A 72,089-nucleotide genomic window follows, 5' to 3' on the forward strand; every position below is an offset into this window, starting at 1 on the left:
CCTAGTTCACCCATAAAGCTCACCCCTTGGGAGGACACATGCGTAAGCATGATTGGGACGGAATCCATCGAAGGCGTAGGCGCCACTACATCTGGCGATGGAGGTGAGTGTCCAAAGTAAACACTGCCATGCCAAATCTGATGAAAGTCAACGCCACTGTCAGTACAAAGAGTCACGCCATGGTTGGCCACATACACACACTCCCTGTAAAGTAGGCCGAAGCATCAGAGACACATGCTGATGCCTGCTGCAAGGCAATATCGTACATGACACATACCACACAAAGTAGGAAATTCCACTAGGCACACAGCGTGCATGACCAAAATAGTATGCATGTCAGCACTGTTCCTGGCCAACATGAGTGACGCCGACATATGCCTGCATTAACCACCCATGTATGGAATGACATGTCCTTCCCAACACAAATGCCTATTACCCACAATTGTTTAGATGAACAATTGTCCCAATGTATGTATGATGCCTATCAAAACATCACTCATGCTGTCCCTCTCTTCCACCCCCACAGGCAGTGACCATGACAGCGATGAGAAGGACGCCACCGCTGCACAGTCGCAGATGCCTTGGAGGCCAGTCATCCTGCCCCACAACCTCAGCAGGAGGCCACACCGTTGTCCTGCAGTTCCACCCAAACGAGCCCACTCTGCAGGTCGGTCCATGCACAGTACTGATGCGACATGCCACTCCCTGGCTCAGGGAGTGCCGAGGGAATGTTATGGCAGCCTCATGTAGGTTTCGGGGACTCAATGGGACTTGTGTGGGGGAGTTGTGGGGGAAGCGGGAGGGGGTGAGGGCGGTGGAGGGTTTTGTCACTTATGTTTATATTGTTACATTCAATACACTGGTTGTTTGAAAAAGAAGACCTGAGTGGACATTCATCAATGCGCATGTGTCATTTAATCATTTAGAGTGCATAGTTTACATGTACCCACACACCCAGTGCCCTCTGTCCAACCATCATGTCACCCTCTGCTGACATGTGTGTCAGAAATATTGTGAAATCACTGACTGGCGCACATCACGTCCCTCCTGTGCATCGGCACTGTGATGATGTCCTGCCCCATCTTCATTTTCCCCTTCATCTTCATCAGGTGGTAGCAGTTCAATGTAGGGGGCAGGAGCACGTTCCGGCGGATGCACATATTGTGCAGCATTACACATGCCATGATGATCTTGGCCACCTTCGCATGCCTGTAGAGAAGTGCCCCTACAGACCGGCTGAGGCAGTGAAATCGTGCCTTCAACAGGCCAAAGGTCTTCTCGATGACCACACGGGTACGGGTATGGGAACGATTGTAGTCCTCCTGGTGCCTCTACTGTGGGTTTCGGATAGGGGTGAGGAGCCACGGCTTCAAGGGATAGCCACTATTACCTGTATGAGAGGAAAATGAAGGTATATATCAGGGGAATCATGAGGGACAGCTGTACTAGTCACACATGCCAGTAGGTTATTGTTGCCCACATGCACATGTCCCTGGATGCATTGACGCCATTTTCTGTCCCTCCATGTGCCCTGTACCATGGTCTAATGGTGTGGGTTGCATCTTCTAGATGATACATGGTGTGCACTGCCATCTTGTTGCACATTCATCGTGTATGCATACAGCTGTGTTAGTGTCAAATTAGTGAGGTGTTGTGTCCTGTGAGATTTACTTAGGGGGAGTGTTGGCAGTAGTCTGTGAAATATTGGGCAATCAGCATTGATAATTCCCAGGGTGACATGCAGCACTCCTGTGAGTGTGCCGGCCCTGTGCCGGACAGTGGATTCCCTATTAGGTTCAGTTTGATGCACTCCCAGGGATGCTTGTCCTGTGTGGTGATATGCTGGAGACCGCAATATGGTGCATATGCACTGCATGGTGCTGGATGGCGTTACAGAGGGTGAGGGTCGCTGATGGGTGGTGCACATGTTGTGGGATGTGGGGTGGTTTCCTGTTAGTCATGTCATGATAGGTGTCGACCTTACTTAATTCATATGGGATTTGTGTGTCTTGTACTGTTTGTGATGGTTTCGGGCACAATGTTTGGTGATGTGCACATCATGCAGTCACATCAACATTGGAAGCATGGTGGTGTGTGCATCTCTCCCCCCTTTTCAATGCCATGTGCCAGTCCTGCTACTTACCAAGCATCCAGGCGCGTCGTCCAGCATGTCGCTCCATGAAGCGTGGTAGCGTGGAGTTCCACAGGACCAAAGAGTCATGACTCAATCCTGGATATCGGGCACAGCAATGTGTGATGATCTTGCTGGTGTCGCATACTATCTGCACATTGATGGAGTGGTATTGCTTGCAGTTGTGGTCCACCACCTCCATAGCATACAGGACCACCAACTCCACGTGGATGCAGTCGAGGGCACCTACACAATTGGCATGCCTGCCAGTGCATGGAAGGCAACTTCTGTATCAAATATCTCCTGGGGAGTCCGTGGTAGGGATATGTAGTCCTGTGTTTGCTTGAGGAGGGCATCTAGCACTTGGTTCAGTACCTGGGTAAAAATGGATTGAGATATGCCATGCATGTTCCCCACTGTGTGCTGGTAGGTGCCTCTTGCAAGGAAGTGGAGCACAGACACTACCTTCAGTAGAGGGGGGATGGCGGTGCGTATTTCAATGAGGCTCACTATGTCGTCGTGTATCAGGTCCACTATGGTGGTGATGGTGTCCCAGTCCAGACGGTACAGGGTGTGGATCTGCTCTGGGGTTAGGTTGAAATGACTGGCACTGATGCGAGGGATTGGGGGCTGCCGGCATGGTACTGGTGGCTGCACTGGTGGGGCATGCTGGGTCTGCCTCACCGTCCTTCTCCTCCTGCGTCTCCTCTGTGGTGGCGGCTGTTGTTGTTGTTGTTGATGTTGTGGCAATACAAGCAAGTCCTCCAGCTCCAGTAATGCTACTGCTATTGGAATCATCTTGGTGTGGGAGGGGATGTGGTGTGTGGGTGTGCTCCTTTTGGACTGGGCCAGACTCCATTGCCTCCACCTGTGCTGATTGTGTGCATCTGTGGCAGTTGGGAACACTGCTCAGGGCATTTAACGGTAGGTCGGGGATGCCGGTATTTACGGAATGTCACTAAACATTTTTCCGACTTCATGAGTCCATTATTTGCATCTCCACCTCACTTGGGATCTACTCCAGTTTATGGCATGCCGCTAATGCCGGATGGTGGGTCGTGTGAGTGCGCCCAGACCGTTATTAATGGCTCTGTACTTTACGATGCTGTTAAAAGCGGTTTGGTAGGTCAGAATATCCCGTAGCGGTAATCGATGCCGGTATTCCTTTACCGGCATCATTTTTCCCTTAGCACCAACCTCGGAAAGACCCCCAATGTGTCTATACCACATAGCCCAAACCTTCACATACAAAAATAATATAAAACCTGATGAAAAAAAAGGTAGATATAAAGTGACAAATTGTGAAGGCAGCTTAGTGAAACTTACCAAATGAAGCTTAATTAATCATATCAAATTTTCATTAAAAACTACTCAACATAAAGAACTATATTACATGTCCTTGCTACAACTTTTTAAACCATGGAGAAAAGAAGAAGAGATACTAGAAAACTATGACTCCTGTGAAGACGCGTTCAAAGCAAATGAAAGCACTATCACCGATGTAAACTTTACACAGTACAAAACAATGTTGCACAATGAACAGCAACACGAAGAAGAACTCCAGGCCCAACTAGATAAGGACACTCCCAACAGTAGTAAACCTTCTGTAACAGGAAGACAAGAACCACTAGAACAGCCACTAATAGCAAATGAGGCAGAATTAGCTATGACAGAAGTAGAGAACACCATGTGCCACTATGAAGAAGATACAGAAGACGTAACTGTAATACAATCCAAATTGAACAACGAGCAGCGTACCATTTTTCAAGAAGTAACAAAACAAATTGCACATGGTGTACAACATGAAAATAAAGAATGTACCTGCCAAAATTACAAACCTATACTACTATACGTCAGTGATGAAGCTGGCTCAGGCAAAACACCTTAATCAAAATCATCAGCAAGTTCTTTCAACAATTGACAAATAACAAACTGTCAGATGTTGCAACTTCCCCCACAGGTTAAGCTGCATACAACATAGGCGGTGTCACTTTACACCGATTACTACTCCTTCCAGTAGAACACCAAAACAAATTAGAATATTCCGAACTTTCTACAGAAGCTGCAATGGAACTACGCAGAGTGTTAAAACAAATGAAAATGTTACTGATAGATGAAGTGAGCATGGTCTGTAACCTAATGTTGGCATTAATTCACCTCAGATTGCAATAAGTACTTAAAACAAACTACGAAAAGCTCTTTGGAGTTAAACACATCATTGTTTTCGGAGATCCTCTTCAATTGACACCAGTGAAAGGTGAACCTATTTTTAAAACCTTAGAACACAAACTTTGCCATAAAACTGTTGGCAGCATAGGAAATGTCAACTATACAAAGCTACCAAATTGTACAGAACAACGCGGTAAGAATTGTCAAGCTCAAAACTAAAACAGAACATATCAGCAACTCCAGAAGAGAGCTTCATTGGCTGAAAATCGAAGATAGGGTGCATTTCAAAACCTTAACCATCGTTCACAGATGCATCTACGGAAAGGCACCAATCTACTTAAAAACTAAGATCAAACCATACGTTCCTAATAGAACACTGAGATCATTCCAACTTGTTAAAATTGCTACGTCACCTCACAAACTCAAAAGTGGCTTAGGTAGAGCCTTTCCAACCCTTGCAGCCAACCTTTGGAACAACCTACCAGACCACCTTAGACTGGAAACCAACTACTCGCGTTTTCGCAAACAGGTAAAAACCCATATCTTCAAATAAACGGCCATCACGGCATATGCCTCAGTTAGCTTAATTCTATGTGACTGTCCCGTCTGCTCTGGCTAATCACTATCTGTTCCGTCCGTTCTCGTGTCCTTGTTTCTGCGCCCCGAGGCTCGCGAGCTACCGGCGCAATATAAATATTAAATAAATAAAAATAAAAAAACCTTTGGCAACATTTCCAATACAGAGAATTAACAGAAAACATGCGCCAATCTGGAGACCTCCCTTACGCCAACATTTTAAAAAGTATTGGAGTTGGTGTACTATCTCAAGAAGCACAAGCAATATTAAAAACCCAGCACATCATTGCATTTTATGGCCATAACTCATGTGCTACTGATGTCATGGAACAATTAGCACACACAAATGTCAATTGTATGTCCTTAATGGCAACTCTTGCAAGCTGTTCCAAATTCAATGAAACAATGTTGAAAAAAGAAATAATTGAAATTTGCTCCCCAGACAAACTAGACATCCATGGTATGACACTACCCATGTGTCAACAAGCACAACAAGTCTAAATACCTTAGAAAATTCTATCTCCAACAGAGCTGGTTTGGAGAAAATATTAAAATTATTCTTAAACTGTAGAGTAATGCTTAAACGTAACCTTGACGTGGAGCAAGGACTAGTTAATGGAGCATTGGGTAAAGTTGTTGGCTTTCAAACATAGCCATGTGACAACAATATTCAGTTTATCAACATTCTCTTTGACAAACTTTCAGAAGTAAAAAGGATAGAGTGCTCAACAGCTCGAGTCCTTCTTTTCAAAGACATGTATGTACGCAGAGAACAATTTTCTATAACTCTAGCATACGCAGTCATCATTCACAAATCACAAGGTCTCACCCTAGATAAAGCATTGATAGATATTGGGAACACAGTCTTTAAAGAAGGCATGAGCTACGTTGCACTATCACGCTTACGTACACTTGACAGTCTATTTCTAATCAACTTTGATGCAATTAAAGTAAATGCTGATATTCTTTGCATTTTAGAATACAATAGACTACGTTCACTATACACACCCCATCTAAAAACATGTCCTGTTCCACAAAAAGGAAAACGTTGTAAAAGAAAACAAATTCAAACAGAAATGCAACAGAATCTCACTGCAAAACCTCCAAAGAGAGTAAAAGAAGCTAATACCTCATCAATTACCACAAACAAACAAGAATCTATTACTCAAAGTAACTCAGGTACTTCTTCAAAGAAGCAACACACACTCTGAAAAAATGACTTGGACACAGAACTATCAGGTCCATTCAAATTTTCAAATATAACTGGTGTAAGTTGCTACGCAAATGTAGCAATCAATGTTCTATTTCAATTGCCACCAATTGTTGACAACATTTACTTACACAGTACTGACCAATTGTGTTTGCAAATGTTAGTCCTTCATAGAAACACAACAACAAATCCTAACAACACATATGGTGTTCATGGAAAAAGACATGAATTGGACTACTGTGCTGGAATGGTGAAATTCACTATAAACTCACAAGAAGATCCACAAGAATTTCTCATGTACTTACTACAAGTACTGGTAAACAAAAACATACCTATAAATGAAATCTGCCAGATTTCATACATATGGAAACATACATGCACTCTCTGCAACAATGGGGCACAGGAACAAATCCCCAATGAGTGCTTTGTGTATATATCCATTCCTAATTGTGAATCCGTTCCATTTCAGCAACTGGTACAAAATGCAAACCATGGCAGATTGTGTGCTACCTGCAATTCAGATAGTCGCTCCACCTTACTAATACAAACACATAGTAAATATGTAATACTAATGCTTCTATGTTACAATGCAGATGGTACCAAAAACAACTGCAGGCTGACTGGATACACACATGGTCAAGTATCACTTGGTAAGAAAACCTTCACAACAATAGGTATAATCTACCACGCAGGAGCCACAACCAATGCAGGTCACTACACTGCATATATAAAAAGGAAATGTGGATGGTTCAAATGTAATGATAGTACCATTACTCTAAAGGAGAGATTACCAGCAAATCTTACAAACGCTTTTTTGTACCAAAATGTAATAACTAATCTGTACTTAAACATTAACACAACTTCAATTAGAAAACTATACACAGTTAGAATACGCCAACAGGTATCTAACAGCCCCAAGATTTTACAACAACCAACAGATAAATCAATACCACTGAAAAATAACAAGAAATAAACAGTTAGAATACGCCAACAGGTATCTAACTGCCCCAAGATTCTGCAACAACCGAACAGATAAATCAATACCACTAAATTATAAGAAGAAATAAACAGTTAAAATACGCCAACATGTATCTAACTGCTCCAAAAATCTACAACAACCCAACAGATAGATCAGAAACTTGAGAATATAAATAAAAAACTATAACCCGTTAAAATTCAACAACAGGTATGTAACAATCTGCAACAAGCCAACAGATACAACATTAGCCAGAAACAACAAGTGAACACTGAAAACAAACAAACAAATAGACTGTAGCATAACAAAGCAAGGTTTTCTTTTTTAATCCAACATGGATTTTTTTCCCACAGACCCAATGATTTAAAAAACAAACACAGAAACTGAGCAAATTGCACAGTACACTGTTTTGTAAACTACTAAATAGGAGGGTCGAAAAAAAAAGCTTAAATGTCTTTTTTGCAATGTAACAAGTCTTTATAAAAGACTTACACTAACAATATCTGCTCCAGTTACCCAACTCATGAAAACAAATATATCCAATCACAAAAAATCAAACAGTAAGTATATTCTAATAAAACACATACATGCTGCTGCATAACAGAACCATTGAAGCAAACATCTAACCATACACCACAATACAAAATGTTTACTTCCAGGGATATGTTATACTGCAGTGCTTGTTACCAAACTCTACAATCTTAATGACATGATGTAGCCAAAACTTCACATACAAACTATACAAATCAAACAGTACACAAACTGTAGATTTGCAAATATTTTATAGATATTCAATTCTATGGGTGTGATCTATGGGTCTGGCCAAAACAACCACAGCATATCACACCCATAGATCACACCCATAGAATCGAACATTTTAACTGTGTCATATGGGCATTTTTTATGTCTGCGGACACCGCGCGTGTCCTTAGAACAGTTTCAACTTGCCTGCAGACAGCACGGACGGGAATAGCGTCCACAGGACACCCCTCATTTTGACTAATTACGAACATCCTGGACAGCGTGGGCATGGCGAATACACCAGGGGCACCTGCCACCTAAACAAATACAGTATTTGACCCATCTCTTACTCCCCAAACCTCCCAAGCACTCTTGCACACCAAAACACTCCCAAAAACTGCATTTTGCCTCTGTTTGCCGCCGCGCTGTCGGCGGATCTAATATGCCGGGCGCATCGGAACAATCTGACGCATTTCACTCTCTTCACCATCAAATCAGCGAACATGTCACATGTCCGCGGACATGACACAAGCCGATCAGTCAATCGGTTTCCTAAGCACATAAAATAGATCTGTAGACTATTTTTAAGTGGCTCTTAGTGTCAGCCAAGTTGATATGTTGGCAGCACAAGCATACATCCCAACATCACCCATTCCAATCTGTAGATGCTCGTTGTCTTTATTTTTTCCTTTGTATTCTGTCACTTCCAATTCCACTTCACCCATTATAAAACTAAAACTACAAGTCCCAGAAGCAAAGATAAAAACACAACTGAACTTCAAGATTCAAATAAACATATAAAATGCTCTGCTTTTTAAAATATTTTTTTGGAAGCAGTTTGAAGAAAGTTAAAAATGCATATCTGCATTTATAGCGGCACCGGGTCAATTATGCATAGAAGATAGTAAAAGCAGATAGAATAGATCTGTACACTATTTTTAATTGGCACTCAGTGAGTGCTAGTTTAATATATTGACAGAACATGTATACTTCTGTTGGGAAGGAGATGATCCAATCCCACCCCCCTGCCCCCTGCTGCAGTAAATAGATGACGTGTAAGCCAAGGGGGGAGACATCCCCACCACCATGGTGCATCGCCTCATGATGCACCATAGAGAGTTATATAAATAATGCCGTTCATAGGCCGGAAGATAGACACCATTTTGCATTGACACAGACGCCATCTTTTTGCCTGGACCAAAAATCATCTCTCTGCAAACGCAGCTCTCCCATCCCCAGCGCCTCCCACAGAGAGCCCAAGACACCGCCATCCCCCTCTTTGCCAGCTCTGCGCAGCCTTGTTCTCATGGAAGTCCAATTAGTTATTGTTGGAATTGCTTAGCATCACTTCCCCAGAATGTGTTCTATGCAGAGCATGAGATCGAAGCAAGTCCCAGCACAAGTGCCCATCCATCTCCACAAAACTGCCCATGCCCTCTCAACCCCCATCCCCCAGGCCACAGCCCACCAGTCCCCGACCCTCCACTCTCTTTCATGTTGATACACATCTGACCCCCTCGTACAGTCAATTCCAGAACACACACCATAGACTTAATCCTGTGTGGCAATATATTCTATTCAAATCAAAACATGTCTGTCAGTGTCATGAGGCATCAGGGAACATAAATAGTAGATCAAACCCCCAGGCAGAGACACCTGGGAGCAGGACCCCAGTATCAATGAACTCCTTGATGTATAGGTCAGAATGCCAAAATATTAACCCATTGCCTCTAAGTACCCCATTCATGCAAATATGTTATGTTTGCCATTATTTTCTCATTATCCGTTCCAGTTGTTTAGCTTAGATAGTTAGGGATGAGTCATCTTTGTCCTGACCTTTAATGCGAAGATGAGCCCAGCTGACCCATGTGCCACCAGATCAACTGGAAAGCAGTGGTCAATTCCAGCCTGACATCCTCTATAGAGCAGGCTGTGCCATATGGCCCCTCCAATCCGCACCCTGATTTTTTTATTGTATGTGATGACATAATTGCTGACGATTTTACCGCTTATAATGTGCTGCCCATGTATTTTTTGGCAGAGCGTTCTCAGGCAGCATAGTTCTTTGCTTGCATACTTTATTTTATATAAAGTATGTTATGCTTGCAACTTATTTCCTAGTCTCATTCCCTGACGGGGTGTGTTATCCTTATTTTTGCTTAATGTGAGGAAGCGTGTTGGGTGCCCACCTCACTTACTAACAAAACCCATCGTAATCTTCAGCTGCTAATGCAGTCCTAATTTATTCTCTACAATCTGGGACTTGTACTCCAATTTGTGCAATGGGAACAGTGGATCTACAAGTCACAGAACGCAAACAACAAATCTAGGACAATATAAGCACCTACAGATTAGAATACATCATTTTGGCAAGTATGCATCTAATCAGAACATATTAAACTTCCACACATCAACTGCCATATAAAATGTACACTACAAATCTTTTTAAGTAACTTTTCTTCTATTTTACATAACCTTACATATCTATAAATGCACATTATTTAACTTTCATGAACATGCCCCTAAAAGCAAACATTTTTAACCATCCACCAATTGTATTAACTGTTTTTCCCCACCACTCCTTCCTCCTTCCGTCATAAATAACAACATTGCTTAATAAATGTTTTTCACCATAACCACATATCCCAAATATCTTTTTCAATTACAGGAAAGAAGCACATTACCGAAAACAAGAACTGAACAAAGAATACCCTTCACCTCCAACAAAGTAAGTACATTAATGTACCATGTATGTGTATGTAATTACAGCAGCACAGTTCCACTATATACTACCCCAGACTACTCTTTTCAAACCAACATTTCCTTGACTCTAAGCCATTCTATTCCACCATTCACACTCTATTCTAAACATCACCATTGGCACAATGTCCCCACAGTTTCCATCACACCACCACTCCCTTACTCACTACCCCAATACCATCACACCTCTTCAGACTCTTACTCTCACAAACTTCCCAACCACACCTAATATACCACCTCAAAATCAAACCACACTCTATTCATCTCTGCAATCACACCTGCAAACCCATGCATCATACATGCATATAAATTGCACAACTTTCCAACCCAAAGTTTCTCTTTTCACAACAGAAACAACAAAACGCCTACTAAAAATAAACTCCATAGAAAATAAAGAAAGAATATAGCAGAAAGGAATACAACTTCACCATATAGTCATCCACCTCTAAAAAAATGTATAAAACACATTAAAACAAAAGAGCGTGTAACCTCCCTAAACAAAACTAAATCAACCACAACTAAAAAAAGGAAGGCCCCTCTTGCAAAATCTAAAAGTAAAAAAATATGTACAAAGAAAAGCAGACCTACTAACAAACCTAACACTGTATCTACCAATGTTAACATAGTCACGGTAAAGCAATCCAAACAATTTATGTTACAGAAAATGTTCCACTATAGAGTTCTTCACAATCTTATAAAAATAGCTGAAAAGTCATGATCTACCTTTGAAAACGACCACAGGAGACTAATCTTGCAAGCTCTAATTGACAATGCTTTTCTACGAAAAAGAACATTGTTTATATTGATTTTAAACAGAATGAAACCACAAACTAAATTAATCAATACATTACAAAAAGTACATCTAAACTTGCGCAGTGTAAATATACAGACCTTTTCAAATTTCTGTGATAGTGAATGGATTCACACAAGCAGCGCAGAACCATATTTCAATGAAGAAGCTTAGAAACAAGAACAACACAAAATAATTGCCATAGACAATAATGGTCGAGGGCATGAAATGGTGGAACACACCATTAAGGTAAAATAAACGCTAATAGAAAAAATAATCCCCAACAAACTTTGAATCAAATACTCCTTTCACCCAAACAAACCATCCAGTGTACACATGGAAATGCAGCTCAATGTGTAATGTATGCCAACAATCCTTTAAATCTAAACGACAATTCCTCAATCACTATATGTAACTAAAAGACAAAAGTAGAAGGAAACCTTTACAAACCATGGACTCCTTTCCAGTGCACAGTCACACTGATCTTCAAGGACATTCATTAGCCTGAATTGTATTAACTGCTTGCAAAAGCACTTTCCACCACATCAACATATGCGCAACACACCATTCTATTATACAGAATCTTGTGCATCGACTATACTATGAAAAAGTCCAGGTCTGGAACTGCAACATTTAAATAACATTCTCCTACATGTAACAGGCAAAGAACTGCTTAAAGAAATAGAGCACATCCAACGTAAATACTTTGGAACCGAAATTGACTTAGACATTTCTGTACCTTCATAAAAAAATGCAGAAAACTTCTTAAACACTAATAAAGTCCTAATAAAGACATACAAAAAAGAAATAGGTTAAGTTTCAAAACACATCTGCTAAAATACCAGAACAAATATGTGTCTGTCTTTGCAGAACATTTTATAAAAAGAGCACAAAGATAGTACATGTAGCCTACAAAATAAAAGACAATGAAAAATCCCAATGGTTCCAATTAGCTGTATATCTAACAGAAGAAACTAATTACAAAATAACTGACCCCTCAACAGTTTGCACTTACTGCACCTCAAAGCTTGACAATAACCAAATGCCATCACATGCTATAACTTTATTCCCACTTCCGAAAGCTCCCCATCAACTTAATATTAATGAGAGCATTATAATTCAAACAGTGCACCAATTTCAAGCTATAATACACCTTCAACTGAAATCAACCAAATGATCTCCATCTGGGTTATTAAGCGGCATCTGTGGCAAAGTATTATATTTGCTACTAGATATAAAAGAAAATGTACCAACGCTAGGAGTACAATGACCAATAGATCAATCTTTGATTGTACCAGTTAATGGTGTGCCAACAAAAGGCAGAAAATAATTGGCAACAAATAGTCGACTTAAACAAAATTAGACAAGCCCTACAACATCTAAAAGAAAACAATGAATATTACAAAGATATAAACATAAACATAGAGGAAAACATAAGAGAAACCGCCCAAATAATTCAAGACTCACCAGCAACTGGCCAATTTGAATGGGTATACCCAGTCATTTTTCATTATGCAGTTGAAAGTCTTTTTGATCATTCCCAGCCTAGGTTGTGTGTGTTTTCATTTTTCTCACATCTTGTGCATTATTTGTTGGCTCATTGGATTAATTTGTATTATCGGGTGGGGACTTGCCTTACAGTATCAACATGTTTTGGTTCTGCTGTTAACTGTTAAACTTGTCCATGCCTTCCTGTTTCCCTCACATCAAGTAGTTGTGTACGTAAACGACTGCTCTCAACCAAGTTGTGTATGGGCACACATTCAATCAACCATTGCTCCCCAAAGATGGCTGTCCTTCTCTCAAATGTTGCTAATCAATTCGACACAAAATACAAGTGTTTGTTTCAGCTACTTACCTGGGATGCACATTCGACTCAGTCTACCATTATCTCTCCTACCCTCACAGAGCCGCAACAATCATGGCTATCTTCCTCTATTGCTTAGACTACACCACTTCCCTCTATCTGGGCGCTCCCATCTATCAGCTAATAAAGACTCCAGCAGATCCACAACTTTGTAGCCAAACTCCTCCTTGTCCTCTCACACAGATACCACACCACTCCTGCCATTAGAGTGGTGCACTGGCTTACTATCAGTTGTCGGTAGACAATCAATGCCATGTGCAGTACACGCTGCCCATTCCACAAAGCAGGCCCTGAATTCCTCCAACACAAGCTTGGTACAGGAGTTAGGGAGCTCTTTGTTGGATTTGAGCATCCGTTTTATGGTTCATAGTGGTTAGGGAATGGTATTACCACTGTGTTTAATTAGTTCAATACCTGTATGTTTGGATGACTGGTGTTGTTAACTGTGCGTTGAGTGCAATTTGCCAAGATTAGGTGAGCTTGAGATGTGAAGTTGTTACCACTTGTTAGTGGTCCAGGCTAAGGTGGAGATAGGATGCAGTGTGTTTTCATTCCATTGATTCAAGGGCTTCTCGGCAGGTGTTTGGCATTTGTTGTTGCTCTTGGTAGAGCAGGGTAGTGCTCAGCGCTGGCAGTGCTGAGGTTCTGGGGGGCAGCCCAGAGCATAAAGAGTTAGTGCAATGTTGGTCAGGGGTGTTAGTGATTATGTTTTGTCTCCGGACATTTGGTAGTTATAGGCGTGGCAGGCTTATGTTCTGAGGGGCAGCTCAGAACTGGTGGAAGTGCTGTTTGTTATTTTTAGTCCTCGCAGGTACTGCCGAGATGGTTTTAGGCCATGGTTGTTCAAGTTAGAGTGTTTTGTTTTTGGTTGACCTGGTTTGGCAATTTGTACAGGTCCGATTGGCCTGCAAGGGTACCTTATGTATCTTGGTGCAGAGCTTCTGATCATGGATGGCCCCTGTGTATTAGAAGTTAGGTGCTTGTAGTATTTCGTCCTTAGGGAAGTGTGGGTTAATGCTGGTCAGCTATCCATTTACTTTCACTGTGTAGTGACTTCCTTTAAATCCCTCTACTTCTTGTGGTTTCTCCAGGGAGGGAGAAGTGTTGCAATGTAGCTGGTAGGCTGTGATGTAACTAGTGCTGTGATGGTAGCCTATGTGGAATGTGGGCGCTCTGAGTGTGCTTAGAGTGACGGTTGGGAGACCAGAGTGAGAGTGGCTGTTTGGGTGTGGGGCAATCCCGGTGTTCCTCCCATGTATCCTGTCTTGTGGACCCTACCATCCATGTGTTTGTACTGCGGAAGATAACGCTGGCTTGGACAATAAACCTTGTTGAACTTACCTGCTTCCCTCGACATCACCTTATTACACACTCCTCCTTGTGTTTCCCCCTCCAATTCCACCAGAGTTGGAGGATACTCCTTCTCCATCCAAGCTTCCACCCTGGGGGACTTCGTTCCACTCTGCATCTGCCACGATGAGTACTACCTCTCCTTCAGGAAGGCCCTCAAAACCTGGTTATTCTCTGCAGCAACCGGACAATCTTTCCCCATTTCATGCTTACCTCATGACACCTACGTCTCAACAATGTCATTGCCTCCCCAATATATTCTCCAGAGCAAGGTAAAGCATAATGTTGGAGCATACCAGACAATCTGTACACATCTACATCAAAAGCAAAGCACTAACTGAGGCTCAAGGTACGTATTTACACACCACTTTTGTTGATACCAGCCTCAGGCACGGCCGCCCACCAGCACACATTCACCTCCACACACCAGACTAAAATCTGAAGCACAACATCTCTGCCATTGGGTTGCAACTAAATCCTACAACAAAGGGTTTGGTCTAGCTGGACACACAGCACATCTCTCATACTCGCACCGTATGCTGACCACCTCTCATCAGCCACCCACATGCCTGACCATCCGGGGTGGCTTACTGGGGCTCAGCCACCCCACCCACATCCCTATTTTGACTAAATACAAACACGCTTTCTAGTCTTTTCTGACAATTTCCCCATGCATTGGACTTTGGCCCCCCGAGGGCTCTTCCACCACATGTGTGTTGAAGCCATAGAAATTGGGATGATGGCACTAGATAAATGACAAATTACTACTAGTACTATTACTGCACATGTTTTGACTCTGGCTGCTTTTTAGGCACAGCACATGTTTTGAATCTGGCTGCATTTTAGGTACTACAATTATTTTTAATATGGGTGTGTTTTAGGTACTGCACATCCTGCAGCTGCTTCTCTCGTGCCCCCTCTTCAGGCCTAAGTAGATATACAGAACGCCTTTTTTTAGGTCTTCAGGCAGCATCTTTACACCATGCCAAGCAGCTCCCAGATCAGAGGGGCACACTGGCCTTTCCAGAAAGAAGAACCCTGCCCCTCTCCGCCCCTCCATCGCACACCCTTGTCTCTCCTCCCAAACCCCTGGCTCCCCCAACATATGCACCAGTCACCCCCATCACCCCACCCTACCCAGCACTCACTCTCTCTCCCTCCTCCCCTCCACCCCCACTGACATTTCCCATCCCTAAGCAGAGCTTGGGCCACCTTGGCAATCACACCTCCTTTGGCACCCCCATCTACACACCCCATTCATGCCCACCTTCATGACACCCATGCCTTGACATATTCAACGCCTCCCCAGTATATTCTCCAGAGTGGAGTAAAATATAATTTTAGAGCAGACGAGACAAACTGATTCCATAGTCACATCAAAAGCAAAGCACCAACTGAGGCTCAATGTATGTACTTAAGCACCACTTTGGTGGACTCCAGCTGCAGGCAAAGCCACTCACCCACAGGCATCCGCCTCCATACACCAGACTAAAACACAAAACACATTTCTGCCACCAGATCACAGCGAAGTCCTATGACAAAAAATGTGATATAGCTGTAAATATAAATGAGTCTCTTGCACTTGCACACTCTCCCGACCACCTCATAGCATCCATTCACACTCCTGACCATCATGGATAGCTTACTGGGGCTTGGCCATCCCACACACTCGTTATGTGGCCAAAGGCAAACACACATTCTGAACCTTTCTGACAACTTTCCCACACCTTGGACTTCAGTCCCTCGAAGGCATTCCCCCCACAAGCGCGTTGAGATCATACTAATGGGGTAAAGGAGCTATATAAATGACAACTAGTACTACTACTTCTACTACTGCTTTTAATCAAGTAGTGCATATGCATGCATTAAATCAACCTGCACTCCCCAAAGGGATTTGCCCTTCCCTCACTCAAACTGTCTTGACATGCTTTTTTAAAAATCAAGTGCTTATGGCTGTCACCTATTGCACTCAGTAAAGTAGGGTTTGAGAACATGTTCAATCAAACAGCACTTCCAAAAGATGTTTGCCCATTCCTCAAAGTGTGATTATTCATTTGACAAGAAATTCAAGTGCTTGTGTCGGTCAGTCTCTGTGCTCCACCAAATCATGCATCAGTATGCATTCAATCAACCAGCATTCCCCAAAGAGAAATGGCCTTCCTCAATGCGTGCTAATGCATTTGAGAAGACATTCAAATGTTTGTGTTAGCTACTGCCCACAACCAAGCTGTCTATGAGCACACTTTCAATCAACAAGCACTTCCAATAGATGCTTACTCTCTCTCAGAATAGGCTAATAAATTTGACAAGAAATTCAAATTAATGTGTCAGCTACTATGTTTAACCATATAGACATTGCATCCTTCCTTGTAAGTGTGTCTTTTTTTAAAGTTATCCTTTTCCAAATGATGGGGGGTCCTCTCCCTTGTCAAACACGTGGGCTACACTGTGCCTCAAATCAGGCGTTCTGCTATCACTCAAGGTTGCCTCTTGGCTACCTAGAAAACCATTCAACTCACACCACTTTGATACACGTATACAGGTTCTGTTAATGTGTTATTGAAAGTCATTTCTGATCCAAATTGTCATCTCTGTTCTTCAAATAAATACATTTTTTTGTATTTGGTTTATTGGAAACCTTTACAAAATACACAAGTAAAAAGAAACATGTAAAACACAAGAAAATAAAACCTCTACCAACTTCACTACTTAGAATGACATAAAACATTTAAAACATTGACAACTATTTCTTTTAGTATTCCCTTTATTCTTTACTCTATGCAGTACCGGGTTTATTTCACTTACATCCTCTAAGTCAAACAAGTTCCATGATTTTATGAATGCTGCAATAGCCCCTGCATCTGAGGGTCTCACTGTATTGAGCCGTCTTTTCCACAGCTCTTTCACGTCATACACATCACTCAAATCCATTTCATTCCTAAAGTATATATTTCTCTCTCGGTGTAAGGCCTCACATTCTATAAACAAATGCTCACTTGTTTCTATTGAGCCATTCCCTTTGCAGATTCTACAGCATGTTTCAGTTGCAACTATTATTCCACGCCTTATAAAAATCTCCCTGTTGGGAATACATTCCAGGAAAGTCTCATAATAAGTCTTCGATATTGCCGATTTGGGAATTGCTTTAAGTAAAATGCTATCTCCCATCTGTGTTTGTGCTCATGGGACAGATTACTTAGCAAAGGGTAACCATGGAATGAGTTGATAGTATTCGTCCAATCCCATTTATACAGTCCCCTCTTCACCTTCTCTGGATTGGCCCTCAACACTCCACAATCGAGACCTATGTCACTTAACATGAATTTGCATTTGGCTCTTAACTTTCCCAGGAACATATCCTTGTTATGCATATCTTCCTTTCTTTGTTTCAGGGTGAGATTCATGACCCTATACAAGTTATCGGTATTTGCTGATATATTTTTTGATAAAGAGACAGATATTGCCCATTCACACATACCTTTAGCAATAGGAGACCCAGCTCATATCTCATAGCGGCTCCCAGGACACAATTTGGGACCCTCAGCACTCATCTCCACATTATCCCCTCATTTGTATCCAGCCGTGTGTTTAGTTTACCATTCTAAAGCTCTAGGCCGTATGTAAGCTTTGTGACCACCTTCCCTTCATAGAATTATATTGTCACTTTAATCTGTAGTAGTTGGTTGGTCAGCGTCTTTGCCTTGATACAAAGAAAGTATTGTATTTCCTTTATCTGCGATTTTGAGGCGAAGTGGAATCCCAAAATGTTAGGCTTGTTACTCCTCAAATGATTTGGTAATCAAGTTGCCATTTGATCGAGGTACACTTCCGACACCGTGAGAGTTCTAGAATTTTTGTTTGATGGGACCAAAGGTTTTTTCAAAGGGGTAAGGCTGTTGCAGATTTGAAGGCAGTAGGGAGGAGTCCTCAGAGAGAGAGTAACAATCTAACGAGAGATGAGAGATGTTATTTGGGACAAAGTGTTTGAGCATTTGAATAGTAAATGGTTCAATCAGAGAACAAAATGTGTTGGTGTTGTGAATTAGGGGGGCTTATTTGGCAGGAGAAGAAAGGAGGAAGTAGTCAACAATAGAAGGGGAGGGGAGAAGTAATAAACAGAATGAGGGTTGTTTAGGGTCAGAAGTGAAGGCTGTTAAGTGAAATGAATAGAGATTTCAGAGGATGGGAGAGTGCAAATTCGTTAGTAGAGATGGAGGAGGCAATACATGTTGGCTTTGGCGGTGTGGGCAAAGCTTGACCAATAGATGAACATTTTCAATATGTGATTTCAATGGAAGGAGGTTAAGGTTGTGAAGTAGGATATTTGGCAGATTCCAAGGCATAGGAGAGAGCAGCAAGGGAAGTTGTGTATTCATGGTGTAGAGTGGGAGTTAGAGATTTAACCCAGTGTCGAAGACCATGGCACATGTTTGTTTTGAGGGTAAGGACCTCAGAGTTGATGCATGGCTGAGCATAAGGGCAGGAAAGTGTGAATGTGCTTGCAGGATAGTGCTCATCAAAGGGAGTTGGATATGCGTGCCTAGTGAAAGTCAGAAAAGGCACAGTCAATGAAGAGGCATAAATAGGGGAGAGGGCAGAGAGAAAGCCTCACATCTTCAAGGTAAGGCACAAGAAAGTCCTTCGAGTGTCCTGGAAATTTTGAAAGTTGTTGAGTCTGCAAACAGATGTAAAAAACATATAAAATCTGTGTTTATGTAGCATATGCCAAATGCAAATTGTTTGTCTCTTTGTGCTCTGGATTCTAGACCCAAGAAATCGGAAGCAGATCGCTGTGGTCTCTAGTGTGCATAAATATTCTTGATTTAGTTAAATCTGCATTCTGTAATCCTGTGTGAGACATGTTCTCATTTACTGTTCTGTACTTGCATTTTTATATTTAGCATTTCACTTGAAGCTAATCTTATAGGATTAAACATGTTCATATATTATAGTTTACAACTATACTGAAACTTAATTTGAAAAACAATATTTGGAAGCTTGAGTGTGTGAGGGATTTTGCTGATGCCCAAGGCCAGCTCTTGAAAATAGATATAAAACAGTCAGCAGTGTATAGAGAGTTCACTGATTTTAGGGAGTGTGGTACAATCCGATATCTTAGGTTTGCCTGTGACTGATTGGTTTGCAATCAATGACGTCACTCTTACACCTCCCTGCTAATAAGTTGAGTAGTCAATGGCCACACCCAGATTAAGTATGTTTCATTCCATGGAAAGCATGATTTGCCACACCAGGTTTCACGCTGCATTCAAATCTCTCAAAGAAAGCACACTTAATCTCATAAATCCAAGTAATTTCTGTCCTAAATTATAGGTCTATTACATCTGGAAAAACAAGAACAGCTAGTTTCAACATAAAATGTGTGTATTCCCTTTTTGCATGATCAACCTGTGATCAGGGGCGTAGGAGACACACACAATCTGGGGGGGACAGGGGACATCTTGGGGACTTTGCTTTATTTATTTATTTATTTATTGTGTTTTAGTCAAAGAACTCGACTTTTTACAAAATTAGAATTAAAATAGCAGTACTTATTAAATTACAAATATCACTGTTATAAACAAGAGAAAAGAAGAAAAGAAAACAGAAGAAAATTAAAGGATGCAGCAGCAAAGAACATGTTTTTGTATGTTGCATTTCTGGATTTTTCATCTGACTATGAGCTCATGGTAAGAGAGAGGAAATAATAATTACTTCCAGTGGGCCACAGCTAGGACACCAGCTTGTTAAGCAGCAGATCAACTGCAAGTGGACTCCTGCCAAATAAAGGAGTTGCAGCCTTTTCTACCAACTGCAAGTTGCTACTTTTTTTGTTTTGCTACTTTTTTTGTTTGGGGCAAGGAGACGTGTGTGTCTCTTGGAATGGAAGGATGGGGGTTTCAAAGAAAGAGGAAATCTTGTTTGTACCACTCAGGAAGTCCTGGTATGGGAGTAGAGGGACCAGGTGTGTGATGTTGCTGCTTTGACTGCCCTCCAGGGGGGAGGGTACAGCAAACAAGGAGGATGAGCGATCGCAAGCCCACCCCCTTATAACATATAAGCACTCCCATGGCCAGATGTGTCGGACCCCGGGGGATGCCTAGTAGGTGGGGTTTATGAAGACCTATGGGGGTGGCCAGAGGGGCAGCCCACTATGTGGGCTGTCCCTCTAGCGCCCCTGTGAGGGCCGGGCCAGCCTCTCACTATGAGTCTGGTCCCTCTTATTCCATCTCATGCTGGCTTCAGAGCCTAGCCTTTCTTTACCTTTGTTATTCTGAATGCAGAGCTGGACTCTGTTCCTTTCTCGTTTAACATTTGCTGCAAAGCCTGAACTATTTGATTCTCTCATATGTTACTAGTTACCTCTCCCTTGTCTCACTGCTTGCTTGCTTAATACATACCTCCTTGCTTGAACACTCAACATATTCTCCCTAACACAGCAATGGCAGCTGCAGTTTGTCTTAACTTCTATTTGTTCCATGTCTTGAATTGGCCTCTTATTTCCGCTTTTCTGTCTGCAAGAGAAAGGCATTTTCCAGTCACTGCCATGATAGTTCTACCTGGCCATAAGAGGGCAACAGCTAGCCAATATTGGAAGAACATGGGCATATTATGTCAGAGGCTGGCAACTGCCTTCCTAATGCCTACACAAGAGACACAACTCTTGCCTTCGTTTCTAACAGTAATTCAGTGGATGAAGAAACGTGAGAGCAAACATATTGCTTATAAATGAAGGGGATGATGTCACACTTGGTTAAGACATTTTGATCATGCCAGGAGCTAATTTCCAGCTGCAATTAAGCAATTACCTTTTAGACTTCTGGCTTCAAATAACATTAGTATCACCTCGAAAGCAGAGAGGTTGCTCAACAGGGTTCCTGGAGCTCAAGGGGTACCCTGCTCGTGGGCATGGATGATTGGAGGGCATTCTTGCCCTGGTTTGGAGCCTGGCCCCTACAGCCATGATGGGGGGAAGTGCCTATTACTTTTGGTTGTACGTACCCTTTGAGGGTGGGCAGACATTGCCTCCTGCTTTAGCCCACTAACAGCTCTGCTTTGCAACTTTATCACACATACCTGTCAGGTGGCATGTAACTCAAAGCTACTAATGTTAATAGCCTCAGAAGTCTGGAATCCTTTGCCACATCAACTAGGGTACAGGCTTGCCACCTGAGACTTACCCATGTCTGAGTCGGCATCATTCGCCCTGTGGGGAAGACACCCACAGAAAGAGCCGGCCACAGGGACCTTGTGGGTTTTTCACACTTCTTCCTCGCGGTGGGCACAATTCACTCCGCAGAGAAAGTGACACATGCTGAGCAACATTCTCCCACTTTGACAATGTCACCCAAAGAGCGAAATTGGCCATTTGAAATACCTCTGTCGACTTAGTATTGCGCAATCCACACTGATGGGTTTAAGCACCTGCTTAACGCGAGATGGCAATTAAGAGTATTTGCCAACACACTCAAGAAGCATAGGACACCCTCTTACCAGCGACATGCCATGCTCACTCATTCTGATCACGAATTGCCATTTATGTGGGGTCATGTTAAATGTATTTATTTATTTATTACATGTGTAGCATCACGCAAAACCTCCAAGCATCAAGGCGCAAAGTAAACTGCATCGAGTGGAACACTTCCATTGGCGCACGTTTTTACTTTTCCGCCATAAAATGGAAGATTTTAGCATAAAAGGCAGGTGAAATCACATTGCTTTTCCACTTTAGAAGAGTGTAAATACCTTGCACAATTAGCGATTGCTGGCAGAATTGACAATGGCTTCCTCTGGACTCCGCCCGCTTTTACCAGGTTTCATTTCCAAGCAGATCCCAGAGGAATCCATTTCCTTATTTCCAGCATGAGAATCCACGCTGGCAGTAAGGCTGCATTTGTCTGGTGGAGCGGGAAATACAGGGGGTCCTGGTGTGTCTACTCGGCTCCCGAACTCCACCCAGAAAATGCACGAAAATCTGGCCAATTAGAAAAAGCGACAGTAATAGTGTTTTCCACCACTTTTTCTGAACCAATTGACCTGGAAAATGCTGTGTTGCATCGGAAGCTGAATGCATTCACTCTGCCTATTATCCCACCGGAAGATTAAGCCAGATGGTGAACACAGGTGTTTTATATTCCTGTGCACAATCTGCATTTGGAGCATTAACTAACTGAGCTACCTTACAAATGATATCTCCTCTGGGGCTTTACCGTCTTAACCCCTTAACTGCCCTGGGTATTTCCCCCAGTGCCAAGGCCTTTTTTGGTGATTTCGGTATGTCGCAATTCAATCCCTTGTAACTTCTTGGTTACATGAGATATCGCGGCCAAAGTTGGCCCCTTTTTTCCCACATGTAGGCACTCATAACACCACCCAGGAATCTTAGTTTGCTGTAGGGGGTGAGAGAAAATAACCAAAAAGGAGAACATTTGTTTTTTTTTCTCAGAAAATGGCAATACAATGTTGTACAAAGAAGCCTGTGGTGTTTTCCTTATAAGAAGTGGGAACAAATGGTTTTCAGTGCTGGATTTGCCATTTTCCAGGCTTTCAAGAACAGATTGAGTGGAAACCAAAATAACATATTTTGATATGCTAATCAGCCGTTTTGTGAGAGGTAGGCGATTTTGGCATTTTTTGTCCAATAGGACATGCAGGACGGAATGGAAGAAAAGGGTAGTAAAGCTGAATGGGAAGCCAGAAAGGCATACATTTCTGAAAAGTAGACAATATTCCAAGTTTAGGAAGGGGTGATTTGTGCAGGTCAGGCAACAACTATGTAGGGAAAGATTCCATAGTTTGGGTGGAAATCGGGAAAATGACAGAAAAAAAAACACAATTTCCACACATTTCACTCTGGTCCCCCACCGAGCCAACAACAAATGGCCTACCTTCCCGCATTCCCGCACGTTTCCCAATGAAAACGGTACCTCACATGTGTGGGTGCACCTACCTGGATGCAAAGGAAAAAGCCTAAAACACTGGTAACCCCAAGTCATTTCGCATAGCAGATTTTCAGGAATTTTGCTCATGTGGACAACCTACAGATTTGGGCCAAGGGTGTCGAAGCCACAAAGGAAAACGGGGAAACCCATGCATTCTGGAAAGAAGACACGCGTGGGAATCCACAGAGGTCTGACTTGTGCGAATCGCCCCATAATTTATGACCCACAATCCCTAACAAAGTCTGAAATTTGGTGGAAAAAACAAAATTTTCACTTTGTCTGGGATTGTGGGTAATAAATTCTGGGGCGATTCGCGCAAGTCAAACCTCTGTGGATTCCCACAGGTGTCTTCTTTTTGGAAATGCATGGGATATGCTGTTTTCCTTCATGGCTTTGACACCCTAGGCCCAAATCTGTAGGTTGTCTCCCCATACCCTTTGGGGGTTACCAGTGGTTTAGCCTTGTCCCTTTGCGCCCAGGTAGGTGCACCCACACATGTGAGGTACCGTTTACGTCGGGACACCTGTGGGAACGTGGGAAGGTAGGACATGTGGTGTTGGCAGTGTGTTACGGTGGGTGCCAAGAGGGAAATGTCTGAAAATTGTAGTTTTTTCACCAAATTTCAGACTTTGCCGAGGATTGTGGGTAATACATTCTGGGGCGATTCGCGCAAGTCAGACCTCTGTCTATTCCCACGGATCTCCTCTTTTTGGAAATGCATGGGGTTCCCTGTTTTCCTTGGTGGCTTCGACACCCTAGGCCCAAATATGTTTGTTGTCCAGTGGGTGGCCAGAGTGAAATGTCTGAAAATTGTGTTTTTTCCCACAAAATTTCAGAGACATTTCCAACTTCACACCCACCGAAACACACCGCCAACAACAGATATCCTACCTCCCCACATTCCCACAGGTGTCCCGACGAAAACGGTACCTCACTTGTGTGGATGCACCTACCTCGGCGCAAAGGGAAAATGCTAACCCACTGATAACCCCAAGCCTTTCGCCAAAGCAGATTTTGCTCATGTGGACAACCTACAGATTTGGGCCTAGGGTGTCGAAGCCACAAAGGAAAACAGGGAACCCCCATGAATTTCCGAAAAGAAGACACCTGTGGGCACCCCCCTTTCCACTAAAAACATCAATGTTGGTTTAGTGACTCCAACACCCACCCAAAACAAGTTATTATTTTTTTTTATTTTTGTTTTTGTTTTGTCTCTTCCCTAGGGGCAGATTGTGCTAGCAATCTGCCACCAGGGAGGGCTATATGAGATGCCCCCCATCCATTTGGGGTGGGGGAGAGGGCCACCCCCCCTTTCCACTAAAAACATCCATGGTGGTTCAGTGGCCCCCAACACCGTCCCAAAACAAGTTATTATTTGTTTTATTTTTGTTTTGCCCATTTCCTATGGGCAGATGGGTACATGTGTGTGGCCATCTGCCCCTAGAGGGGCAAAACGTACTGCCCCAGGCTTGGGGGGTGGCTCTGCCAATATTTGCAATGGCCTCCCCCACACAAATGGATGTGGAATGTATTCGTGTGTATGCAGTGACGTGCGTGTGTTCTGAACTTGTCAGTTGGTGAGTGCATGCCGGGTGGGAGAAGCCGGTGTCTTTTCTCCTATGTATTAACTTCTACCTGGAGACAATAAAGACATTTAGTACCCGGCGAGAGTCAAGCAGAATGCAACACGCATTCTGATTGGCTCTCGCCGGGCCCTTACCCGGCCAAGAATCCTTCGATTCTCGGCCGGGATTCCAGCCGCCTTGTCCTCGGCGGGGGGCGTGGCAGCCCCTCAGCCAATGAGGAGGCTCAAAGCAGGGCCATCCCCGCTCCGAGCCTCCCCACGACTGGGAGGCTGCCTTTGTCCCCCGCCGGGGACTCAGGTAAGCTTTTTTTTTCTTTTTTTCTTTTTTCTTCCCTTCCCTCCCTCCTCCCTGCCCTCCCCACCCCACCCCACTTACCTCCTTGCTCCTGCATCCCCGGTGGGGGACGATAGCAGCCTCCAGCAGTGTGGAGACTCGGAGAGGGGCCATCCCCGCTCCGTGCCTCCACACGGCTGGAAGCTTCCATTGTCCCTCGCCCTGGACGCAGGTACGTTTTCTTTTTTTTTTTTTCATCCCCTCCCTCCCAACCCCACTTACCTTCTGCTTCTTTTTCGGGAGCGGACGCGCTGGGAACACTTGTGTTCGGAGAGCATCCGCTCCCGATGGCCGCCATGGAAAGGGAAAACGGACTCCATTTTCCCTTTGCATGGCGGCCATTTTCTTGGTCGGTTTTTTTTCTTCCTGTCCCCAAACGCCGCAGCGTTTTGGGGCAGAAAAAAATGCTTTTAGCGCCCCGGTCACGCACATAATGCGGGTCGGGGTACTAAAAGCTATATGACCCTCGCGGCGGGGGCATTATCGACTCAGGTAATGCCCCGGGGCCTTCGTTAACTAACTATGGGCCCCGGGGCATTACCTGAGTCGGTAATGCCCCCGCCGCTCGGGTCATATTGCTTATATATAAGGAACTTACCTGAGAGGATTCGTCCTTATTACACAATGCCTTATTTTTTATGTATTTATTTATTTAATGTGATTTCATTTTAACATAAAACTTTACACATAAAATAAATAATATTAATAATGAACATAGAACAACAATACATTACATAACTGTGTGTTCCATAATCATTTTCGGCGTCAATTCATAATTCCTTACATTCATTACATTAAAATAAGCAAAAAGTGAAATACATAGCATCAAGTACCTAGAAACATAAATAAAAGAAGATATCAACTGTATCAAGTAATGATCATGGTGCTGCTCTCTCAGGAAAAAGAAGAAAAGAGCACAGAAGTGAGATCTCTTTCTCTTTCTCATGCTTTCATTTCATTTCGCTGCGCACCTTAACATTGCCCTGCTGGCAAACGACAGGCCACCCACACGTAGCAACCAGTCAGGCGTGTCGCTAAACCTGGTGCATGTATCGTAATGCAAATAATGTTCATGTTTGTTCCGAAACTGTTCCACACAGGGGGAGAAGGGCACGAAAAATGATAAAAGTAACACAAGTTGCAAGTAAAAACGTCCAAAATACGGATCTCTTAAGGTTTCATGCATCTTAAAGTTACAAAACACCAACCAGTATTATGATTACAAAAAGTGGCTGATAGCATTTTGGCGTTAGATCCCTGTCCCTCTATCAATTCCCACATTGGTGGAATATCAGTTCCTATTCCACAAATGAAATACGCCTTTCTACCTCCTTCCATAGTCTGTATAGTGCCATGTGAAGACCTCTGTCATTGGTATTAATACTAATACATTGTTTCCAAAAAAGGGTATTTAATCGTATCAAGCTCACAAACAAATCTACCTAAATGTAAGATGTAGGCTTTCCCTAAACAAGGGCATTCGGTCAGAACGTGCTTTAGCGTCTCAGGTTGATCTTTATTGTGACATATATGACAAGCGATCCTGTTCTGGAATAGAACGTGCCACACCCGCTACGACCAGCACTGGTAGACGATTGATGCACAGAAGGAGGATAAATCTTCTAAGATGGTGAGAAGGGCATATATCCAGGTAAGGCAGAGCTTTTCTAAATGTGTACACGACATCTGGGACAAATAAATAGCTTCTTAATAGCCCCAAGTGCCATATATTTTCATTCCAGCCCCAGAGGTCAATGTGATTCCCTAAAGAGTATCTCATATTAGCATAATCATCTCCCCAATTGGGGTGCCAGCCTATGTCGCAAAAGAGGATATTCATGCTCTTACTGAAAGGCGATTTCAACTGTTGCCTGAGTTCCACCTTACCCAAGGTAGTTAAGAGCGGGTTGGAAGGGCCATTCAGCATATTAACATACAGAAATGCTCTCTTTTTTAATACAAGAGATTTCAGGGACATGATCCCAAGTTCTAGCCTTATTATAGCCATGGGGACACAGTTGTGCAACCCAAGATCTTCCTCCAGAACATCCCCTCATCCAGCTGAAGCCATTTCAAATCGATCCCAATAAGGGACTCTAGCCCATATGTGACAGCAGGTACCAAGCACTGCAAATACAGCTGTATAACTCACATCAAGGTGTACCCCCCTCTTCTTTTGGAGAACTGGGCCACTAAAGTGGTCAGCTGTGCAGCCTTCCTACTATGCATCTCAATGCAAGAGCTGCAACCTTAAGTGGAGTCAAATTCAACACCCAGATATCTATAGGTTAGTGCATAGGTAATTTCTATATCCTGAATAGCCGAGGTCTAGCAATATGTTTTCTAGTAAATAGCATCAGTAGAGTTTTATCCCTGTTAATTAACAAACCATTTATGTCAGCATAGGCCCACAGGGCCTGAGCCGTACGCTGTATGCCACTAAAAGTATGGTCCAGTAGCACTAGATCATCAGCGTAGGCCAGGACTGTGCAATGCGTGTTGTCAATTTTGAGGGAAAATTTAGAACTGTCGCCAGATTGGCCGGAAGGTCTGACAGATAAAGATTGCATAACAAGGGTGCTGTAACACAACCCTGTTTTACTCCACAATTCTGATTTACGGGTTCAGTCATAGTACCCTTGGCATCTAGTTTTAGGCATACAGTGTTGTTCCTATGTAGCAATTTCAATAATGCAACCCAACAGTATTAATTTGCTTCACAGGCGCTCCCTACACACCATATCAAAAGCTGCTTTGAAATCTATGAAAATAGCATATAGCGGGGGGCTATTAGGGCAACACGCCTGTGTGACTAAGGAGTCCAATGTGAGCAAATTATGGGATGTAGAGTAATCAGGCCTGAATCCACTTTGGAATCTCTCATGAATGCCCTCTTTTTCAACCCATGCCTGTAATTCGTGCAAGAGTAATGTTGCAAAAAGTTTACCAGAACAGTCCAACATATATAATAAGCGATAATTGCTCGGGTCGGTCTTACTACCCTTTTTAAACACAGGTATCAGAAATGCTGTTTGCTAAGAGACTGGAATCTTCCTCTCCAGGAGGACCTTGTCAAATAGCGTTTTAAGTACGAAGGACCAGAATTGGAGGTTTTGCTTGTAGACCACATTTACCAGCCCATTGGGGACAGGGGCCCTCGAGGATTTAAGATTCTTAATTTTGTTTGCTATAACTTCAGCATTTAGTGTGAAGGGAGGACTTACGGTTTTGTGATCGACCTGGGCCGAGGGATGTATAGACTGTATGGAGTTATGCTTAGTTAAATAAGCCACCCATGTATGCACATTCATTGGATTAATTAGGGCCTTATTACTGCTTCCTTTTGCCTCTCCCAGAAGGGACCAAATACTGATTGAGTTTCCTCAATACAGTGTGGTCACCATCTGCTGATATAAGGCGTCTTTGCCGGAGCACCTCCACTGTTTAAGCCAATTACAAAAGTAATTCTTTAGCTTTCTTACTTCTTTGAGGTAGCTCCCCTGAGAACGAGTTGTCAGTTTGGCTTTCCGGAGATCACCCTGCAGATTGCGCATTGTGTCTCTAATTGTTTTATCATACGCAATGAGTGATTTATGCTCTCTCTATTCTAGCGTTTGTTGTGCCATGAGTACCTGAAAAGGATAGAATCCAACTCTCAGTGTCATGAGGAGAGATATCTTGGACTTCATGATAGTTTGACCGAGTCAAATAGAGCACAGCCCCCTTTGCCTTGATGATGTTGTTCTTGGAGCATATGATCCGGTTAGCTGAGTGATTGGTCACTAGGTCTCCCACATGATTTGCAGGGCTTCTGAAGATTGGGGCCTTGATACCAAGAATTAGTGCTTCATTGTTGCTTCAAGTATTCAGGCTAATAGCCAAATCTTCTACCCTTAGAGGCACTTCACAGCTTATAAACACATAATCAAGGGAGGCCGCAGACGTGTTACCTCACCAAGTATAGTTACCTGGAGAGTCACTATTTGTGCAACCATTTCATATCTCCAGTTCCCAGCTACTAAAGAAATTCACACAGCAAGATCCCTCTGTATCTGGGGGGTTTTGTCTCATGGTACATTTAGGCAGCAAGTAGGGGTTCCCGGTTGTACCCACTCCCCCAGAAGAATGACAGTTAAAGTCACCACCAATGATAATACTTTTATCAGCTAGGCCGTCAGCGTAGCTGACAACTAAATCATGTAGATCTTCTTGTAGTTGTTTTTTAATAACTGAAGTTTGGAAATGTTAGCAGCAGTGGTGCCCATTAGCAAGATGTTGTAGTAGTCCCAGTTTGAGAGGATCAGTGCACGAGCAAGTGTGAGGCAATTGCCTGGAGAGGAAAATTGCCTTCTTAGTGATATGAGCCTTACGCTATAGGCCATAGAGGAGGCAAGGGCTTTGCTATACCTAGTCATGGATAAGTCAGCTTCCAAAAGGACTCCCAGGGTTTTGGCGTGATTCAGTATGGGGATGGTTATGCCATCAATGCAGATGGCCTAGAAGGAAGCATTCAGGTGTTTAAAGCGGTAACAGGGCGTCCACAACGAGGAGCTCTGTTTTGTCCTCATTTAGGCACAAGTTATGTGTGGCCATCCTGTTTTGAATTGTACTATACACAGAATTTATTAAAGCAGTATCCAGGTCTCGATTGCCAGGGATGAAGATGAGAATGTCCACATCATCCGCAAAATTGATGTAGATGATTTCCCTGACATCAAGTAGATCAAAAAGTGTCTTGGTATAAGCGTTATATAATGTAGGTGAGAGGCATGAGAATTGTGGGGTGCCTAGTAGGGAGGGGATGGGGTCAGCTGCAAATTCATCAATAAAGACTGATTGCACGCTCACTGAGGAATGATTTAATCCAAGCAGTGGCATCAAGTGAGAAGTGAAAATGTTGGCTGAGGTGGTGACAAAGGACAGCTGAGGGATCGAGTAGGAGGAGGATGGCAAGGTTGCCATAGTCACAGGTATTATCCATTTGGATTTTAAAGTCCATAAGGGTAGTTTCTATACTATGCTTGTGGCAGAAGCCAGATTGTCTGTTGCCAAGCAGGTGGTGATGCTCCGAGAAATGTTGGACTTGAACATAGGCTAGGCGGTCCTACATTTTAAGTAGAAAGGGACAGTGGTGATGGGTCAGTAATTGGTAGGGATGCAGGGGTCAACACATGTTTTTATTTACAAGTGGCAAGATCCAAGCAGATTTGATATTGTAGGGCATCGTGTTGGTGGAGAAGGAGGCATTGCAAACTCCATAATGAAGGGAGCTAGCGTCGGGGCGCAGAGTTTTACTATGTGGTCGGGGCACAGGTCACATTTGCAGTTGGAAGGTTTGAGTGCTTGGATAGTGGTGATCACTTGATCTACCATGGCTTGGCAAAAATTGAAAGGGGGGGAGTGAGGGTTGAACCCCATTACGTTGGACTGAGGAGTTTGATGGGACGAGTTTATTATCGAGCAAGACCTTTTTGGTACTAATCTTGCTCAGTAGTGTCACATTTATCTGAGCCAGTGTGTCTTGTATCGCTTGCACCAGCTTTTGTCAGCAGAAGAGCCCACTAGGGGAGGGATGAGGGTTTCCAGCTCTCATAAAATGGTGACTAGCACTTACAAATTGAGGCTAACAATAGAAATCCTGACATTGTAACAGTTTGATTTGCAGGCAATTATTGCTTTCTTGTAAGACCGAGCCACTGTGGCAAGGGCTATACAGTTGCTTGGGGAAGGTTTTTGTTTGGTGAGGTGTTCTAGTGCGCTCTAATTCCTTCATAGGATCACTAGGTTATCTGAGAACTAGGTGTTCTTGGGTCTGTGGGTTTTTGGAATTTTATTTTTTAATGGTGCATGGAGGTCAAGGGTCTGAAGAAGACTGGTGTGGAATTGTTTTGAGGGGGGATCTTTTCAGAACCTGTGTGTTGGAGCTAAGAGTTGCTCAGTGCGAGGGTCTAAAATTTGCATGCATTAAGTTGCGGGTTACACACTTGGATATGGTTTAGTCTAGTGAAGTTTGGCCGGGAGAGCCAAAAGTGGATGAGGGAGTGGTCATACCAAGGGACAGGGTTGATAGCTGAGATAGTAATGGTAGTATTAGCTGTAAAAATCCAGTCTAAGGTATGACCTCCGGAGTATGCGGCGAGATCAATATTTTGAGAAAAGGTCATGTTGCCGAGATCTGTAGAGAGGGCTGCAGCTTCGGTGTCAAGAGGATCACTGTGGCCTAAATTAAGATTGTCTAGTATAATGCATTTGGTGGTGGGTTTTTATAAAGGGAGTGATGAGAAGTAGAATGTCTAGGTCAGGGCAGCTATGCCCTGGTTGTCTATAGACCAGGAGCAAGTTGAAGGTGGTTTGAGGGTCTGTGGTAAGCTTAAGGAGCAACATGTCATACCTGGGCGGGGGGTTGTTAAGGTGCACAGGCCGATCTGCAAGGAGGATTTAGCAATGAGGTTGACCCCTCCTTCTGTGGTTTGGATGCAGTTGGCCCTAAAGATATTGTAGTTTTCCAATGCTCTGGGTGAATACGCTAAATTAAATTGACTTACAATTAACCCAGATAAATCCAGAATAATGATATTCAAGTGTCCGCAGGTGAAAATACAATCTTTTAACTGGGCAATTGATAGTCAAAGGATCCCAGTAGTGAATGAAATCAGGTATTTGGGATCCAAGATCACTCCCTGTCCATCTAAAGTGGAGTTAACTAACACCAGAGATAGTAAAGCTAGGTTCACAAATGATCAAATACAAATACTGTAAATTCTCCATCCTCCCCATTATAAAATATTATATTGGAAAAGTGGCCCTGACACTGCTGTTTGGCCTAGAATCTAACTTTTAAAGTTTTGGAATTAACTGGGAGAGAATTGAGGCCAAATTATTGAAGAGAATAATGAATCTTCCAAATTTTGTCCGTATGGCCTCCATTCGGTATGAGTTGGGGCTAATCTCTCTTCTATCTTGGAAGGAATGGAGATGGGTTTCGCTCTACAGATTAATTATTGAACCTCCAATAGACTCCCTATATGAAGACAACTCTGTTCAACTGATGGGGGGCGATAACACATTTTTAAAAACACTTAAATCCAGATTGCTTGAGATTCTTGCCAAAGCAGATTCTGATCAAGAGACCTTGGTTCAAAATCCCCTCAAATCTAAGAAATATCTGAAAAGATAAGATTGGATAAGAACTATGGATAATATGCAAGCAGTCAAGTTATCCTCAAATTAATCAATTTTTTCTCTTCTTTTTTTGTGTATACAGTTTAAAGGAAACCATAAATACATTCTTAGGATAACAAAATAAAGAAAATGATCACATACTTTATCCTTATAAGACAGACAACTGCTTTTTGAACTAAAAATACAGAGGATATAAAAAAGAGGAACATCAGAAGCAGAATAAGTACATTTAAATATCATTAACAAGAATCCAATCACAAATCAATTCATATAAAAGAAATCCAATCGGAATAAGACATCTGACTTGTTTCTTATATCTTTTTTCAGTTATTTTTATTATTCTTAGGTATTGAGCTTTGATGTTAAAGCTTTTTTTCTTACTTCTAATCTGTTAAACTGAATAACTGAATTTTGATTCTTTTCCTTCTTTTTTTTTTGGTTTGACTGTTTTTTCTTTTCTTTTCGTAAGTATGCAATTTTGTGTAAAAAGTCGACATTTCCTTTTGGCTATATCACAAAAAAATAAAATAATATATTGTAATTGTCAGGGATGGCTAGGGAAATCAGAGGTCCAGAAGCATTATGAAACCAAGATTCAGTAGTGGCTAGGATATCCAAGTGGTGATCAAGGAGAAGATCATGCATGTCTATGACATGTGCACCCAGGAGCATACATTGACTTGGGTACACTTCAGTTCCGCTATGGGACTAGGAGGAGGGATGTGTAACGCATGAGGGGTGGGCTGTGGGTTTAAGTGTGCTGGAGGAGTAGTAGGAGCGCAGGTCTGAGAATCAAATCTAGCCATTCTGGGAGACCGTAGTAGTGGGTAGATTGTAGTAATGGTTTGAGAGGTTCTGGCCCAGAATATACGAAGGCGGGTAGGTCCCAATCAGGGCAGGGTAGAACCAGGGGGCTTAGAGCACTGAGTGGGTGTAAGTCAGCGAAGTTGTGAGCTTGGTGGGTAGAGTAGGTCAGAGGTTGCTGGACATTTTCACATGGTGGTAGAGGACTGGCTAGGTATACTAGCGTGGCAGGTCTTGTTAAGTTCAAATTCCAGGACAGTGAGTGTAGGCTCGGTAGTGGTGGGGTAAGGGATTTGTGCCAGGTCAAATATGATCAGTGGGCTGGGTCTGGGGGGAGAGTTAGGCAAGTGGAGGTGTAATAACAGTGGTGTGGTTCATCCCCCAGCTACACAGTACATTAAATGCTAGATGTAATATCACTAGAAATTGATCTGAGATTGGAACTTGTGAAGTTATAGCTAAGGGTCAGGATGGATGACAAGGCCCTGCTGCCCTGTCTTTCTTTAAATATTCCCTACAGGTGGGAAACTGTAATGCCTATTTTCATAATGCTCTAAGCATATCTACATCTTTTGCAGGTATTATTATTTCTGACCTCCATCTTAGCCATAACTTGGAAAGCAAACAGCCGGAACTTGAGAAACCGGCTAACAGGAGGTACACAATTCTCCCTGGGGTCAGTTTCCTAATTACTTGTTATATCCCAAGCATAGAAATGATCATGTCCTCATCACCAGAGCCTGGTCCAATCTGATTTATTTGGATGGGGTTAATATGAAGTGTACAGGGAATAATACATCCAATCAAATCAAGCAGACACTGAGGACTTATTATATCTGTCGTTCTGCCAGGCATACAAGATACCCAGCCAGCACTTCCTTATCCCATACCTTAATCTGTTGAACTTTAGACAATGCAAACCAACTCTGGTTTATTACTTAAAAGAAGATACACCCCTGATTGCATGGTAATTGCTGAGGTTTCTGAAATAATTTATGAGAATAAGAACTAACTTCTTAAAGGCTGAATTAACTTGGGTTTCTTATCAAAAGCTAAGGGTACATCCAGAGCACTTTGAGATCCTTTTATTGTATCTCTTTTTTAATTGGTACATTGCTAATGTCATTCTCTTTGTTTTATTTGTATATGGGAATGTGCTCAATGAGAACATGATCAAAGGGTGACCCTGAGGCTGTAATCAAATGTATGTTGCTTGGAATTGTGTACACATTGTGAGCCTGTTTTATGTCTTTTTTTTAATATTGTCGTGTATTCATAACTTTTGGTAAGTTTGATGGAACTTGGTTTACTGAATAACCTTTATACATAAAAGTATTATATAGACATAATAACTTTACCATAGTAATTAGATGGTAGCCCTAATACTTTGTCTATTTTAGTTTCCATCGAGAGTAGACTTAGTAGAAGGACTATCTTATGCTACGTGTCGACTATAGTCGACACTATAGTCGCAGAACCCTCAGATTATTCTTAGTAGTATTGGTACGACAACCCTTTTCCCACCAATGACTGAAAACCCTTATGAACCTTTTGTTTAATCTTTCTTATATGTGAGAAGGCAATTTGATTTCTGTTAATTCATTTGATATTCTATATACTGCTTCATTTATAATATGTATTTCCATCATGATTGCTGTAATTCTTTAAGGACTCCCTCAACCCCCACTTCAGATAATACTAATCCTTAATACTTCCCTGTTGAATTCCCTAATGCCAGTAGTTCTTGATGAATACTAAATATATCCACAAAAATAAACAAACACATGCAGCCAAAACAGTAAACAGCATATTGTTTGCCTATTTCACATGTGTTAAACATATGGGTCATCCCTTTGACTCTCAAACGTTGCCTTTTTATTAGCTGCGGAGGTACCACCATGAACATAGTCCCAGCATATCATGGACTGATTGGCTAAGGCAAGGGTCTGCAACCAGTTGCTCACCAGATGTGTTGGTCAACAACAGCCATGAGCCCTAGCCAGTGTAGTCTGTGTTAAATGATCATTAGAGTTCTAGTCCAAAACATCTGGAAATCCACATGTTGCAGAGCTCTGGGCTAAGGCAGTCATCCTAGCATATTTTATTATTTTGTATTCTTTTACGACACTATCAATTTATTTACCCTCCCATTTTCACTTCCCCTTTCTCCTCCCAAAAACTGTCATGGCTGTGACATCTATACGTAAAAATGTTTAGGCATGATTCATGGAATTGTTTACACCGTGCAAAGTGACATTTCACTGGTGCAAAGTGACTTTGCACTGCCAACAAAAACCCTGATTCATGGAGTAGTGCAAAGTGGAATTTTGCCAAAGTCACTTTGCACAGCAAGCATACACCTTGCACGGCACCACCTTGATTCATAGAGCAGTGCAACGTGGGATTTTGCTGTTCGTTGTTGAACCCTTGTGTATTTTGATAGTTTGCCATGGGATGGGTGTGACATTCCCTTGTAAAGTGGCCCCACCTCCCACATTACCACATACTCCTTGTCCCCTTCTCTGGGTCCCTTTCCCGCATAGCCCCCCTCTGACCTCGGTACCCACATCTTCCTCTTCCAAACCTTCCTTGCCATTGGGACCCTCCGTACTGCTCCTCTCCTGCCCATTGTTCCTGTCCATTTGCTGCCCACGTTGCTTCCATTCTCACTTGTAATGCTACCCGCCACTACTCTCCATCTCCTAGTCTGTCTGCAGGGAGGGCGGCTGCTTTGCTTCATCTGCTAATCTTTTTGTGCAATTTCCTTCTTCCTTTCCTTGATCCTCCTACAGTGGTGCACTATAATGCTTTGTATTTCGGCCCAACCATTGGCTTCAATCCCGGCAATTTTTTCCAAGGCCTTCTGTACCTCCTTTGGGAGGCCTTGTTTGATAATGAAATAAAAGTTGGAGGTAGACTGGTCCCAGGCGGTGCCCGACTCCGCCCTCCACATATCCTGCACCCAAAGAATGCAAGTTGCAGCATCTTCATCCTCCCCCATTGTACATTGCATTTCTGAACACAAATCTGGAGTATCGGGGAAGGTTCTTCACAATGCGTCCCATAACTGTGCCCTCACATTAATAAATAAAGCCCCATTGTGACGGTCACAATCTATTGTCACTCCTGGGAACCCTGCCTTTGCTCACACCCTGTTTGCCTGGACTCCCACTGCAGATACCAACAAGCTCTTGACATCTCTTATTGCTAATGGGACCCCTGCAGTGTTTTTCTCAAAGGTGTATATCCATTTGCTTGCACCCCCAGAAAGCAGCGGCAGTGTCTTCAGCAAGTTAGCTTTATCCATTAGTGCTCAAAGCACATAGTGAGGCCTTACTGCCCCCTTGTGAATAATAGGCATCTGCAGGTTTGATTTCCCTCTCCCCTTACCTACTTTTGTTCCCTTGCTTTTTGCCAAAGCCATTCGTCCCATCCTGTTTCTTAATCTCCCATGCCACCCTCCGTCCTCCTCTTCTTCTCTTGGGCACGTCCGCCGTAGCAATGGGACACCTGCTGCCCGTTCCCCTTCCTCCTATTCATCGAGATCACTACAACATGAAGTTACACTACCCTTTCCTGTACTTACCTGCTCATCTTCCTTCCCTACTCGTATTACCTTGACAGGTATGCTATCAACGCAGAAGAGGAAGTCTCCTGACTTCCACTCATCCTCGGCTCTGCCATAGGAAGTTTTTGATGGTGGGGTGGTGGGGTTCACCCACACCCTGGCAGGAGCTGCAAACTCTGACACAGTGCTCTATGTCGTGTTAACTCTGCTTGGGTAGTGCTCATTTGATTTTCTAGATCCTGAGTGAGGTGTCCTAAATGTACTGGGGGTGAACTCGTCTGGCCGTACACACTTTTAGGGTCCTAAGGGGGAGGAGGGGCGGTTGCTGGTGTGGTTGCTTCATTAGGCTGGTGCAAATATAATGGGTCACTATGTCCTTCAGCAGGTTTGGTCAATAATGGGAATAGCCTTTTAGGTTCTTCCCCCTTACTTTTTTCTTCCCCAACCTCTTCCTGTGTTGCTGCCACCTGAGGTTGTGCCTCACTTTCTTTGCTTTTAGTAGGGGGTACCTCCTCAAACATACACAAGAGGTCTAAGAATTCTCTTCTATTTTGGAGCTGTTTTCTCTTGTATTTGATCGATGGGAATGTTGCCACAAGATCCAGTACTGTTTTATCAAAAGACACTCCTTCTGGCCATATTTGTGATGACCCATCTGCCTTGATTTTCATTAACCATTGCTCATTATACTTTTTTGTCTTCTCACTGTATAATGGGAGGTGTTGACATATATGCAAGAGGAGCGTATCTGCTCCCATTATGTGTACTTACTGATTAAGTATGTGTATACGTATAGATGTCCCAATTGCTACAATCAATTCGTATTTCTTTAAAATTCTATTGCCTCAAAACCTTCCATTGTATACATTGAAACATGGTAATCACACCTTTTAGTCAAATTTTGAACACTTCATAGTGATAATAAACAACCACAGAACACCAACCACTTAAAACATTGACGTAACACACTGACATACCCTACTCACAACAAAGAACATAAAACATGTTCCCATACTTCCCTTTTTACTCAGTACCCCTTGCTATGGACCCAGAGTCTGCCCTTCTCACTTACTCTCCACAATCACCCCTCCCTGGCCCCTTTTGGGCCAACCTCTAGAGAACATTTATCAAGAGAAAAGAGAAAGAATAACTCATATTTTCTGAGTCTTCTCCATATACAAGACTCCCACTTATTTCTTGTTCACCTTTTATAATCCTGTATTGGTTGAGACAGTACTACATGCTGCCGCCTTACACCCCCTTTCGTAGCTAGGTTCCCGCATCTCCTCTTATTATGTAACCTTATATAAAATCCTAATGGCCATGTGAAAGAAGAAAGAAAGATTGCTCACTCATACATATTCTAACCCACAAGTTGTAGCCCCGTTACTTAATCTGACTCTGTTCCCATTACCCCTACCCCTCGCAATCAATACTCACATGTCCGTGTTGATCTGAGAGCCTCCATACTCGGTCTATCCACAATCGGGGTGCCGCCCCCAATCCAGAGCCGAACCCGGCTCCGGTGAACAGTAGGTTGGGTATTTGCAAAGCCAGGACCCACGGAACCTGTTCAGGAGTGTACGCGTTTTAGGGTTCCAGTCGGCCGTAGGTGGAGGTGGTATTGTTGGGGGAGCCCAAAATCTCACAGCAATACTCAGGGGCTTTCCAGTATCATCCCTTAGTCGGGGTCACCAAATGAATGTCGTCATTCCCCAAAATACAAACCCAAAACACTGAATAAATGGACAGACAGCGTAGGGATTTAGAGCAGCAGAAAGATTGTGAGTCAAACAAGATATATTTTATATAACAGTAAAATGAAGCATGCAGAGGACTCTGCTGCTCCGAGAGCGCCCTGCCAACAATACAGAAACATTACTTTTTAACCACAAGCTTTGTCATTGATGGTGATTTCTATAAGTGTTACATGGTGCTGCTTCATTAGCTTCTTTGGCTAATACAGTATATGCTATAAGGTGGCAGTGCTGTTTGATTGGCTGCAGCTGAACTTGTTGCTTCTTGTGGCATGTGGGTCAGCTGTGCTCTTCTGGGATGAGTGAAGGTCAGGCTGAGCCCACACCATCAGTTGTCTAACTAATCTAAGCTACACAGTACTTATTGGCATACAGTGATTAATTTAAGACATCAAACCTTTTGAAAAAATGTGCAGGGTCATCTATAAATTGTAGTAAAAGACACACATTTTTGATCTGGGCCTCAGTGGGGAAGAGGGGCGCCCGGGTCCAGGTGCCTTATCTGTGAGTGCCCTCCTGAGATTAATTGACATGGCGCCTCATGTTTCAAACAGATGAATTGATAGGTGTTAGTACAGGGAGAATATATACGATCTGTGGATTAGCTATATGGGGGGCCATCTAGGGTGGCACGTGGAGATGGGTCCTACTGTCTGCTACTTGAAAGAAACACAGGGGAGCAAGGGTTATACAGGCAATCATTCCTTAAAATGGGGGGTTAGAGGAGCTGGGGCAGGTTTGTGGAGACGGATGGTTTTCCCAAGCCTGACAGCTGCGGCGTAAACAGGGGACGAAGAGGTGAGGGTGAGCTGTATGCAGCGCTGGGGGAAGGGAGAGATGGCTTATTAGAAATCACAGTGTGGCTTAGTAAAATATGGAGTCGGGAATAATACAAAATGGAGTCTGGGGACGTACAAGATGGAGTTTGTTATGTGTCATGCAATAGCTTCCAAGCTCTGTCGCCGGTGTCTAATCAAAGTTTTGAATACATAGTTTTGAAATGCAATCTGTTCGAAACAAAAGGATCGAAAAACAAAAATGTGAAGGTTTTATTTTATTTTTATTTTTTGGGTTTCGTATAGGAAAAATTAGTGGGTTTTCCCCAAAAAACAGGGGTTTGGGGGAGACCACCCCAAAAAAAAAAAAAAAAAAATGTGCATTTGAATTTTTTTTTCATCCTTTTGTTTCGAAAGTATTGCATTTCGAAACTATGCATTCAAAACTTTCACTATAAACCCTGTCGCCAGTAGCCCGGACCCAGGGATGTCTCCAGCAATTGAATGAGCCTAACTTCCACTTCATACGGCATGTAGGGGGGTGTCAAAAGGACCCTTCCTCCCTTACAATACATTAAGCACAACAACCTATTCATTCTGCCACACACAACAATGCCATGTAAAACCTTCAAAAGGGTATAAGTGAAGGACCAGCCTAATACCATTTCATTGTAGATTATATTGTGCCAGCCATCATCCTCAAGTCATTCCTCACAAAATCGCCCACTCCATTCCTGGTTATTGTTTATCCACCTGTCAAGCAAGGAATATTTCCTACTACCAACAAAACTGGGCAAATACTCCTGCCCCTAAAAAACAACACTATACCACAAGGACCTCAGCAACTATCACCCTATTACCAACCTTCCTTTCCTTGACACGACCATCAAAAGAATTGTAGCCAATCAAGTCTAAGAACACATTGACACCAACTATCTCCTTCAGACATACCATTCTACTTTGAGATACAGATGCAATACAGACAGTGCTGCCATCCAAGTGGTAGATGATTCTTTCGGCATCCTTGATGATAGACATCCTGCCTACTGTAGTCCCCGATCTCACTGTATCATCAGGTCCTCTTTGACATACTTTCCAACTGCATAGGAACTGGTGAGGCCGTGCTCTAGTGTTTCACCTCATATCTAGAAGACCGGCATCAGCTTGTCCAGCTGGATACCACCAGATCACCGCCACTACGTGCCCCTTGTGAAATCCTGCAAGGATACATCCTCTCACCATTTATCTTCAGACTTTACATGGAGCTCATGATGTAAGCTTTGGGGTAACGCTCTCTAGGGCTATGGTGTACAGCTAGGTCGAGATCTGGTTATGTTCAGAGTTATTGGAGAGGAGGAGGATTTCCAAGAATCCTGTACGTGGACCTATTGAAGCAGCAAAAATGCAAAAAAGAAAAGAAAAAACAGTCTTTATTGATCTATGGCCGAGGCTCTGTAATCCTATACCCATCGACGTTAGACTCGCTTTCACCCTCATGCAATTTAGACTGGTGCTCAAGACATTACTTTTCAATGAGCACCTTCTTGATGTACTGTAACACTCCACATGCCACCCCTATCTGACCACACCTCACTCCTACTGCTGCACATGCTACTTAATTGTGATGGAACACAGCACTGTTATAACTTTGCACCCCAGCGAGCGAACCTATTATCCTTTGATATACAGTGTGCTGATGCTTCTCGAAGGTAGCCCCCATACTCAATAAATACCCCAAGAAAATGAATCAGAATAAATAAGATCCCTCTTTCTGACCTAACATTAACACATTTCCAACATAATTATCTTTTTTTATTTCTACTTGATTGAGTGTTTTATATCTAACTGGTCAGTGCTTGATTATAAAAAAAAGCTTTTCTTTTCGCGTTGTTGATTGGTGAAAAATAAAAATAAAGTATTCAAAAAAGAAATTCTGTGCAGGACGCGTTTTCTTTATTTAAGGATCCACACATAAATGTGCGAATGGCACATGCACATGTTAAATCAGCAATTAATAAATACATTAATAAAAAGTTAATTGGAGTGCTGTGCTTATGCTAATGTACTCGCAGACAGGCTAATGTACTCATAGATAGGCTTTATGATTACTTCATTTTAATGTAGTGGTTTTAACTCTTGACTTGCCTAAGGGAGTAGCCTTTGGAGCTGTGTTTGAAGGGATGGCCTCTGAAGATTTAGGTAAACATGAAGAATATCCAGAACTGCAATGGTTTTCCTTTTTGTTTCTTTTCCCATCTTTTCGGTATTGCCCACATATATTGTAATGATTAGGGGACACCAACCTGAAAAGGAATAATGTGTTAACGTCTGGCTTCCGTTAACTTAATGTATTACGTTGACTCTTTTTTGAACTCACCACTCCTCCTCCCCAGCGCAAGAGAGCCATGATATCAAATGGACCAAGTAAAACCTCCAAACACCTTAAAACGGGCAGTAGAGTAGGGACACTGCCAACACAGACATGAACGGATGAGAGATGGGTTGTGATTCACTGTGTGGGATATTTGTGAATTAATACAACTTAGTTCACATCCAGCCACCCTCACACATACAGCTGAATTTGCAAACACAGACATCTGTTTTTTGAAGGGGTATTGATGGTGCAGGGTACAGGGAACTGGCTGCAATGTGTATTTCCATGTCTAGTCGTTGAGTCCTCTCAGAGCAGGCAGCAGCTGGGGGATGGGCCACTCTCTTCACCCATCTGCCCCTTGCAAAGCATTTGAGTACAACAAGCCAGAGTATTTTTAGAAGTGCCTGTTTATGAGTTTGTTGTCTTTTTATATACATGTATTGACTCAACATGAATTTATTTACACATAAATAAAAACAACAATACATAAGGGAGTACACATTGATCAGGGGAAAGCAGAGATGGTTGGGGTAGAAGTCATGGGCAGGGTGTAGAAAGAAGGTGAGTTGGCATTGGAGTGATGTTCAAATCTGTGAGGGTAAAAATAGCACAAGGAGCACAGGCAGTCATATATATAAGAGGCTGGGGGTGAAGGCCTGGAAGGCACCAATGACTAGGGGAGAAGTATCAGCCTCTATCTCCCACAGTTATTTTCTACCAGTGATCCTGTGTTTCTTCTTGTCACTTGAACTGCGAAGCCTGAACCCACTACTGTATTTGAAAAGTCCCTCTTTAAAGGTGCATATTGATTCGCATGAGTTTCAAATACTGTTTTCTGCTTCACAATTACCTGAAAATCCTCAAGGATTGTCGGACATCGAGGCAGTCCTGCTTTTGCTGGGCTTTTTTGCAGGCACAGGAAGGTCTGTGTTGCCAAATTAATGTCATGAACCCTTGCAAATATCAAGAATGTAACAACAAAAGACAACAAACAGTACGGTGTTCCCATTTAAAACTCTTCAATTCTAATAGAACAGATTGACATTCTTGTAAATAGGAAGAATGCAGCATAGGACACACACAGAAGATTACACAATACTGTCCCCCAACATCAAACACTGCACAAGCCAATAGACTGAGAATGATCCCTTTAAAAGGGGGAAGAACACAACATGCAGTACTGTTGACATACAGCAAACCCTTCCTAGGTCCGTACTTTAGGAAATGGGCTAGTTTTTAATAGGGCAAGAGAATGGAAAGAGGCGCACTGGGCAGACTATGTTCTTCCTCTTGAAATTTGGGGGAGAGTACAGGTACAGTGGAATATTTTAATTGTAACTTGCTGCTGTAGCCCCATCCAGCAACAGATGGTGGGGCTGAATTCACCATGAAATGTAGCCTCAAACGGGAGAGTTGCAAAAAAGCAAAGGTAATCTAGACTACAGCCATTTTTACAAACTTTTCCAGGTACACAGCACAGCATTGCTCGCCTAGAAGGGATGGAACTTTGAGGTGGCAGCAAAGAGAGGCAACATTTAGATGTTAGGCAAGCAAGCCTCTTGGATTGCAACGAGCTGGGGGTAGATCTCTCTCCGCGGCAGGGGCCTCCCTCTGGAACAGCCTTCCTGCCTCCCTGAAACTTGAGGAGAACCATCTCCGGTTCCGGAAGCACCTCAAAACCTTCCTCTTTGCTTCTGCTTTCTCTCTCCCTCTCCCCTGCTATATTCTTCACTGAAACTGCACTGAATCTGCAACTGGGCCACTCTCAGCGACCTCGGTCCTGGGCTTAGCCACTCTCCACTTGCACTGCCTCCCTGGAAACCCCTGCACTGCGGGACTGTCTCTGTATCCCTACAGTCCCCCCTCCACAGCACTTTTCTGCACTTACCTTGCACTTGCCACCAGCTGGCCCTATTTATTTATTTTTATTCTACTTACTGTGTACTGCACTTCCCCCCTCCCCTTCCCCTTGCACTTCTTCCCTCCCCACCGCCCCTGCACTTGCGCGATCTAAATGTCACCTGGCCTAGTAGGATCGTTGTCTGTCTTCCCCTTGTTCCCCCCTCCCTGCCTCGTCGCGCCTTGAAACACTTGTGTATAGGCCTGTTACAAATGCCATATCATATCATAGCAAATCATACCAACATTCAGAGTACAGAAACTCTACTCCTCAGCGCTTAAGGTGTTTATTACCTACTGTATTCACATGCAATGGTATGCAGACTTGTGTTTATATGCTTTAAAAATAGAGGAGTTGAATCCAACATAAGACATTTAGAATAACATTTTTTTTTTTTAAAATCAACTGAATACTGTGTGCCTTGACTTCATGCAGGACCGAAAAATGCAACGTCAACGTTGGTGGTGAGGATAGAATGACCTAACCTCAGGCACATTGGTATGTGTTGTGGACAGGGCATACATCTCTGCATAATGACAAGGAGAGACCTAATCTCCTGGAGAAGTAAATTAGGTGTGAAAGCCAAGGATTTCCACCTGTTGTATTACTTCAGTGCATTATCATGTTTCTGGCAGGAAGAGCAGGGTCACAGAACTACATCACCATTTCCTCACGCTACATGCACCCCATCACCCAAAAACAAATGCTTGTATGCCAGCAACTGAGTTTAGATGATAGCCTAAACACTATGGATTTCCATGGCTTTTACTACCAATGTTAAGTGCATTCTGCCATGCGTGCATGGTGGGAGGCATTTACATTTTTTTACACTACAAAGTGCAAAAAATTACTGTAAACTCGGGCCCACCCCAATTTATGTAAATGCTTTACACTTTATAGCGCAAACAATGAAAGTTGTACATTGGTCAATGCAATCATTATAACTGCACATGTTTGCAGTCCTCTTCATAAAAGTAATACATATTCAAAAATTAAACTTCTTATCTTGAAATGATAGCTTCTCCCACAAATGCATTGGCCAAACATTGAGAAAAGATCTGGGCCAACACATTGATAAGATGCGTTGGTGAGATGACACCTTTTCGGAAAAACAAAAAGAGTCATATGTGGAAATGCCGCTCCCAAGTGCAGTTCTTGTGTGGGAACATAGGCAAATCATTAGCTTTCTGAGCCTAAACATTTGAGCCACTGTAAGGAATGTAATAGTTTGAATGGGTTGGGCCCTGTAATTTCAAAGTGGCCGAAACAGTGGAGAGAATCTATAGGAATATAATAAACATACAAACAAGTTAAGAACTACAGAATCCAGCTAGGTACACATTTGTGTCACAAATGTTGCAGCTGGGGAGATTTGTTCAAACCTAAATGCATGTCGTGTTGTCATTGCTTTGGCCTTATCCTTCACCTATAAAAGCATGTGGGCCTGACAATGGCCTAGTCTTTATTTCTGTACACTAAATGTACAGGGGTTGCTCAGTGCTTTGGAGCCTCATTACACAGTAGGCGGTAAGGGATTACCGGTACCGGTATTTTACCGGTACCGGTAAATCCTTACCGCCTTACTACGAGGTCCCTTTGCGGGTTGGGGAATTTAACGCCTGCTTTTTGCAGGCGTTAAAAACCAGCCCGCAAAGGGACCAGTGGAGCTAATTACGGTACCGCAATTTGCGGTACCGTAATTAGCGCCTTCCCCATTCCGATAGAGCCCTATGGGGCAAAAATGGGAATGGGGAAGGGCAATGGTGGAAGGCGGAATTACCGCCCCGCCAACCTTGGAATGGGGTGGTAATTCCCCTTTCCACCAAGGCGGTGCCGGTATTTTACCGGCATGAACCATGGCGCTGATAGCGCCATGGTTCACCGCCTTCCGTGTAATGAGGCCCTTGGTCTTTTACCCTGTCTACAAACTGCAAGCATACTCAACATTAATTTGGCCTTCTCTGTGCTTTGGCCTTATCCTACCGCTACATGGCACACGCCTTTCCACAGGGCTACACAAGGTAAGTGTGCATACTGCTGCTTTGGCTTCTTCCTCCGTTTACCGAATTCATGTGTGGATCTCATGTCTTTGGGCTTCTCCATCCACAAAAGATATGTGGGGTTCTCCCCTGTCGAATACATGCTCCTGGGGATATAGGTGATGTGACCTTCGTCTCTGTCTAATAAATACACATTGGTAGTTCAGTGATTTTGTCTTCTCTATCCACTAAATGTACATAGGTTTCTCGGTTCCTTGGCCAGTTCCTCTGCCTACAAAATGCAAGGGTGTCTAACCCGACTTTGACCTCCTCCTCTGTCTACTAAATGTAATTTGGGTTCTCTCTGTCTTGGACTTTCTTCAGCCTCCAAAAGACAAATGTACCTAACAATGTGTTACCCTTCTGCTCTGCCTACTAAACGTGAAATGATATGGTATGATAAGGCATTTATAACGCGCCTATGCACAAGTGTTTCAAGGCGCACGATGTAAGAGAGGGGAACAGAAGGAGGACAGAGGCAACAATCCTACTAGGCCAGGTGACATTGAGATCGCCAAGTGCAGGGGACAGAGGGGAGGCAAAAAGTGCGAGGAGGAAGGGAGAGGGGAACTGCAGTACATAGGATAAACAGTAAAATAATGAAAAACAATAAATAAGAACAATAAATAAGAAGTGCAGCCAGCTGGTGGCAGGTGCAAAGATAAGTGCAGGATCAGGTGTCAAGTGATGGTAGGGGGCTGTAGGGATACAGAAATAGCCCCGGAGTGCAAGGGTTGCCAGGGGGGCAGTGCAGGTATGCAACTGGAGGGAGGGGACCTGGGCCCGAGAACAGAGGGTAGCCCGGTGACCAGTGCAGTTTGAGCCAGGAGTTGAGCAGGGGAGAGGAGGAGAGAAAGCAGAAGCAAAGAGGAAGGTCATGAGGTGCTTTCAGAACCGCAGATAGTTCTCCTCAAGTTTCAGAGAGGCAGGGAGGCTGTTCCAGAGGGAGGCCCCAGCTGAAGCAAGAGATCTACCACCAACTCGTTGCTCGGAGAAGCGACTGACCCTGAGGGAGTTGGAGGTGAATGAGCAAAGAACTCGAGAAGGAAGATATTTAGGAAGAGAGAGTTGAAGGTATTGAGGCCCCAGGATCCAGAAAGCCTTGTGGACAATGCAGAGGGTTTTGAACTTAATCCTCACAGCCACTGGGAGCCAGTGCAGAGATTTCAGTCCTGGAGAGATACGATCCATGGGCTTGAGGACAAGGACAAGTCTTGCAGTCCTGTTTTGGATGAGTTGCAGAGGGCGGAGAGTAGAGGCAGGCAGATTTAGAAAGAGGCTGTTGCAGTAGTGCAGCCTAGAGAGAACCAGAGCTCTGGAGACAGTGATCTTCTGGGGTAAGAAGAGGAAAGGAAGAATACCTCTGAGGAGGTGCAGCTGGTAGTGTGACTTCGTAGAGACGCGAGGAGAGAACAAGAGTGTGGAGTCGAAGACTACCCAGAAGTTTCTGGACTCACAGGTGGGAGTAGGAAGAAGGCCAATAAAGGCCAGCCACAGAGTCATAGGAAAGGCGGGAGCAGATGTGCTGATGAGGAGAATTTCAGTCTTGCTGGCATTAAGGCAGAGATCATTAGCAGCGCATCACTCCTGGATAGGAAACAGACAATCAGAGATGAGAGAAGGAGAAGAAGTGGCTGAAGGGAGCCTGAAAATGAGCTGAGTGTCATCCACATAGCACTGACAGTTGGGGTAGACAGCGGCAATGCAGTGGGCAAGAAGTGCCAGGTATAGGTCGAACAGCCAGCAAGAGAGGTTAGACCCCTGGGGAACACCACAGGTAGAGATAGAGATAGAGGAGAGGAAGAACCCAAGTTAGACCTGGGATGGTCGGTCGGAGAGGAAAGAAGTCAGCCAAGCATGGGCCTGATCGGTGATACCCAGGTTATCACAGAGATGGTTGAGCAGGATGGCATAGTTTACGTTTCAAAGGCAGAAGAGAGATCAAGTAGGATGAGGACACAGGGGTGTTGGAATCACGATTGGATAGAAGGTCTTCACAGATGTTCAGGAAAGCAGTTTCCATGCTTCTGGCAGCTCTGAAGCCAGACTGGTGGTCATGGTGACAACCAACCAATTCAGTGTGAAGACTAAGCTGTGAGATGGCCAGCTTTTCCAGGAGTTTGCCCAGGAAAGGGATGATGGAGATTGGGCGATAGTTAGCCTGGCAGGATGGGTCAGCAGAGGGTTGCTTAGTAAGAGGGGGCACAAAGGAGTGCTTCAAGGGGCAAGGGAAGACTCAGGTGGGCGAAGGAGTGGTTGCAGAAGCTGGCCAGAGCAGGAGCCATGGTGTCAATGTGGTCTTTGATTGTTTTGGAGGAACAGGGGTGAACCTGTTTTGACGAGACTTTCATAGATCAGATTTGTCTAAAAACCTTGACATGGGAAAGGCAGAAAAGGAGGGAGGAGAGGTGGCTGAAGAAGGGTCAGAGGAAGACCAGGGAGTGGAGGGAGGTGGGGGAGAGGAAGAGCGAGAGAGAGAGGACATGATGCCCTGAGTCTTTTAATTGAAATGAAAAGCCAGAGATGAGCAGAGGGACTGGGATTGGCAAGAGAGGTAGAGACTGTAGCAGTATTGGCCAGCTCCTTGCAGATTTTAAAGAGTTTGGATGAGTTGGTAGATGCCACAGAGATGCAGGGTTGGATGTGAGCTCTCTTCTTTGTGTGGACAGAGACCCTGTATTGACTTTGGAGCAGGCAGCAGGCCAGTTTGTGAGAAGCACACCATTTCCTCTCAGCCACCCTGCACTTGTGTTTGAGAGTGACAAGGTCAGAGTCATACCAAGAGTTGCACTTGGCTTTGGGCTTCAGGCGGATCCTCATGACAGGGGCAAGGACATCAAGAGTATCAGATGTAGCAGAGTGGAGCATGGAAAGGGCTGTGTCAGGGTGTGAGTGAGCCAAAAGAGGAGCGGGGGTGGATGAGAAAGTGCCAGCAAAAGCCTCAGCTGACACACTCTTCATGGGCCGGAAAACCCAGGAGCGCAGCAGTGCTGGAGGTGGCTTGGCCTGAGGGTTAAAGAGGGTGAGCTGGGAGGAAAGGAGAAAGAGATCACTCCAGGAGAGAGGAGTGGTGAGAGGGATAGAAAGGGGAAGGTCGGAAGAGATCAGAACATCCAGAGTGTGCCCTGTAGAGAGAGTTGGGCCAGAGGGGAGAATAGAAAGTGAGAGAGAGCCGCAGAGGTTGCAAAAGAGTCCAGAGGAAGGACAATAAGCATCCAGGTGGATGTTAAATTCTCCACAAAGGAGGAGTGGAGTGGTTGAGACCAGGAGGGAAGAGGAGAGGTCAGGAGAGGTCAGCCCACTCAGAGAGGAAGGAGGAGATCTGACCGGGTGGACGATAGATGGTAGCTGCAGAAAGGGAATGCCAGGAGAGAGAGATAGCCTGCAGATGAGGCATTCGAAGGAGGAGTAGGCATGTGTAAGAATGACAGAGGCAGGGATCCATTCAGGGAAGATCAGGGCTAGACCCCCTCCGGAACAGTTGGATCTAAGCACGGAAAGGATCTTGTAGACATCAGGGAGGAGAGTGTCAAAGCTCGTGACAGAGCTGGCCGTGAACCATGTCTCGCTGAGACCAAGGACATCAAGTTCTTCCAGGAGACGGCAGATGTCAGAGGAGTGTTTGACAGCAGAGCAAGAGTTGAAAGTGGCAATATGGAGAAGGTTGCTGTGCTTGAAAGACGTCCAGGGAGGGGTACATATCAGAGGTACGCCCTGCAGAGGTGTAGAAGAAGCCTGAGGGTGGTCAGAAAAGGAAGGAGGAGAGGGCAAGGTATCCAATGAGGGGAAAACAGGGGGAAGCAAACAAGCCGTGGGAGAAGAGAGGGAACAGCAGGAGAGGAAAGGACATTGATGAGGCATGGGAAGCGTCTATCAAAGAGGAGAAAGTTGGCCTGAGGGCCTTGGACCAAGACTGTACCATTCAGGTAGATATTAATGATGACCTTAGAGGAATGGAAGGGGGGCAGGAAGGCCTCCCAATGGGTGCCCCCATTAATGGGAGAAGAAGAGAAAGGAGAAAGCACAGATACCACATGAAGAGTCCATTGGTCTGGCGAGGAAACAACAAAAATGATTTTGGTGAAGGTTTCTCTAGAAGCAGCACTGTTATAGGTGTCAGCAATAGGGAGGCCTGGGTTGGAGAGTAGCATTTCCTTGTCAAACTTCTTCCTACCAGATTTAGTAAGGAGAGCAGGATAGTCGATAGAGAAGCAGTTAAAGAAGATGTGAGAGGCAGAGAGCACCATAGAGTAGGTAGGGAGGGGAGAGAAGAGGAAGGGTGTTGGAGGAGGAGGGGAGAAACACTTAGGAAGGACACAGCAGAAGCAGAGACGAGACAATAGACAATTGGACAAGATGACAGGAGCTTTGATTAATGGTAGACAAGTTTGCTAGATGAATGCTTTGCTAGGATGCAAAATCCCTCAGGACATTGCTACTTCACAATGCACTTTAAATAACGGAGGAAAAATACACCCAAGTCTGAGAGTCCTGTAAGTGGGGAAGAGGGCCTAGGATTCTTAATTCAATTTTAAATACTTACACATTGCAATTGCAATGACGGAGGAAAATGCACCTAAGTCTGAGAGTCCTGTAAGTGGGGAAAAAGGCCTAGGTTTCACAATTCAATTTTAAATACTTTCAAAGGCAATTGCAATGACGGAGGAAAATGCACCTAAGTCTGAGAGTCCTGCGAGAGGGGAAAAAGGCCTGGGTTTCACAACACAATTTTTGAATACCAGAGAAAACACATACATAAGTCTGAGAGTCTGCTATGTGGCCAGTTAGGGTAGAGTGAGGTTCTATTCCTAGCCCACACACACCTACCTTTCGTAGTCACTGCTGGTTGACGGCTGGCCACTGGCTTCCCCTGCTGACACCTGCAGATACTAGCTGGAGCCACATCTGTGGTAGCCAACCTTTGCCTTAGGGATCCTTAGCCACAGGGGGCTGCCAGGGAAGGTCAGTGAAGACCATCAACACACCAATCAGCGGAGGCGGGGAGGATCGGGAAGGGGAATTGAAATGGATGCAGGGGCGGGAGGGAGAAAGGAAGAACAACAGTTCTGAGAGCACCAAGGCATCTCAAGATTTTAACTGAAAGGAAGACCCAGGAGGGTCGCAAACAGTGTTCCCTTATCTGCTGCAACTTGGCAAAAGTGGCAAGGAGAGAGCAGAATGAGCCATTAGGTCAAACGCACTGCCAAGCACCACCAATCAGGGGAGGTGGGAGGGCTGGGAGGCGGGAGGGATCGGGAAGGGGAAATGAAATGGATGCACGGGTGGTAAGGAGAGAGGGAGAACAACAGCACTAAGAGCGCAAAAGCACCGCAAGAATGTAACCAAAATGAAAACCCAGGAGGGTCACAAACAACGTTGCCTTACCTGCTTCACCTCAGCAAAATATATTTGGTGTTCTCAGTTCTTTTGCTTTTAATATGGTATACTAAATGCATTTAAGGTTCTAGATGACTTGGCCTTTTCCAAAACCTTAATTTGTGTACAGTTCTCAGTACTTTGTCCTTCTCCCATTCCTACTAAATGCAGATTAATTCATCTTTGCATTGGATTCACCCTAACAAAATTTAAGTGCACCTAAAGTGTATTTTACGTTCTCCTCCACCTTCTAATGGAAGTGGGGATTTCAGTGCTTTGGCCATCTTCTCTGTCTACTAAATGTTGATGGAGTTCCCAGTATTTTCACTGCCCCCTCCACCAAACCTAACACTGATTGCATTCTTCTGCATTCACTAAATACAAGTGTGACTAAAACTGATTTGGTCTTCTGCTCTGACAACTAAATTCACTTAGGGTTCTCTGTGCTTTGGCCTTCTCATATGCTCAATAAATGCTGATGGAGTTCTCAGTGTTTTTCCACCCCAATCCGAAACCTAACACTGCTTTGGCATTCTTCTCCAGCCAGTGAATGCAAGTGTGCCTAATAATGATTTGGAATTCTTATCTGCCGGAAAAGAAAAAAAAACACTAAGGGAAGATGGAGCTCTCATCTCCTTGTGTACAGCCCAGACAAAAAAATGCACCTATGCCTGTCAATGCCTTTCATTTTCTCTCTGCCAATGACATGCACATGGAGTTCTCACTGCTTTCGCTTTAACCTGCGCGTATAAAGGTTTCCTTAAGTCTTTACTCTCACTGGTTTAGTGTACTGACATTAAAGTGATCCCACAGCCCATCTAAGTCTCTCAAATAATTCCTTACTTTGGCCTTTTTTCAATGTAATTATACTCTGTAATTCTATTCTAATCTCCACTATTACTTATCCTGAACTTTCACAGCTTCAATGTCCTTCCCAAACTAGCCAGAGCTGCTATTTTCTCTACAAGGGCCAACCGAAGACTGGTCCAAGTTTCTACTTGGCTGCCTTCACATAGACGTGCATTTGAACTAGTAGAACCTGTTATTTTGATCCATGGGAAAAGTCTGTTTGAACCAAGGGAATTTCTACTCGCACAGTTAGAGTTCAGGCGAATGCTCATTCCCACCCACTAATTGACAACCTCCACTTTGCCCCACTTGGTCCTGCAGCATAGGCAAAGGTACTTCCAGGGATTCACGCTTTGTGGTTTTGCACGCTTAAGAGTAGGGATCGATGCTTGTTGGGGCTGATACATTTTATATGTATGATCTAGATAGCTGCATAAAATAGCATTTGAGGTACCTTCCAGGTCAGCAGCACATTTTTTGAGGATTTTATTTCTTTCTCCTATTCCACTTTTTTCTTGAACATACTTTCCGCCCTTTTGAAAATTATATTCCTGTGACTCCATTCAATATGTCAATTAATACTCACTACTGATCATTTTAAATTTCGAAAATGCTGCCTTTTCCTTTTGAAAGGTACAACAGTGTCCTTCTACAGAGTGCAGTAGCAGACTGAGAGAAACATTGTAATATATGAGAACATGGAGGCATCAGTGCGACTGTTGCTCCATAACCTTGTGTCTGGTGCACCCTTAATGAACCTTCCGACTTGGAATAGGAGTGAGTAACTAGGCAGCATGAAAGATTAGTTCCCACCTGTCAAAAGTATACAACTTGGCACCTCTATCTTAGACTTCCCGAACAAACTAAAAAGTAGAAATCAGACCAAGGCACTCTGAAGACATGAGGGAACTGTGCATCCGCAGAGTCCATAGGCCAGTCTTTGGATGCCCTCCCTGCTCCCCCTCATCTATCTGCGTTATGAGACGGGGAGCCTGGCTGGGGCCTGAGGCAGTGTGTACAGCTCATGCAATAATTGCTGCTTGCGCATTCACTTTGATACCCTCTTGTTAGTTATAATTCTCAGATGAAACTTCTCATGTGGGCCCTAATAATTACTACAAAATAATTGGAAGAAATGCTTCCTACCTGATTTGAGTTGTGGATTTAGGCCACATTATTTTAAGTGAAAAAAACGGACTTGCAGATGTATTTTTGTTCTATCAGTCAGATTTGCCTTTCAAGTCATTCCTTCTCCCCTACTCTTGTACTAAGATACCCTTACCTCCTTTCTCCCTATGCTACTTATACCCGTTGAGGGAACTTAAAGCAGCCACGTGATATAGCAACCCTGAATATGAGTCACCTAAGCAAAGTATTGACCAAAGCCCTGAAAAGGACAGAGACAGAGATATTACCTCCAAAGTCCCAAAGGACAAGGAGAGGCGCGAAAAGGAAAAATGATACCAAACACAAGCAAGTACATCTCTTGATACCGGAAGAGAGGGAAAGTGATGGAAGGGAGATGAGGATAGGACTGATGCGATGGCATTCGCACAGAACAAATGGATGGGAGGTCAGATTTCATTTAAACTCCAGGATAAAGGCATTCAGGATATGAGACAAAAAGGAGAACGGGATGAATTAGAAAGGAAGGAAAAGGAAAACCGATCAAGAGACGAAGGGGCTAAGAAAAAGGGTAGACAGAAATGAGAGCAGTTATATCATGATGAACAGGTCAGAAAACAGGAAAAGGCAGAAGAGCAAAGAAAACGCGATCATTTATTTATTTTTATTTATTTATTTCCATTTATAAAGCGCGCAACTGCCCTAGGGCATCGTGGCGCTGTTACAACATATTCACTTGGGTGCAGGCAAAAAGCAGTGTAAAGTTCCCATTCAGGTTCATAACGTATTAGGCGATAAGAGGGTCATACATATTAGGCGATAGACAGTTCCTTGGTTACAGTGGAATAAACAGTTATTTGAATAACTCATAAGCACACCAACCGGCGAGAAAAAGAAGGTATCTAACATTTCAACACAGCACGCCAACGTGGCAGCGTGTTTGTCATGAGACATTGCAGAAATTAAAATCGAACGCCATTAAAAAAACTGAATTTCAGAATACTGACCCAACAATAAACAAACTACTCACCTGTCAAAACAAGAGATCATAAGCAGAGGACAGCTGATGATCGAGATAGAATAGAACAAAGGAGAATAGAAGAAGAACAACAAATGATACGGTAGAAGAGAATAAAAAGACAAAGGGAGGAGGAAATACAAAGGGCAAATTAACAAAGAGATGCGAGGAAACAAGAAGAAGCTAGGGCCAGAGAGGATGCGAGGAAGCATAGCGAGCTTGATGAGGACATAGAACATAAGCGAAGACAGAGAGCATGGGATCTTGAATATCTGGAAAGAGAGTCTAAAAAATCCGATCCAGTAGTAGACTGGAAAGATATAGAAGAATTATTCCCTGAGTACGATTCAGTACAAGGCACGTCTAAGGCAAATATCGAAGATGACTTTGACACCAGAAGCATCCGAGTGACCATCAATAGAATCTACGATGAGAAGGGGCTAGAAAAGTTACCCTAAGGGAAAGTAGACGGTGAGCGTCTTGAGAGCACTCAGTTGTACGATACTGTGGATGCCTCCCGAAGTAGCAGATATAGAGAGCTGTTATAAGATAGCCTGACTCTAACCAGAAATAAGGAGGATGAGAGAAGTTGCATGAGTTGGGCACATATAATATCGGACGCAGAAAGAGAAGAATGTGAAGAAAGGGAAGACAAGAGAAGACGTGAAAAATACTTCTCTAGGAGAAAATTAGATGGTCAGATTCTAGTGGGTCTGCATCTAAGACATCAGAGTCAGTCACTCAATCGGATTGGCATGAAGCAGTATCATATGGTCAAAGGGGGGTGTCTCCACTACCCTATGTGAGCAGACTAAGGATATTGCCAGGTAGACGGTGATGCAGGAATATTACCCCTGCGGTAGACAGAAAAATGATGAGAGAGGAAAAGGTGTGTCATGTGTCCCAGTTCCCTTCACTAGAAAAAGGAGGAACGAGGCCACAATATATACTCTGGCCTCACATGAACAGAGAAAACCTGAAAAATAAGCTCCCAATGTTAACATCGGAAGCTGGAAATGGATGCATGAGTTAGAAAAAATAACAGGAGGGAACACGTTAGCTAAAGGGGATAATAAGGGTCTTTTAATTGCCATACTTGGTGATAGAGCTGACGATGTGTGGACACAGGCAGGTTACCTTGGAGTGACTACAGTTAATACCGCGCATGACGGACCACCGTTTAACAATTGCAGAGCCGCGTTATGGAAAGCGCTTCGACTGCTATACCCGGACACCTCTGTTATGGGAGCTATAATGACCCACAAGAAGAAGGAGTCAGGTGATCCTTTGTTTTACATTAAGAGTTTCCAAGATGCCTGGGTGTTGGAAACTTGTGATTCTTGGGGGAAATCTATACCAGTGTTTTACCATATATTATGCCAAGGGCTGCCAGAACAGGTACAGAAGCAGCTCAAGAAATTGGTAGGGATTGAGGCTAAGCCATGGGCTGAAATACAGTTGAACATTGCACACTATTGCAGGCTGCTGCAAGAGAAGAATCTCAAAAAGGATGCTGCACATGAGGTGAAGAGGCTAAATTGGTGCAGAACACAATTATCAAAGTATGCCATTAAGGGGGCAATGATAACTAACACAGACAAATCTAACATGCAACATAATCAAATGCAGTTTGATCAAAACAATAATGGGCTTTACTGAAGTGGAAGAGGCCTTCGAGGAAGAGGATGGGAGAGTAATCAGGGAGGTTTTCAAAACAATCAAAGAGGTTATCAAAATATGCAAAATGGAAACCAGGGCATGCAAAATGGGCAACTAATGAGACCATAGCCAACATGTTGGACGTGTGGAATGACAGGGCATCTAGCACACACCTGCAGAAATCAAGGCTTGGTGCAAAACGACTGATTCACAAGAGGAGGGATGGTTCTCACAGCTGGGTGGAAATGGAGTTGCGCAGAATCACACGTTGCAGCATCAAGTGCCCGGAGTACAGCAAAGTTTGCAACCCAGGAATGTGACCAATTTTCCACAGGGACAGTCTCAACAGTCGCCAATACAACTGTCACAAACAACAGGTACAGTACAGATACTGAATTCAGGAATGAGAAATGCCACAAGTGATGGGGGAAATCCGTTCACGCAAAATGGGACAAGATTATATATAGACTAGGACAGCTCACTGGGAGACCTGATGTGTTCTATCCTATCAGTGACACTGAACCCTCACGAGCAACCAAGGGTAGATGTCTGTATAGGGGATAAAGAATATTCTTTCTTAGTTGATACAGGTGTGACACGCTTGTGTATGCGTGAAGGCAAGTTTTCTTTGTCCGGCGCGCAACAAGTTGTGCTCCTTTTACAATAGAACTTCCAGTCTCCATAGGAGAATGTGACATGAAGGTAATTGGACAATGTTTTAGGGGTTTTGTTGGTACCAACTCTGTTTTAACGATGCACCTGGTATCTATTTCTGTTCAAAGTTGCATCACAGATGCTTGGGGCAAATAAGAGGCAATGACCCCCACCTCTCCAATTAACAGTGAAGAAACTCACCTCACACTTAAAAAACTGTGCCACACTTGATAAATGAATCTTTCTGATTTTATAGACTCATGTTCATTGAGACAAATTAACAAACAGTGCCCTTTAGGATAACACGTGTTTCAACACATCAGTGTGCATTTCAAATCCGGGCCAATACAAACTGAATTATGCAGATAAAAATGGTTAATTAACACCAAAATCAATCAAAAACACAAATCAAAGATAAAGTATAAAGTCATATCAATGGTATTGTTTGTAAAATCACAGACATTTGGGAGGGGTGAAAAGGGGTGGAGGTTTAAAGGGTTGTGAGGAAAGGAAAAAGAAAATATAAACAGAACAAAAAGTCCGTTTTTCAATTGCAAAATCCTAGGTCTTTTCACAGTAATATATATACACTTGTTGTCCAACATTACTGCCCATAACAGGGCCTTACCTAAATTCCATATTAAATGTTCCAATCGGAGGAGCCAATAATTCACTGGTTAAATCCCCCTGAAGAATGCATTTATAAGAATCATAGGTCAACGGCGTATAAAATTACTGTATTACCTGTTTAGTCAGGCTGGTTAGATCCTGCCTAAAATCTCATGTTCAATTTTGGGAGCATTTTGGTGTATCCCTCTGTGTAGCTCAATCAATTGGGTACATACGAAATGTAGAGGTCCATTGTGTGGAATTTTGTTCTGTTTGTGATTAATTACAAAATAGGTCTGTCATGAATATATAGATATAAACCCTCAAATATATTCTCATCCTTGTTAGGGGCTAAGCTCTGGTTTAAGTATTCTGCATGTTTCAGTTGCAGAGTGTAGGAGTCTGTTTGTGCGTTTCAGTAAATTGAAAACATAAATAGTTTGCCCCAACGGGTTAGTGAACTTGCATGCGCTTCAATTTCAATACACATGTCTGGTTTGCGTTTTAAATGTACCTGCGATTACAATTAAAATCCCAGTGCATTCTGGACATGAGGGTCCATGGTATGTGTAGACCTCCCCTGGTGAGCCCGCTCAATCAGGCGATCGTGACTCTAAGGGCTTACCTGTAAAGTTAGCACTCAATCTCCTTGCGCCGGCTGCGGTCCTTGACCAGGCTGAACCGTTGTCCTACCATAGTTTCTATGACTCCCAGCCCATAGCTGAAATGCTGGGCGTCATATTTTGGGCTGGGTTGCCATAGTCTGTGTGGCAGTAAAGAAGGATGGCCCCAACGCGCTCCCATTACATTGAAAACTACAAATGTCTGCAAAATAAATACTAATTAGATTGAGATTAGCGTTGTGAAAATAATTATAATACTGGTTAACCCCATTCTTTTTGCAACTTGGTTCCGTGCTGATTCACAATATTATGTACCTATGTGGGGACAGACTTGACTAATACCATATTCTTGGATGAATGCAATACATAGGTATCTCATTAACATGAAGAGTTACTGGAAATTTTAAATAATGCCAATTCTGCGTCTACACTTATTATTATATATTGGTTCTAAAAAAAATGGGCATTAAACATTCATATAGATTGCTATAAGTGGACTCTGGGTGAGGCCAAAACAGTAATCTCAAATTTACTTAAATAGGTGAACAATGTTATGGAAGACGACATGTTAACAGTCTGTCTTTGGAGTATATATGAAGTCCAGTATCAACAATGATCATTCTGGCCTGTCTTGGTATAGATTGGCATAATGTGTACGTTGTTAAACAATATCAATCCCAATTAATTATGATAATAGTTCATTTAGGTTTAAGTTTATAAAAAATATATCATCTCATGGTCTTGATTTAGGCCATTCAGTTGCACGAAATTTGCAAATGAGTTGGGCTTCGGCTTGGCGAAGGAGAGCTTCTCTGTTACCTCCTTTATCACCCAAAGTTACCTGTTTTAATCCAATAAACCTGAGATTTTTCTTGTCTTCCAATTGGTGATTGGTTTGCCAGTGTTGTGCCAATGGCAACAGTAGATCTTGTTTGCCCATGCCAGAGAAATGTTCACGTATTCTAAACCTGAGTTCTCTTATTGTTCTCCCAATATTTATTAGATTGAACGTACAGGTGATTGCATACACTATGTATTTACTCCGGCAGTTGATGGTGTTGGTAATTTTGAAGGATGTTCCTCGCGAGTCATTAAAGGTTTGTGTGTTTGGATGTGCTAATTTACACATGCTACATGATCTACACTTCCTAAAGCCTTTTGGTAGCGTCGGTAGCCAGGTTTCTTGACCCAATATTGGGATCTTCGGGAGAAGAGATGGGCTAAGGGATGTTCTCAAATTTCTAGCATTTTTGAATATTAATCTAGGTTCATTGATAAACTTGTTGAGCTGTTGATCAAGTTTTAAGAGATGCCAATTCTTGTCCAGAATTTTTCTGATTTCAAAGTTGTAATGACAGAAGGTGGTAATATATCTCACTTTATCATGTTTCTCAGTTTGTTTGGAATGTTTGGGGGTGAGTGTTTCATCCCTATTCATCATGTTGACTTTCTTATAGGCTCGCTGTATGCATTTTCTGTTGTAGCCCCTTATTGTGAATCTCTGTTTAAGCAGGTCACATTCCTGATTAAAGTCAGTATTGATGGTGAAATTCCTCCTGGCTCTCACAAATTCTCCCTTTTGTATGTTGTTAATTACTGTTTTTGATGACAACTAGTTGCGAATAGAGTTGAATTTGCTTCTGTCTGTTTACGGAATGTTTTTGTCACAAGGTAATTGTCCATCACATAGATCGTGAGGTCCAAGAAGTCTATGTTTGTACTGCTTGATGGCGCTGCGAGGAAGATCTCTTGGTCATTGTTGTTCAAACGATCTTGAAATTCGGTCAGTTCTTGATCATTTCCATTCCATATTAGTAGGGTGTCATCAATGAATCTTGTCCATATCACAACTTTTTCTTGTGCATCTTTGTCTGTGTACACATATTTATCCTCAAACATGCTCATAAAGAGGTTTGCCAGAGTTGGTGCGTACTTAGCACCCATTGCTACTCCCTGTTTTTGCCTGAAGTATGTTTTGTCAAACAAGAATATATTATGTTCCAGTGTGATTGTCAACATTTCCTTTAACATAGTAATGTAATGGTAGTGTGAAGCTGTTTCCCCACGAAATGTGTAATCTATGGTTTCTATGGCCGAATTATTTCTTATTGACGTATATAGCGCTCGGACATCCCAGGTGACAAGTTTGTATGCGGGTTTCCAATTTATATTTTGCAATTTTTTAATTGTATCCGTGGAATCCTTGATATAAGCTTTTTTCTGAGGTATCTTGGTCTCAATACATTGTCTATGAATTCACTGATTTTATTCCGTGGCCCAGCCTATCCCACTGATGATTGGTCTACCTTCAGGAATTTTGTTGAATGTTTTTGCGCACCGAAGCAAGTACCTGGAAGTACCGCTTGGCCATGTTACTCAGTCTGGACATGTTTTCTCCTGGACTATATTTGCAAACTTCCTTTACCACAAGGTGAAAAATAACTCTGCATCAACTTGCATCAATGTTACATAGGAGTTGGTATTTATCCTTTTTATTTACTTGCAGGCTTTGCTGCCAAATCCCTGCAGGCGGGGCTATAAAGTTAGAAGGCGCACGCACCAAATCAAGTACCTGGAAGTAGTGCTTGGCCTCTTTGCTGCGATTGGTGCACTTTTGTGGTTCAAGGCGGCGCTTCTCAGTGACTGCCCGGTCTTCCTTTTGAGGGCATAAGTCTAACAGGCAAACGCTAAAATGAAATGTAACATTGCTTCATTAAAAACAGGAATGCCATCGCGGATGGCAATACAAAAGAATACTTCTAATGGCATTTCTTTTACATCACCAGAGGGGCCTCTAGAACGTGTTCGCTCATCGTCCACTTCATTGCTAATCAATGCCCAGTCCAAAGCTGCCTTTCAGAAAAATGAAACAGAGAACGCAGACATTTGTTCCTTTCTCCAGGAAAACAACATGCACGGCAAAGTTCAAAGGGAAAATGACTCCATACCGGCTGCATCACAAACTGTTGGAGCACCCCCTACTGACCGCATTTTACTGAATGTGGAAAACAAGCAGAAGGTAGTAGAGCAAGTCGGCATTAGTGATAAGGTAAATGTGAAAACAGTTGCCAACGACTCTGTTTCTGTCATTTTTGCGAAAGAAAATGTTTCACTAACCGATAGTGCACTTCTTCGTAGTGTCCTGACTGGTGCAGGGGTTGTATCTGTCATTAACTCCGGATTGAGTGTGCCTGAGGAACTGGTTGTTATTGATCTAGACCCAGATGCCTCAGGCTTCTCATCTCACACATTGCCCCAAAATGTGTCCAAGTCACCTGACATGTTTTTAAATTCTAGTGCCTCCTTATCTGTTAAAGAACTTTCCTTTGCTGCCCCCACCCCTCGGAGAATGAAGCCCCGGTTCCTTCTCCTAAGCCTCCTTCCCTTTCTCCATGAGATAAGACTCTCGGTCCCTCCTCACTAGAAGTGGATATAACAATTCCCTCGAATGGCCTAACGGAAATTGGAACTTTGCGATTCAACCCCTAGAAAAGTTGTTTGAAACCCTTAATACAAGACTAGCCCTCCAAGCTATACAAGATTTTGATTTGGCAACAAACATGCCAAATTACTCCACGATCTCATGATGGAATAAAAACACCTTCTCAGGGAATACCAGTGAACAATATCCAATTAGCTATGTTAGAAGAGATTTTGGGGCACAATAAAAAAAGAAAACGGACAACTGTGCAGTTCCTTTCATACCTACTCCAATTGTTGAACAACAGTGTGAGAACGCTAAACTCAACCGACAAATCATGAAAATAAGCTCTGTGGAGAAACAAAGCATACCAAAGATAAATTCTAACACAAATTATGCCTTGTTTTCAGGACCAAGCGATAAGTCTACATGTCAAAAAAACAATTCATACAAGAAAAAAACAGTTCGAGAAAAGAAAAAGTCTGAGAATGTCAAAAACACTAAAGGAATTTCTTCTTCCCAATCGAAAAGATTCATTAAAAATATGTCTCAACCCAAATCAGCTGCTGTGACAGCCTCTAAATCTATTTCTAAAAATATATGTTGCAAGCCACCTTAAAAAGACAACCAGTCCCCTCACAAATTGAGAATAGGACCCAAGCATACCAACCATTAGATGATTTGGTAGCCGCCCTACCGGTTACATCTGAACAGACCAAAACCCCTGCTTTTGACCAAGAGCGTCCGAGTTATGAGATTGACACTCTGGCAATGCGTCAGAATGAAATACGTCATACAGTACATGCCTACATGGCTGCTCATCCTACTCAAAAAGCTCTTAGACTCTGCCCATATGACACAGAGTGCCTGAACCAAACAGCGTTGTAAATGATCAAGGAGCTAAATGGGCTCAATCTAATCAGAAATCCAAGCCAATTGAATACAATTCTAAAGCTATTCGATCACAGACGTTGATCTAAAACAGCTTATTAAATCAACTCTATCACACATTTTAGAGGAAACAAGATCCCCCAAAGAACAAGCTAAACAGATTCTGAATACAGTGATGAATCATGCCAAAGTATTGAAACAATAAATTAAAAGGCCAGCCATTCATTCTCTTACTCTGATGTGTCGCCCGTTGCCATGCATCCAATATAGTCTGAACCGCTCTTCGGTATTGTCAATCTTCAGTGAAATCCCAGCTCTGGATGACATTGGAACAACTGACCTTGAACTGGTTGAATTTGTGGACCTGCCAAAAAGAACAGCTGTTACTCTATGATTACATTCTAGAGTAGTACTCAACACTATTTGGGCGGTTAGACCTCAACTCTTTGAATTGGGCTTTGTTATTTTAACAGGCCCTACACTTTCGGAGAGTCAAGTATCTATTCAATCCTCCCAAGTGACCTCTATGTCAAATAATGTTGGTAAATATCAATCTGCATCAAATACTCACTGTAACTGTGGTTTAGCAAAAGACAATAACTAGCTAGGCCCTGTAAACTTCATCACATGGTCACTAGTCAGCTGGAACTGTAGGGGTTTAAACATCTGATTAACAACAAGGAATCCACATTGGTAAAACATCACATAATTTTACTGCAGGAATCCAGGTTGCTGACTTCACCCTTCTGGAACAACTACGATATCCTTTTAGTTCCAGCTAAAAAAGCTACATTTGGGAGGCCTACTTCTGGGTTGTTTATTGCTATCAAACAAAGTACTCAAATTAACTCTGATCATTGGTTTTTGCCTAATTCCTTTCTTCAAATGGTCAAATTGTGGAAAAATCAAATTGTATATGCTGTAATAAATGTCTATTGGAATCCGGATGGGGTAGATGCTGAAAGGTTTCTGGAATCCGTGACTGAAGCTCTGGATTTGGTAGCCCAAGAAAAATACCATTGCCATATAACATTGGCCGGAGACCTGAATTTACATTGTTTGGACACAGATCGATTCCTAGAACAATCGAGATTATTGAAATGGAATGAATTAATCAAATCCAGAAATCTGTTCATGCTTAATGGATCCCTGTCGTCAGATGTCCCTCCCAAAGCGACCTGGCATAGAAGGTCGAGTTCAGCCATTATTGACTTAATTTATGTAGACATGGTTTTGTTTTCTCAATTGATGTCCTTTCAAGTGCTACATTCTGATCTAAGTGATCACAATATATTAAATTTCTCTTGGGTACACAAAAGTTCAAAAGAGTCACCCCCTCGCAAAGTGCATTCAGGGAAAATAATTGTTAACACTGCAAGGAATAGACTGACATGGTCTGAACCGACACTGAAAGCTTTTAAAACATATTATGCTTCAGAGGCCCTGCATGATAAACATGAAGAATATACATCTTGTGTAGTGTATCCTGAACTATTTCAGTCACAATCTGTGCAGATGAGGTCTAGACAAACACCCCATCTACATGTTTATAATTATGAAGTCAAAAAGATGAAAACAATTGTGAGACAACGTAAGATTACCATTTGATAGTAGGTATAAGGCACTGACACAGATTAACACAAATTATAAGAACTGGATCAAAGGTATAAAGTCCCAAGCTGTATCAAGAAGATGGAAGCAACATGCTGAGAAAATTGTCTAATAAAAATGCCTCTCAAATATGGGCCCTAATAAATCGAGCAACAGCTGGAACCCAGGTGGCAGTACGAGCTAACATCATTAAAGAAAAGGAGTGGATTGATTACTATCAAAAAATATATAGTCTACCAGTCTCTGTCACTCCTTAGAAATGTCAATTAGGGCAAGGCAACCGCTTTTCTGGCTTAACTACGATCGCGATGATATACTATATATATAAAAGTAGTCACTCAAGAGCTCCGGGTCCAGACGGACTGTCTAATTCCATTTTGAGACAGTTCCCAGAAATTTGGGCAGACATTCTAAAGATCATGTTTGATGATATACTAGCTTCTCAGCAGATCCCGAAATCTTGGAAATGCTCAATTACCATACCTGTTTACAAGAAGGGTGATCGTGCAGATCGTTACTGGACAATATCACTGTTAGATGCCCCCGGCAAAATATTTGGGTGTATCATTTTAAAAGAGTTAAATAACTGGTCAGCAAATAATGTGAAGAGGGAACCCTTTCAATTGGGTTTTGTGAGCGGGTTGGGTACAGCGCCCAATATGATTACCCTAAAGATGATACAATCTCAAAGTGCCATACGAAAACAGCCTTTATATCTAGCATTTATCGATTTTCGTATGGCCTTTGAATCAGTGGACTGGAACTTATTATATGCCAATTTATAGGCATACCGTTGTCCTTCATCACTACTTGTCTAAATCAAATTACTGCACACTACTACCACCATGTAAGTTAGACTAACATATGAAGGCCTTCTGTCGTCAGCCTTCAACACCTTACGTGGCCTAAAACAAGGGTGTATCATGGCCTCAATATTATTTAATTTGTTCATTCTTGACATGGGGGTTTTCTTTCTTAAGGTCATCTCAGATCCTCCGAAATTGGGAAACCAGCGTAGAGCATGGATGCTCTACGCTGATGACCTGACCTGATACTGCTCCGATAGGCCTCCAGAACCTGTTGAAAGCACTGGCTGATTTTGGCTGATTTTGTTAAAACTAATAACCTAGTCATTAATCTGGAAAAGTCGCAGGTACTGGTCTGTAAAAATTCAAGGAAACGGAATCAAAGGAATCATGTATGGTTTTTGCAAAATGTTGCTCTAAAACTGTGTCGGAATACAAATAGCTTGGTTTAACTGTGTATAACACAATATCAGACATGGCATACTTAGCAACTCTTAATAACAAAATGAATTTTCTAATATCACAGGCTAAGATCTTGGTTTTTAAATATGGTAAATTCACTTATAAACATGTGCTATTTTTCTATGAACAAAACGTCATTCCTGTAATACTGTATGGAGCAGAAACCAAGCTAAACGCCCAAATAAAAATGTGGAATATCCGGGAAGCATGTTTTTGGAAAACAATCCTAAACCTACCGAAATGTACACCAATGCCGTTAATTCGTTATGAGTTGGGTTTGGTTTCATTAAAAGCATGCTTACTTTGGCGTTTGTGCAGCTTATTCCTCAAATGTTTATTGTGAACTGATGCCAACAACATTTTGAGTGTGATAGCTCAACAACTTATATCATCCTCAAACTGTTTTCCCATGGGATGGCGTAAGGTTGTAGTAGAGACTTGCCGATATGACTATAACCTTATTATTGGAAAATCCATCACGTGCCAAGGTGAAATTATATCATTGGGATTGGCTACAAAATAGATCGATCTGTATGAAATATAAGGATTTTGATACTAACCAATTTGGTCACAAAAGGTTGCGGCATATGGCCCCTTACTTAGTAAAGTGTCCTTCTACAGCTTTAAGGCTCAAATTTCTAAGATTCAGATTAAATCTTTGGCCCACTAGGGAAATTCTAGCACAGCGGAAGATAATATCAGCCACTCTGAATTACTGTCGTTTTTTTCAGGTGATTACGGAAAAAGAGACATTACAGCATTTATTGATAAAATGTCCAGAACTGATTGTTCAAAGAATGTTATATTTCAAAAACCTGTTATGCCTATATAATGATGAAGGTGATGAAAAAATTTGGCACTTGTTGTTTTCAACAGAAAGAATGACAGTTATGAAAGCTATAACACAATTCTTAGACTGTGTATTACCATCAGAACTTGTCCCCTGAATGAATATTCAATATATATCTGGATAAGACCTAACTTAAGTTAGACTTTATCAGATTATTCAGCGAGTATTCTTATGAAACTTTGAACATGTACAATTTTCAATATCTGATGGATTTTCTATGTTATGGTTAGTTTGACAATGTCAGAATTTTATGTATTTTATGTATTCATTTGTTTTAATTTGTGCAGAAATCAATTAATTTGTATTTGAAAAGTTGTTTATTTTCAACTAAATCAAATAAAAATAAAATTAAAAAAATAATGTTTTGTGCACTTTTGGTAAAAAGTATATAGTCGGGACCACAGGGTATTGTATGGACATATATGCTCTTTCCTCTTCAGTGATTAAGCCTTTCTTTTCCCATTTGTCGATCTGCTCCAGAACTAGATTTTGGATGGCCACGGTAGGGTTAGACAATAATTCCTCATAGCATGATGCAGTTGTTAGGTGGTTCTGAGCCATCGAATGTAGTCTGCTCTGTCCGTGATGATTATCTTCCCCCCTTTATCGGCTTCCTTAATAACTAAGGAGTAATCCATTTGTAGTTTTTTCAAAGCATTGAGTTCTTTTGAAGTCAAATTGTTGTTTTTTCTATTTGTTTTATTCTTTTTTCTCTGTTTCTCAAATAAGTTTTTTATATCGGTTTGGACCACTTTGTGGAAAGCATCAATCATGTTTTCTTGTGCCATTTGTGGAGTGTATTTTGATCTAGGTCTCAATTGTTCTTTTGAGATGCTAATTGGTTTGATTCTTAGGTCATGTAGGGTTTTCGTATATCTCCAAATCTCCTGATTCAAGTGATTTTAGTAGGTGAATATTCTCAATGTCTTGTATGGTCAGCGTGCTTGGTACTGGTTTTTCCTCCATCGGTCGATATTGCCGCACTTGTGTAGCGAACATTTTTTTCAATTTCAATTTCCGTGTGAATTTGAATAGATCTATCTGTGCTTGGATATGGTCATATCTAAAAGTGGGGCAAAAGATAATCCCTTATTGAGTAGTTTTATTTCATCTGGTGTCAGATCCTTTGAAGAGATGTTCATAACTAAATCATTTATTTCTTTGTTCCCACAGCTATCCGGGTGCTGGCTCATGTCAAGCATCTGTAATCCTCCAGAGCATCTGGATTTCCGCTGTCTTGTACCCTCCCTCCTTCCTCTCCCCCTGCTAAAGCTTGATGAGGGTTTGTTGGTGCAGGTGCCTGAAAACGGACTTACTTGGTGTTGGAAATTCCAGTTCCCTTTTTAAAGCATCTGATTTGGTTCAGGAAGCCTGATCCTTCGATGTTTCGTTCTGGTTTCCCAGTTTCTCCTTTGTAAGTTTCTGAATCAACATCTGAGCTACCTGGTGAGGTATTAGGTGTGTTCCCTTTCGATTGTGGTTTGAACAATTTATTATATTTTTCTTGAAAAGTATATACTTCATCCTCACGATAATCCTGTTCACTCGGTAGAATTTGTAAACTTTTCGTATCTTGATCTCATCCTAATATTCTTTAAGGATTTCATGCATTTTTTTTAAATGTTTCTCTTTGGTTGCTTCAAGTGCCTGACTGTCTGTTATTTCTTTTGTGATACGATATATTTGTTGCTCGCTTCTGTTCTCTTGTGGCATGTTCTATAAGAATTTGTAACATTTTGGTAGAACTCATGTTAAGATTCTTTTCCCAATCTTCTGCCAAATCTTTGTCCTCATCCTTTGAGAAATTGGGGAAAATCAGTATCCTCAAACCAGGAGGTATAAATCCATAAATTAGATAATTCTTCAAAGACACAACATCCCAAAATTTGTCAATTTCCTTTCTTGAAATCCTTTCTAATTTGATAAACATGTATCATAAATCTTCCCTTTTTTGGTAGAGATGATGAAAAACCATGTGTTGTATCCCCTCTTTGGGTCAACAAATGCGTAGCCTCGTTTTCACAGTTCAAAATATATTCAGCCATTATACTAGTTGGAGGCAGCACAGAAGTTTGGTAACTTGGTAAACACACTTGGACAAAGTTTTTGGGGTTTTGTTGGTACAAATTCTGTTTTAACCATGCACCTGGTATCTATTTCTGTTCAAAATTGTGTCGCAGATGCATGGGGCAAAAAAGAGGCAATGACCCCCACCTCTCAGATTAACAGTGAAGAAACTCACCTCACACTTAAAAAACTGCGCCACACTTGATAAATGAATCTTTCAGAATTTATAGACTCATGTTCATTGAGACAAATTAACAAACAGTGCCCTTTAGGATAACATGTGTTTCAACACATCAGTGTCCTTTTCAAATCCAGGCTAATAGAAACTGAATTATGCAGATAAAAATGGATAATTAACACAAAAATCAATAGAGAACACAAATCAAAGATAAAGTATAAAGTCATATCAATGATATTGTTTGTAAAATCACAGATATTGGGGAGGGGTGAAAAGGGGTGGAGATTTTAAGGGTTGTGAGAAAAGGAAAAAGAGAATAGAAACAGAATGTTTGAACACATTTGTAGTTTTAAATTTAATGGGAGCGTGTTGGGGCTCATCCTCCTTTACTAACACACATATTATGGCAACCCAGCCCAAAATATGGCCCCCGACATTTCAACTATGGGCTGGGAGCCATAGAAACTATAGTAGGACAGGCGTTGCCTAGACAATGTTTGTATAAATGATTCAGCGCGGTCAAGGACTGCAGCCGACGCAAGGAGATTGAGTGCTAACTTTACAGGTAAGCCCTTAGAGTCACGACCGTCTGATTGAGCGGGCTCACCAGTGGAGGTCTACACATACCATAGACCCACGTGTCCAGACCGCACTGGGATTGGAATTGTAATCACGGGTATATTTAAAATGCGAACCAGACCTGTGTATTGAAATTGAAGCGCATGCGAGTTCACTAACCTGTTGGGGCAAACTATTCATGTTTTCAATTTACTGAAACGCACAACCATACTCATACACTCTGCAACTAAAACATGCAGAATACTTGAACCAGAGCTTACCCCTAACAAGGATGAGAAGATTTTTGAGAGTCTATATATTCACGACAGACCGATTTCATAATTAATCACAAACAGAACAAAATTCCACACAACGGACCTCTGCATTTCGTATGTACCCAATGGATTGAGCTACAAAGAGGGATACACCAAAATGCTCCCAAAATTGAACATGAGATTTTAGGCAGGCTCTAACCAGCTTTATTCTTATAAATTAATTCTTCAGGGGGATTTAACCCGTAAATTATTGGCTCCTCAGATTGGAACATTTAATATGGAATTTAGGTAAGGCCCTGTAATAGGCAGTAATGTTGGACAACAAGTTCATATATATTACTGTGAAAAGACCTAGGATTTTGGAATTGAAAAACTGACTTTTTGTTCTGTTTATATTCTCTTTTTCCTTTCCTCACAACCCTTTAAACCTCCACCCCTTTTCACCCCTCCCCAATGTCTGTGATTTTACAAACAATACCATTGATATGACTTCATACTTTATCTTTGATTTGTGTTGTCTATTGATTTTGGTGTTAATTAACCATTTTTATCTGCATAATTCAGTTTGTATTGGCCCGGATTTGAAAAGGACACTGATGTGTTGAAACACGTGTTATACTAAAGGGCACTGTTTGTTAATTTGTCTCAATGAACATGAGTCTATACATTCAGAAAGATTAATTTATCAAGTGTGGCGCAGTTTTGTAAGTGTGAAGCAAGTTTCTTCCCTGACATGAAGGTACCACTGCTATATTCAAGGCAAACCCCAGTGAATATATTGGGACGAGACCTAGTGGCCAAGTTAAACATGACAATCTCGTTCACGGAGAAAGGCATAGTATGTTCAACTCCAGGAATGCATTAATGGAACATATGCAAAATGATTAGAGCATACGCAGGACAAATGGCTATGAGAGCTATTCCATTGGAACCAGAAATATTTGCTTATAGAGTGCGCATATTAATGTCTTGGCTACCAGGCCTTGCAGACAAAACCATGAGCACCCCAGATGAGGTTTTATTCAGACCAAGAATACCTATTCATGAGGAAAAGGGACAAGTGTTTCCCTTGACAATACAAACGGACATAGTGCGAGGAGAGATGGCTCTGCTTGATGGTTGTGATGATGAAGGCAGACAATGGTGTGCAGTAATCGCCATTGGGGAACGTTACAGATTGACGTCACTGATGATAATCTGTTTGAAGAACAAACAAGTGAAGATGAGATGACAGTTGAGTTTAATCTCATCTATTTGCTGATAATGATTAACAGAGAAGTGCCTCAGAGAATGATGCTGGCACAAAAACATCCTGAATATTTTGATGACGACATGGTAAAGGTGCCTGTCTCAGTATGGACTACAGGCCCTTATGACGTAGGCTTACTGAAAGGAGTCAGAGAGGTGAAGATTAAATTGAAACCAGGAGCAATTTTACCGAAAGCACAACAGTATCCCATGTCTAGGGAAGCAGATGAAGGGATTTTTAAGACAATTTCTGCCATGATGGATCAGGGCATCTTAGTGACGTCAGAGTCGTCATGCAATACTTTGAATTACCCAGTGAAAAAAGGTAAAGGGAGGTCTTGGAGGCTAGTGCAAGATCTATGCCTGATAAACCCGATAGTCAAGGCTGAATTTGTTCTAGTCCCTAACCCGTCCACAACCCTATGTAATATACCTGTTGAAGCGAGGTATTTCATGGTGATTGACTTGAAAAATGCATTTTTCTCAATCCCATTGCACAATGACTCACAAGATTTGACATTGTTTAAGTTCAGATAAGTTCGTCTGAAAAGCACAAGGCTGCCTCGAGGGTACTGTGAGTCTCTTTCGATTTTCAACAGAGTCCTGTAGATGGACTTTAGCAATATCGCATTAGTGAGTTTTGTCTTGCAATACGTGGATGACGTTCTAATTTGCAGCACAACAGAGGAAAAGTGCAGACGCTATTCTATTCAGCTATTGACTATACTTGCTGAGAAAGCATATAAAGTTGACAAAGAGAAGTTACAATATTGTCAACAAGAAGTGCTGTATATAGGCCAGCTAATCTCACATGAGGGGAAAAAGGTTACCCCTGAAAGAGCTGAAGCCATTTCAAAGACAGCCAAACCACACACGATAAAACAAATGCAGAGTTTCCTCAGATTATGCAACTATGTCAGGGCATGGGTCTTTGACTACAGTTCCTATACCAGACCCTTGTCACAAGCCTTGAAGAAAGCACAGGCAATAGGGATTCCCAATTATACAGAGGAATTCTACTTGTTTTCAAACACGAATGGCAGTATTAGGACAGCAGAACTCCCAAATAAAACCACGTTGGAGTACAAGCCCCTTGCATGGTAGAGTGGGAATTTAGACCCAGTGATGAGGGGTCACTTCCCTTGCAAACAAAGTTTAGGTGCTGCAGCGTTCGCCACAGAAAAGGCTACAACCATTGTGATAGGATGCTCAATGACATTATTTGTCGAGCACGCATTATTTGCAATTTTAGAGAAACCAAAAGGCACATTGACATCTCAGAGAGCTTCTGCTTATGAAGTGGTCATATCAAATCAAATGATTAAAATAGTTTGATGCAAAATAGTGAACCCAGCTTTGTTTATAGCAGAGCCTGTAACTGAAGGAGAGCCAATTCATGATTGCGCGAAATATGAAGAATTCTATGATGCCCAGAGTGAAAGAACATGCATTGACTGAAGGTGAAATCGTCTTTGTTGATGGTTCTTTGAGGATCAATTAAAATGATGGACAGAGGTATACAGGTGCCGCTGTGATGAAACACATGGCAAATAAGGAATTTCGAGTACTCATTAGTGCACGATTACCCTCACACTATTCAGCACAAACTGCAGATTTATTGGCGTTGATACTCGCACTCGAGAGTCACGCAGACCAGAAAGTGACAGTGTACAGTGACACTGCCTATGTGATGTCAACAGTGCACGCAGGCCTAGCGTGCTGGAAAAGGAGGGGCTACCTCCGAGCGGACGGCATGCCAGTGCAACACGCAGATTTATTGGACAGGCTCATTAAGGCACTACAGCTCCCAGCGGTTTTGAAATGTGCCGTGCACTTGAAAGGGACAGATTTTATCTCACTTGGAAATCAAACAGTAGACACTGAAGCCAAACATGTGGTGACTAAAAACGAAATAATCATGTGAGTGGAAATAACTGATTTGTATGAGAGAATGATTGTTGACAAAGTGAACCTGAAGACT

This window comes from Ambystoma mexicanum, chromosome 10 (genome assembly GCF_040938575.1).
Source record: "Ambystoma mexicanum isolate Mex_15411 chromosome 10, UKY_AmexF1_1, whole genome shotgun sequence".
Classification (NCBI taxonomy): Eukaryota; Metazoa; Chordata; class Amphibia; order Caudata; family Ambystomatidae; genus Ambystoma; species Ambystoma mexicanum.